At 35.7% G+C, this 71,367-nt stretch overlaps 1 protein-coding gene across 1 annotated transcript; it reads left to right on the top strand.

The window, feature by feature from the left end:
- The first annotated feature begins 16,568 nt into the window (after window positions 1–16,568).
- On the top strand, window positions 16,569–29,160 carry LOC149580000 (uncharacterized). Its single transcript, XM_089802953.1, has 9 exons — window positions 16,569–17,018; window positions 17,112–17,173; window positions 21,182–24,752; window positions 24,960–25,186; window positions 26,984–27,081; window positions 27,262–27,316; window positions 27,455–27,516; window positions 28,165–28,269; window positions 28,924–29,160. Exons 3-9 carry the CDS (start codon window positions 23,731–23,733, stop codon window positions 29,158–29,160), a joined length of 1,806 nt encoding a protein of 601 aa, XP_089659079.1. The 5' UTR covers window positions 16,569–17,018; window positions 17,112–17,173; window positions 21,182–23,730.
- Window positions 29,161–71,367: the final 42,207 nt, after the last annotated feature.

Raw genomic sequence — 71,367 nt, 5'->3', positions numbered from 1 at the left:
TAACTATCTTCCACATGCTCTAGAAAGTCTAGGGTACTCTCCCATAGGAATATCATCATAGTTCATGCTAAAAATCTCCCACGTTGGCATCAATGGAAACATAATTGAAAAGAATCTAAGCTCCAAGAATACCAAACATAACACTCTACTACAACTACTCCATTACTATCATCATCTTCTTTTCAAATCCTCTTTGTCAATCAATTCTAACTCTTAGGAACAACTCCCCATCAGGGTGGTGCTCCCCTATATATATACTTTCCCATTGACATCAATAGTTTATCTATCTTCTCCCTTATTTCAACACATCTTATTCCCATGTCATCATCCCATATGATGTTTTTCATGTGCATCTTTATCCCCATTTCCATCAATGTCAAAGGAATCATTATATCAATCTGCTACAAAAAATTTCTCGACAAGCCCAAGTTTCTAAAGACATTATTAAGTACCAATTACCAAGATTTGTTCATGACTCAACTCAATCACAATTACTCCCCCATAAAAGAAGCATCTGACATTTAGTTAAGATAAATAATAGTGCTTTGTAACACTAAACTAATGTAATCTCTCCATCATCTACTTAGAAGTAGGAAGCAACATAACCCCAAGAATACCTCTAAAATACTCATATGTATCCTTCAGAAAAGGCTCTATAAATATATCTTCTATTTTCTCCTTTACACTTATATCCTTTAGTTTGATTTCTTTCTCAAAACATCATACTTTATAGATACATACTTTGTCTTAGAATGTAACTCATGATTCCTAGACATACTCACTATACTTGTGTTATCATAATGTATGACAAAAATCTCTCTAAACTCAACTCCAATAACCTTCAACATCTTCTTCATCCACCTAATCTGATTGCAATTATTTTCCACCACTACATACTCTACTGCTATTGTGCTTTGTGAAATGCAATCTTGTTTATTGCTTAGAAAAGAAACCAATCTTCCTCATAAGAAAAATGCTCCAACACTTGCACTTTTTCTATCATCCACACTGCCTACCCAATTTGCATTAGTCTATGCACATAGAGTAAAGTCATTTGATCTATCGTACCAAAACCAAAAATTAGGTGGTCCTTTCAAATATTTGAAAATCCTCTTTACTATTGCATAATGTTCTTCTTTAGGATTAGCTTGAAATCTTCCAACAATGCCAATTGCATGAGTTATATCTTTTCTTATATGTGTTAAATACTGCAAGCCTCCAATCATGGATCTATACTTATCTTCTCAATGGTAGGTGTCTCATCTTTTCTAGACAACATATGATACATTATAATAGGTGTACAAATAGGTTTACAATTTTCTAAGAGAAATATTTTCAACAAGCCTTTCAAGTACTTAGTTTGTGTTAAGAAATTACCTTCATTTTTCTACACAATCAACAAACCAAAGAAATACTTCATCTCATCAATCATGCTCATCTCAAACTCCTTCTTCATTTCATTAGCCAATGATTCACTTGCTTCATCATCTCCTCTAAAGATTATATCATCCACAAATGCTTCAATAATCAAGAAACCATTCTTAATTTCTTTTGAATACAAGTTAATATTTATAGTACCAAGTTAGAAATTTGCAATTGTGTCAAATATTTGTCCAACCTTGCATACCAAGATCTAAGTTCTTATTTCAACCAATAAAATACTTTCTTAAATATGTAAACCATATATCCTTTGTTAGTCAAAGAAAATCCTTTAGGTTTCTCAATGTACAAACTTCCTCTTTAATTTATCCATTCATAAATGTTGACTTCACATCCATCTGATACACTTTGAATTTCTTGTTATCCACATAAGCTAAAAGCATTGTAACCGCTTCTATTCTGGCAATAAGAACAAATTTTTCCTCATAATAGATACCTTCTTGTTGTGATTAACCTTTACATAGTAGTTTTTCTTTATATCTCACAACCTCACCTTGTTCCTTCATCTTATTTCTAAAAACCCATTTAATTCACATTCTTGTTTGTATGTCTAGGAACCAATTCCCATTTATCTTTCTTGTCAATCTAATCTAATTCTTCTCTCATAGCATGAATCCAAAATTTGTCTTTACCTAACATCATTTGTACTTTTAGGCTCTAATTTAAAAATCAAACATAATTCCTATCTTTGTACCTCTTTCATCATCATCAAACCTATTTCCTTGCTACTAATAATCTAATCACCAAGATGGTTTTTTATGAGGTCCTTATTTGGTGTCATTTTTTCAACTCTTACTTTAGCTCTAGGTTTACTTCATGTCTCTTCTCCTTCTTCGACAATCTATATATCATTCTAAAAATATGTTCACATCTTATAAAACAATTCAATATTCTCTTGGCTAGCCTTTGGATTAGTCTCCTCATTAGAATCATAATCAAGTATTCTTTCTTGAATTCTAAACTCCTCATCAACTCTAACATTTTTGCTCTCAACAATAATCTTAGTTATTTGATTAAAATATATGTATACTTTACTCTTCAATGAATAACCAACAATCATACCTTCATCACTCCTTGCATCTAATTTACCAATGTCATCTTCTATCTTAATGTAACACTTACTTTCAAAAATTATGAAATACTATCTTGTTGTGTTAACTGCTTCTCTCCCAAATCTATTTGAGACATTATTCTCAAACATCATATCTCTTGCTACTTCTATTAATCTATTTCTCCTTTATGCTACACCATTCTACTTAGGTGTTTTAGGGTCTAAAATTTATCTTTTCATACCTTTTACTTCACAAAAAATGATCAATTTATTTGAAGAAAATTCTCCACCTCTATATGATCTTAAATGCTTAATATTTAATACACATTCTTTTTTAACTCTATTTGTAAACAACTTAAACTTCTAAGATGCTTTAGATTTCTCTCTGAGAAATGCTACCCACATTATCCTAATAAATTCATTGAAAATATTCATTAAGTGCCTTTTACCATAGAGCAATATTGTTTGTGTAACACCACTCAAGCCTATGTGTACTATCTCCAATTCCATAGATGTATTAAACTTCTTCCCTCAAAAAGAGATTTTCTTTTACTTTTCCATAACACATTCCTTGAATACCATGTTACTAGACTTAACTGTGTTAGGAAAATCTCTAGTAACAAGTGTATTACTCACTTTAACAATGTTATCAAAATCTATATGATAAAACCTTGTGTTCCTTAACCAACTATTATCAACTTTAGCAACCAAACATTTTATTTCTACCGGATTTAGTTGAAAAACATCACTTCTTTATATTGTGTTAGTACCAATGATCTTACCATTTTTATACTTGATAATATAAGTCTTGTATATGAAGTGTAACTGATATCAATTGTCAACCAACTATCTAGCACTTACAAAATATGTTTTAGACCATCAAAAAATAAACATAATTAGTGTTAGTTTTAACATCAATAGTAACAGATCCAATTCCCATTATATGACAAGCCACATTGTTTCCAACTCTAAGAATTTCTCCATCAAAACTATTAAACTCAACAAATTTATTCATATCATCAATCATATGATGTGAATACATACTATCTGTGATCCATTCATACTTAGTCTTTTAAACTTGTGACACTAATGCCTTTTCTTCTCTAACTTCTTTCTTCTTGAGGCTTTCTTCTTTAATTGCAACAAATCCTAGTCCATTGCTATCATTACCACTTTCACTCAAGACTATTTCCATACTAGCTTCTTGATCTTCATCATTTGCATAAAGACATTCTCTCGATTCCCTATTCTTCAATTTCCACTTATACTTATTTACACCCTTGGGGAACTTTGAAGAATATTGACCAAATTCATCACAAGTCCAAAATTTAAATAATTTCTTACCATTAGGTTCTCTTCTCACAAGTAGAGAAATTCCTTCCTTAATCTTTCTATTTTCTTTAGTTCTTCCTCTTCTACTACTAACATAATCTCCACTAGTAGTCATGTTTCTTATCAACGTAGCTCGTACACATAGTACACTAAAAGTTGTCTCAATTCTTGGTAAATATACACATTATCTTAAGCTTACCTCTATTGCTTTCAATCTTCTAATAAGTGTCTCTATTGTTAAAAAATTTACAATTCTATAACGTGTTTAATCATTTGTTGTATCCTCTTATATTCTAGATCTTCCATATAATTTCATATTTATCGTTCTTCCATCATTTTAGCTTGTTGAAACAAACACATCCAATTATGTAATCTAACCTCATTAGCATGCTTATAACCTTCATAAGTAGATTGCAAATCTTTCCAAATTTTATGTTGTAATCTAAAATATTTTATTTAACTGTATTTATTTTCAAGAGGGGCTGATAAGAGTGCTTGTTTGGAAATAATGTTACACATGAACAACTCTCACTATCTTCGAGTACAATCATCACTATTTTCTTCTTCAATCATTTTTTTCTCATTCTTAGTAATTAGTCAATATCCTGGACCCATGGATATAAAATGTGTCTTCATTTTCTCTTTCCAACTATAATTGTTGGTTCCATCAAACTTCAAACTATTCATTTTGGAAATGACTTGCCATAGATCTGCTTAGGTTTTTACTTCAAGGATGTGAAGATCTGATACCGATTGTTAGAAATTAAAATCTTACAAGATAATAGAGATTGAAAAGGTGAGGGCTAATAAATTATGGAATCAAAAATAAAAATTTTATCCTTACTAAATTTGAAACATCTAATCATCAAGCTCAATAACTATAAGAAGATACACATACAAAATAACACTAGATTTGTCAACTAGGGAATCCCATAATCAAAATGAAAACCACTTGGGATAGTTCCCACAAAATGATGTACTAATATATAAATTTCTTGCAAGAGGATAGCCTCTATTAGTTGCCAATGAAATACATTTAGCACATATCGGTCCCTATTAGGAGACACTGAATCCTTGTGAGAAGGTCCCAACCATGTTATTAGTTCTGCCAACCATATTAGGAGCTTTTCCAATCCTATTAAGAGTTGTACCAACCCTATTACAAGTTAGGTCAACCCTATTAGGAGTTGTGCCAAACCTATTAGGAGTTGTGGCAGGTAGAAAGACCCACTATCCAAAGAGATTAGGGGCAAGACCATAAAACTCACTATCCAAATGACCTTTGTATTATTCCTTTTATAATAATACCAAATGATCAGATATCCACTTTCACTTTATGACATATCCAATCACTTTTCTCATTCATTGTACCTTTGTTGCATCAAATACTTCTTAGATCTCAATACTAGATATACAAATTTTCATTACAAAAATCCCTTAGATCACTTACTCCCATGTAAATTACACTTATAGTCCCCTTGCTTACTTTAGTTCATTCTTACAAACATACTTAGTCATAAGGAAGAAAAATTTCCTCCATATCAAGCCTTCGGCGTAACATATTGAGTCAACCTTGAGGATTTCTTAATTTACAATTAGAATACGACCTCATTAAGATAAAATAATACAAGTTACATTACAACTTTTCATAATTGTATAATAATGTTGAATCGCACTTTTCACTAATCTTTCATACATTCAACCTCATTATTTTTCCACTCAATTATGTCATGATGATATCTTCTAACTCTATCTAGCAACACTTAACTATATGCTATCCCTATTAGGAGATATAATATTATTACAAGAAACCACTTCTGAGGAACTCTTTCTATATAGTGTCTTCTGTAAATCTTGATTAACTATCACCGTTCTTTGACTTGTGGCATGGACTCTTAACCACAACATTAGGACATTCTCTAGAATATATCATCAATCATGATTGACCTTATTTTCAATAATTTAGTCATATGATCTCAATCTCTGTCTAAAACATTGTCAGTCTTCATAAAATATCCAATATGTTGACATCAATAATTTTTTTTCTATGAGTGCAACATATGATCATACTAACAATCTCCCACATGCTCCAACAATGCTAGGATACTCTCCCATGTAAATAACATCAGAAATCATTCTCACAGAGAAAGAGAGAGAGAGAGAGAGAGAGAGAGAGAGAGAGAGAGAGAGAGTCGAACACTAACCTAAGGTGTAATAATAGTACTAACATTAACCATAGTAGGAGCACTAACCCAAAAAATGAGCTTAACTATAATAATAACTTAAACCCTAGAGAACTTCATAGATAGAATAGATCAATTCCCCTAAAAATAAAAGTAGGTATAATAATAGCACTAACTCTAACTGTTGGTGTTACAATAGCACTATCCCATATATAAAAATCTAACATTAACCTCAAGTATAACAATATCACTAATGTTAACCATAATAAGACATATAAGCCTAATAATAACCTTAACAATAAAAATACTGTGAACCATAATAGACTTATCAAATTTAATGTAATACTTCCCCTAACAATAAGCTTAGGTGTACAAATAATAGTAACACTAATAATAGGTGTCACAATAATACTAACATACATAAAAAAAAATCAAATAATTATACAAACAAAAACCTTAATTTTAATGGTAGCTCTAAAATTAATTTTAGGAGAAGAAATAACCTAGCAATAACCTTAACCATTATATTAGAATGAACCATAACAAACTTCTTAAATATAACACTATCTTTAACCCCAAGTCTAGTCAACAGTATAACACATCTTATCATTCTAATAGCTTCCCTATTGTAAGTGGTCCCCTAACCATAACTCTATATTTAACCCTAACACAAAGACAAATCCTCATCCTAACCAAAATCTAATGTCTAACCCTACTCCTACTCCTAATCATAAGACTAGCTCTAACCCTAACCATACTACTGTTAGCATGAATGGTAAAGCTATCACTATGGGGGAGCATTATAGAACATTGATATGATGTATTGATGACTATGTTTGTCATTGATGACAACATAGTAGTAAGTCTATAAAAACTGATAGAGTAGTAGACAGTGATTTTTGTATTAAGAACAATATATTACTTTTATGTTAATGTGTAGTTGCTAGTGCATACTATAGTATATCTTTATTACAAGAGTAAGTGTACAGAACCTAAATTGATAGTGTACGAAAGATATTATTGATCTACAAAGAATCGTATTGAAACAAAATACTAGGAAAGAAGTTCCTATTGTTTGATCCTTGTAGTTCATCACAAATAAAATAAGAAGTTGCGTAGTTAGCTAAAGAAAACATACTGATTGGTGATGACATTAGAGAGTGCACATGTATGGAAGTCACATGACTAAAATTTTGATTATGAATGTAAGCCAACAACATTAATTAAATGTGTATTCATTTAATTAACATATTATAATTAAGTGGGAAGCCGACTCAAGAATTTATTATTAGGCATGGTATAAAGGAAAGATGTTTTCTGTGTTTAAAAAATTGAGAGCAAATGAGACTTGTGAATTATTGAGCAGTAGAGCACTACCGAAGTAAAGTGACTTATCTATGCATGTAAGTGACCTTAAGGGTTTTTATTATTGAGTACAGAGTTCTAGATGAGATTGTATTTTCTAAAGGAGAAGAAGTCTAATGTACTGGATAGGGGAAGAAGTAAAATATTGTTTCACATCTATTATTCTAAAAGTAATAGTAGTGAGGTCAATTCAACAGTGGGTTCATTGATCTAGTCCTGAAGCTAATTGAATGGTGGGTTCAACTATCTTCTACAACTCCTAATAGGGTTGACACAACTTGTAACAAGGTTGGAATCTCCTAAATTCTCGTAGATAAAGTTACAATGTCCATCTTGGTATAGACATACTATTGGATAAGGGTGATCAGAAAATCTACCCGACTTTGCATAACTTCAATGTAAAGACAACTCAATTGCATCTCCAATGCTAATTGGTTTTTTTGACAGATAAATAATTTAATTAGAAAGATGTTATAATAGATAGAGAGAATGCATAATTTTTTTCATGGAGCTTAGAAGACAAATTTCTATATAAAAAGTTTTATTTTATTTTATGAATAGTCCTTTTCTATTAATAAATAATATACTAAGTTACAATTCACAAAAAAGAATCTGGAGATACAAGATCACCCCATGAGACTTCACATGACCTCAACTAAAATCAACAACTATTCATTAGAAAAACTTATCAGAAATATCTTCTGGCTACCAACTTAGTGCCAATAAAGGGTGGTGGTTCATCTTGATCGTGGAATCCCTACTCATCCCTGAGATTGGCAAGTGGGTTGGGAATAGTCTAGCCATCAATGACATTTTCAAGGGCTTGAGCTTCATTCTTTTTATCAAACCATGGGGCTAAGATGGCATGATCTAGGCAAATAGGCTATTTACTAGGTACAATAAATCAAGCACTAGCTTAGGGAGCCACCAAGCATGGAGACCACCCTATGCCACCTTGGGCTAGAGAAACTGAGTAGAGACCCCAACCTCCACCACCACCACTAGGAGAGCAGTCATGGGAAGCTTGCGAGTGAGGTGTGTCCAAGTGGTGGTCTAAAAAGTTGTGCCCCCAATGGTAGCCCTTGGCCAGAGTAGCATTAGTAGAGACATCAGGTGGAACTATGGAAATCATACAAGAAGCATTACACCAGTGTTTAACTAGCTCCTGGAGGTGGCCACCTTCTTGCCTTGTACTTGAATTTGCATCATTACATATTACAAATGTATGCTTTAGTGTACATAGTGACATTTATGTGAAAAAAACTCTGAGTGAAAATAACAACATTCCTATCTTTCCATAAAGTAAACAAAATTTTCATCCTGGAGGTGTCCCAAATCTAGGTAAACTTCTTGGGAAACTTGGGGGAATCACCCAAAATAACCATATGCCAAGAAAAGGGTTCCAACCAAAAGGGCTAAAAAAATCATGAATCCAGAGCCAATAATGTTGAGCATGTCTATAGAACCAAAAGAGATGCAAAAACATCTCTGGTTTCCCACAAAAAGGGCACTAAGGATCCAGAACCCTAATATGTTTGAGTGGAGGCCCAAGGGGAAGACCTTGAGAAACCAAACACAAAGAAAAGTGGGCAATCTTGGGTTCTGTAATGGCATTCCAAATAGTGTCAAAATGCTTTCTCCATTGAGAGAGAGAAGACTGAGAAAGCCAACACTAGTTGAGGGTATCCACCATTGGTAGACGGGGTGAAAGCCAATGATATCCCAAGTTGGTCTTATAGTTGGTGAAGGGAGTAGCCAGATACCATTTCTAGTTAATTCACCAAGGGCTCATAGATTGAATACCCACCTTATGAAGTAGATGATCTAGAATTGTGACAACCAATAGATCAAAAATTTGTCTATTTGAATAGGTAAGACAAAACTAAACTTGCATATCTTCCCATGATCTAAGGCTCATAGTGACCTTGGAAAACATATACTTAGGGTTCTTAATGCCATGTTTGAAAAAATACAATGCACAAGCACTTTGATTCTTGGCTAAAGTGATACCTTGGGTGGCAAACAAAGGAGACCACCATATGTTCTATTGATTCGAAGATAGTCCATCCTAGAACCCATCACCAAACTAGTGAAGCCAAGGTTTGATAGCTTCCCAAGCTTTCCAGATGCTCCTCATAACTAAACAACCCTCTATGTGTATAGGTACCTACATGATAAGAAGGGTTTGAAAGCCAATCCTCTTCCATGCAGGTCTATTGGGAGGAATGCTAGAATAAATGCAATGCTGAACCAACCCTTTCTAGGCTTCATCTCCTATAATGGCATGAATGATCCATTTGGCACAAAGAGTAATACCTTGATTTCAAGTGGGAGAATGCCAAGGCCACCATACTCTTTGGGAAGGCAACAATAGTCCCCAGACACCTGTAGAAACCATGATGATCAGAGCTAGAAGCCCAAAGAAAGTAACAAAAAAAACTCTCTAATTTCATATAGGAGGCTTTGGAGGGGGCCCAATAGGAGGAATAATAAACATGCATAGCTAAAAGAACCATTGAGCAGATCTGGAATTTCACTGCAAGAGAAAGGGGTTTAGTTAGCTAGTAGTCAGGCTTCTTTTCAATCTTAATAAGCACAACATTCCACAAATCAACTAGCAAGGCTTGAAAGGCAAAAAGAATGCCAAAAAATTGAAAGATCTCCCAGTGAGTGGTCCATTTCCATTGGAAGTGGTCAAGCCATGGTGGTGTTAGAAGAAAAGATTACTGATAAGTGTTTTGTACCATTGAATAGCTGAACCATAAGCTTGACAAAAGGATCCAAACATTGGAAGGCATTAGTGATATTTTCCTCATCCTCCAAAAGAGGGAGAAAGGAATCATCAACACAGTGGCCATTGACCAACTAGGAGGAGGAATTTGGTAAGGAAATGCCACACACCAAACCAAAAGAAATAGAGTGGGGTAGCAATTAACCTTCATTTGTGACAACATATAAGGCTGAAGCTAGAGGGAAAGTCTTTCAGAGAGAATGAAAGATAAAAAAGGCTTTAGATTGAGAGCTATTGATAGTAATAAAAGCACTAACAACTCCAAAAAGCATTTCCATAGCTTGAAGAAAATTGGGGCCGAAACCAAGAGCTTGAAGCATAGCCAAAATGAAAGGCCATTTGATCATGTCATAAGCTTTAGAAAAGTCAATTTTAAAAAACATAGATGGTAGATTGGATTGTGAGCCCACTCCATGCCCTCCCAGATAGCAATAATGTTTTCAAGAATATGCATGGACCTAATAAAGCTAGTTTTCTCTAGCCACATAATTAAGGGTAGGAGATGGAAAATTTTGAGAGGAATTGCCTTGGCAATAATCTTATAAGATACATTAAGCAAGGTAATGGGCTGCCAATTACAAATATCTTTGAGATCACCAGCTTTAGGTATGAATTTGATGTTTCCTTAATTAATAATAGCTCCTAGACTCTTGAAATGATAGGATTCAAGATAAACTTTGTGCAGGTCTAGACCAATAGCTTCCCAAAGATGTTTGTAGAATTCACGATGGAATCCATCACACCTAGGGGATTTTTCATCAGCCATAGAAAAAACAACCTTCTTGAGGTCTCAGATGGTGAGAAGCTTCTCATAGAAGGCTCATTTCTTGACCGCTAGACAATTTGGAATAATAGTAATACACTTGATAAGTAGGAGATAATTTCCATAGCAGGTCAAATTTTGATATTGCTATCACGATTCAACTATGTGGTTTTGAGTCAAACTCACTTAGCCATGTTCCATGAGTAGCAATTCAACATGAATCCATCTCTCATGAGAATAAATGGAACTCTTAGCACTCATCGGATCTAGGTGAAGCTCACAGGGGTGAAGCATTGGGAATTCTTGGAAGGTCACCCATCCTAGTACTACTCCAACCTAAGCATGCTTAACTACAATTTTTTCTCCATGATTAAACCCAAAGCTTGCAATCCCATTTGCAAAGCCTTCACCAAGTTTTGTGCATATGAACCATTCATTAGAAAGCCCCTTAAGCTCATCAATTGATAAGTAGGAGATAATTTCCAATTTAACTATGTGATTTTGAGTCAAATTCATTGGCCTATGCTTCATGCGTAGTGATTCAACATGAATCCATCTCTCATGAGAATAAATGGAAAACTTAGTACTCATTGGGTCTAGGTGATGCTCATAGGGGTGAAGCACTGAGACTTCCCGAGAGGTCACCCATCCCTGTACTACACTAGCTTGATCGTGCTTAACTATAGAGTTTCCTCCATGGTTAAACCAAAAGCTTGCAACCCCATTGGCAAAACCTTCACCAAGTGTTGTGCCTTATGAACCATTCATTAGAAAGCCCCTTAAGCTCATAAATTGATATGTAGGAGATAATTTCCACAAGTCATATTGTGATATTGCTACTAGGATTCAAGTGTGTGATTTTGAGTCGAACTCATTGATCCATGTTTCATGAGTAGTGATTCAACATGAATCCATCTCTCATGAGAATAAATGAAACACTTAGCACTCACTAGATCTAGATGATGCTCACAAGGGTGAAGCATTGGGACTTCTTGTGAGGTCACCCATCCTAGTACTACTCCACCCTAAGTGCACTTAACTACAAAGTTTCCTTCATGGTTAAAACCAAAGCTTGCAACCCCATTTGTAAAACCTTCACCAAGTGTTTTGCCTTATGAAGCATTCATTAGAAAGCCCCTTAAGCTCATCAATTTGACTTGCTATGGAAATTATCTCCTACTTATCAATTGATGAGCTTAAGGGGCTTTCTAATGGATGGTTCATAAGGCACAACACTTGGTGAAGGTTTTGCAAATGGGGTTGCAAGCTCTGGGTTTAACCATGGAGGAAAATTTATAGTTAAACATGCTCAGGCTAGAGTAGTATTGGGATGAGTGGCCTCCCGGGAAGTCTCAGTGCTTCACCCCTATGAGTATCACCTAGATCTAATGAGTGCTAAGTGTTCCATTTATTCTTATAAGAGATGGATTCATGTTGAATCACTAATCATAAAACATGGGTCAATGAGTGTGACTCAAAATCGCACAGTTAAATCCTAATAACCATTTCACAATTTGACTTGTTGTGGAAATTATCTCCTACTTATAAATTGATGAGCATAAGCGGCTTTCTAATGAATGGTTCATAAGGCACAACACTTGGTGAAGGTTTTGCAAGTGGAGTTACAAGCTTTGGGTTTAAACATGGAGGAAACTTTGTAGTTAAGAACTCTTAGGCTAGAGTAGTACTGTGATGGATGACCTCCCAAGAAGTCTCAGTGCTTCACCCTTGTGAGCATCACGTAGATCCAATGAGTGCTAAGTGTTCCATTTATTCTCATGAGAGATGGATTCATGTTGAATCACTACTCATGAAACATTGGTAATGAATTTGAGTCAAAATCACATAGTTAAATCCTCATAGCAATATTACAATTTGACTTGCTATGGAAATTATCTCCTACTTATCAATTGATGGGCTTTAGGGGCTTTCTAATGAATGGTTCATAAGGCACAACACTTGGTGAAAGTTTTACAAATGGGGTTGCAAGCTTCTGGTTTTACCATGGAGGAAACTGTGTAGTTAACTATGCTCAGGTTGGTGTAGTATTGGGATGGATGACCTCCTAGGAAGCCTGAGTGCTTCACCACTATGAGCATCGCCTATATCCAATGAGTGCTAAGTGCTCCATTTATTCTCATGAGAGATTTATTCATGTTGAATCACTACTCATGAAACATGGGTCAATGAGTTTGACTCAAAATCCCATAGTTAAATCTTGATAATAATATCATAGTAATACACTTTTTGAGGGCCTCCTCCTAAGCAATCAAATTTCCCTGCGAAGCAAAAACATTTTCATAGTGGTGGACAAATGCTTGCAAGATGTCAGGGAGACTACAAAGAATAAAATTGCTTTGTTTAATCTTTTTAATCCCAAAATTGGTATGACAGACCCTAAGAGCCTGAAAAAAATCTTTGGAAGCCTTATCGCCAACCTCCAACCAATGGAGGCAAGCTTTGATTTGGGCCCCACAAGCAGCATAATTATATGCAACCTACTTGTCATGAGAAAGATTGGCAAGCTAGATTTGTAAGTCAACATCAAAAGAGTTGAGGGTGAGAGTTTTAGAAACTTTTTTGAGAGTTGAGGTGGTGGATTCATAAGACTGACATCTAAAAATTGCCAACTGCCACCCTAGATGTGCAGAAATTGAGTAGTTCTAGTGATGGCATCATTCTACCACTAGATTCAATAGGATTGAGAATGCAAACATGGTTCCAAATTCTAGACACAATAGGATATGAGCAATAGTTGAGGCATGCATTAACACTAACATATTGAGAAAAAACTAAGCCTTGAGAACACGCTAGACAACTATATGCCAAGAGATGGAAAAATAAATGGGATAGTGGCTCGATAATGTCACATTTGGCAAGGGAGTGATAGGTAGACCTTGATCCTTAGAAAAGGAGAAAAAATATTGTGTAGTAATCATAGCACTATTGATGTTATGATTAAACCATAGATAGAAAATAACAATTACATGCAAATATAACCAATAACAAAAAATAATAGATCACACAGAAAAGAATACAAGGCACCAAGATTTAATGTGGTTCACCCAATCCTTGGGCTACATCCACCATATAGAAAATCTGATATTTTTATGATCCAGTGATTACAACCTGATTACAATCCATAATCCTTTACAACTCAATACTACCACAAGAACCAATTTTGAATCATGACTACAAAACAACCCTAATTGTAAGCCCTTTTATACAAGTATTAAACCGCTTTAGGGTTATTACATGTCGGCCATAAATTGGCAAATATTAGCCATTACTTTAGTGGCAAATCTATGAATGGCGAATCTATGAAGAGTACCAAAATTTTTTTTGGGGTTATGAAGTATGTACAGTACTTTCTTGATTAGTCACCACAAACTAAAAATTGAGACATTTTGGAATATGATTAGAGCTAGCTTGAAAGTTGGACCAAGTGTGCTAGACCCCACTATGCTGGTGGTGGTTAGAATTTAGATCATAAAGGCCCAATTTAATACGCATGTAGTACCAAGCTTCCCTTTCCTCAGCTATCCAGCAAAAAGGAAAAATGCCATATTTGTTAGAGGCCACCTCAACCATATTGAAATCACTACACATAACCCAAGTAGCTGGAGGCAAGTTGTCTACCATCTAGCTCCACAATTGAGATCTTTCTATAGCATCATTGGAAGCATAAACATTAACTACTCCAAAGGAATGATTGTTGATCTAGAAAGCACAAGCCAAATTATTTTGTGTCTTGGGTTAGAACCATGTGAAATAATAGCAAAATGAAGATGAGGTGATAGTAGAGTAACTACACCAGCTCTACCAATTTCATGGTTGGAAGAAAACATAATTCCATCTGGCCAAATGACGTGACATGCAGAAGAAAGCAAGAAACTAGAAATTTTAACCTCTTGCATGCAAAGTAAATCTAAATTACCAAGTCTATGATAGGTATCCCTAACATAATACATTTTGGAGAGGTTCGTAAGACCTCTTATATTCCATGATAAAAAATTCATGAAAAGTCTTCCATATCTTCCTCATCGTCAAGAGAGCAGTAGCTATTTTGCAGAAAAGTGGAAGCGTGGTTGAATCCAATATGGAAATCCTCTAGACTAATAGCCTATTTGTCTCAACACATCTAGGAGGACTGCGAGAACGCTGCACATTTTGGGTCATAATGGAAGAGGCCATAAGAGGCATGCAAATCACTACAGAATTGTTAGCCCTTGTGGCCACATTGATCCCCTATGAATTTCTAGGGTTTAAAACCTCGGACACACTAGGGTTTGAATACAAAAAAATTGGCTTCGACCTTGTAATAATTGCAGTTTGTGCTCCTGTGGTAGTAGGAGGAACGGAAACAATAGTCACATATGACTATTTCAAAGCCAAGGGAGTTTTACCGTTGCCCTCAACTATAGTCCATTCATCTTTCTACTTCTCTTCGGCAAGTTTAGCTAGGGCCTTCTTAGGCGGGGATTTAACCCTAGGCACAACCAAAGGGAAATCCTCGATCTTGTGCTCCACTAACTGATACCTACAATAGGTGTTGGGCAGGTTCAAATAAAGCATCTTCTGAGAAAAGGTTTGAGAACCAATCTGTATTGCCATATAATTCTTGAGGTTCTCGGAGAGATCAACCTCAATGCATACACATTTCTAAGGATGAGCATTTAAAAACTTTTCATGTTCCTTAGTAATAACTTTGCCAAGAGTATTAGCAATAGACTCGATAAAAGGCCAACACAGCAAGGGTAAACTCGAGAACTCAACCCACACAGGGACCCTAAGCTTTTTATTTTCAAAGATGGTAAAGTCTCTTGACCATCTTTAAAAAACAAGTAGGGAGGAGTGCACAGAACAAGGGCCATTGTTAAACATTGTGTTTGCTTGAGATAGGTAGGAAAAATGAAATAAAAAAAAAACTTTGGTAAGGTTTTGCACAGCATCAAGGTGGACTCCATGAGTAGTCCAGCTCTTGTTAATCCATTCTAGGAGCATAGCTACAAGAGGAGTCTTACCCACAAAATACTCTTTCAAGGTATGTTTCTCTAACCAATCACAAGCATCATCAAATTCTTGCAAAGGAACAATAATGTAAGGATTACCTTGTGAAAAAACTTCGAGACGAATTTGTGAGGATGTTTGTTCGGATGAGGTGCGATGGCTTTTCGAAGCAACAGTGTGAACGCCGGTATCAACAATTGGGTCACCACTAGCCGGGGCTATTATAAACTAGCCTAATACTCCAGCAATAAATGTGGTTTGATAGGCGAAAAACAATAAGAAAGTGCAGATAGAGAGTTGTACGCTAGAAAACTCAAAGATCGCATGAAACCCTAGTAGAGCGAAAAAAAACCCAATATTTCAATCATTCTCCTTAACATTTTCATATAAAAATTCTTAATATGTACATATAATATAAATAATATATATTTTTTCATCCTTATCAATTAAATTTGAATTTTTTAAATAATTTTCATAAATTTTTAATATTTATTTTTTCTTTATAAGTAAATAATTAAGAGGAAGCTTACTAAGGCAAAAATGGTCACCTTGCATAATTGATCATATAAATTTAATTCATATTTTGTCTAAAATATATATAAAATTTGGAAAGTGATACTATTACCCACCGGAGTTCCTCACGCTGCTGTCTGCTTTCGTGCTTGCTAGCCGAATTCTGCTACAACGGCCGGGATGTCTATGCCGAAGTTGTGGTTGGAGATGTGTCGACAGCCGGCTGATTGCAACAGGGATGGAGGGTCAACCGGTTCACCGGAGACGTTCGAATTGCGGACGGATGGAGGCCACAAGTCTACTGTTAGGGCATCACCGGGTCTGCAGATAAGGAGTGGGATTTCTCCACTGTGCTTGGCTCTCACTTGCACGTGACCTAACACCTTCGTGGAGCTCGAAATGCTACGCAGCTGCTGCGGAGCCAGGCGGAGGGCCACGAGTCAGTCGATGGGAGAACCACTTGATCGCACCGTCTCTCCAACCACCGCAGTTTGGCCGCTTGGGTTTTCTATAAATCCGCCTACTAAGGGGTTTGCTTTAGGGATCACTCATATGCTACGGTTTGAACAGGTATTCTTCCTCTGGTGCTTTGTTTCCATTCTATTTACATGCTTAATGCTTGTCGATCACCTTGCTTAGATCACTTCTTATTACTTCCTACAGGAAGTGCGACGACGGTAGAAGAGGCAAACAACAGCGGCTTGGAGTTCTTCTTTACATTTCTCGTATGGACTCTAATATTTCTTTGTGGATTTATAATTTATTCATGAATTTGTTGGAATCAATCTAGAGTTGTGTTGCATGCAAATGCCAATTTAATTTAGTGTTTGGTACTTTTCATTTCAAAATTACAATATGCAGCGATTTATCATTACGTGTCAACAGAAAGCTTCCGTGACAATGGACTGCTGGGCTAAATTTAAATCGTGCTGCCATGTTTTATCAAACCATGAGCTCATAATTAGTTTTCCTATTTTATTACACTTAGTCCTGCCCATAGTTGGCAATTAACTCAGGCCAAGGTCATGGCTGTCTTGCTCTCTTCAGCTGGGTTTAATTCATTCTACAGCCAGTCAGATTGTGTTCATATTTGGGTGCCCTACTCTGCCTATTTGATTTCAATAAATCTTAGTTGAGAGCTGTGGTGTTTGAATTAATTCATTTTACAGCCAGCCCGCTTATGTTCAACACTTATACTTGAACTCATAGTTCTGCACTGAATTTCTTGTTCCACTATCTGCAACAGATTCTGATTGCTTTACCCTATTTACTTAAGTTTTCTGTGAATATGAATTATGGACATTGCATATTAGTGCATTATGTATACTATTGTGGTCGTGGATTTACATCAAATTTGTTTTTCTCTTAACATTATTTTCTAACTCATTAAGTTTGTCAATTTAATTGACAAAATGTACATCGTATTGTGATTATGAGATAGATTATTTGTTCTTGAAAATTTAACGGCTCCTATTTACTCTGCCTCTTCATTATAAATGCTTCTTATCTCAGTATCGAAATACACTGACCTTCTCTACTGCTGAAAATCTTTGAATTTGTTTCTGCTAGGCCACACTCCAAATTTTCTTTTGTCTCAGTTTCTGGTAGATTCCTTCTCAGTTTATAAATTTCATGTATGAACACAACTTTGCCTCTGGTTACAAATTCCAAAAATTGATCATCAATCTTCCTCCATTTACTTTCTAAAGTATGGAATCTAAGAGATTTCTGTATCATATATCTATACTAAACAATTGTTCTATTTTCTTTGTCATTTATATCAACAAGTGCAGTGAAAGTGCAGTGACTGCTGCTGCTTGCTATTTGAGCTATTCCTTCTTATCTGTATTTAGCACTATCATATTTTATGTTTGAATCATATACTAAACAATTGTTCTATTTTCTCTGTCATTTATATCAACAAGTGCAGTGACTGCTGCTGCTTGCTATTTGAGCTATTCCTTCTTATCTGTATTTAGCACTATCATATTTTATGTTTGAATCACAACTACCATAACAAGTATCTACAGTATTCATACTTGAGATGCTCTAATTTTCAAGACACAAAACCAACACCACCCTTCAAGTCTAGACTGTTCTTCCAGTAATACGAACTTGGTGGAGATGCAACCTTATTAATTAAATGTTCTTAAACCTCCCCTGTTAGTTCAATGTTCCTATCTGATATTCACATTAAATTGTACTAAATTATTATTGATTGTTTTACTATTTGAAGAAAATTACTTAAATTAGTTGTAGAATATAAAACACATTGAAATCATAAGTGAATCTAGATAATCAATAAAATATAAGGGTTCAAACTAAAATCCATCGTTTACAAATCTCTCTGCTTTGTTTTCAATGAGAAAATGTAGTTTTTAGGTACATTAGAACAGGAAATAGCATGCAGAGCCTGCAGGGCATACGGCCTGTACATCAACATTCATAAGTGTACTCCAAAAAAGTGCAGAACTCACAGATTGGGCCAGAGATCTTTGAAGTTTTAAATAAAACCTTTTTAAAATCAATGTGCTTCCAAGGAGGTTTCCAATGAATTTGAAGGTCAGATTAGAAGATCTACCTGTCTTAACGACCACCTTGAAAGAGTTTGAGCAAAGCTTGCCCATCATCTTCCACTAATACGAATTTGATGTAGATGCTACCTTATTAGTTAAATGTTCTTAAACCTCCCTTGTTAGTTCAATGTTCTTATCACATATTCACATTAAAATTGTACTAAAGTGGGAAATCATTGCAATAGACAACTCAAACAGTAGCTGATACAGGAGGGCTACTGATGCCTGCACCTTAAACCCCTGCCATGTGCTACACTTAAAAACTATCTGTGCTCCTCAAGTAAAATAAGTATACTACTCGAACAAAATATATGAGACTCAACATGGCATTGATACCATATCATGTCGCCTAAAACTTAAACCTAAAACTTTCCATACTGCTTCCATGTGATACTCCCCTATTTGAAGTCAACAATATTATTCTCTCCTATATGATGCCTGAGTAATGAATCTTTCATCTACTCTGGTCTTACTTATAAATAGTCCAAAGCTTGACTGTCTAAAGCTCATCTATGAACCTACGTATATGAACCAACCTAAATTTGAACTATCAACATCTATATTTCTATTTTATATTTTGTGCAATCTAGGGTATGTGATGTTGCTTGGTTGTGTTGCTATATGGACATATGCATCTTTAGTATGTGACAGTTCTGTAAAGACTATCTTTGAAATTAGTGACCCCAATTGGCATTAAATTTCTGTACTACTATATGTGGGAATCTTCATGCTGCAAAATCCAAAGCTCCCAAAGTTATACATGTACAGGCATGTATCATTGCCACTTCCCAGGCAGGTCAACCATCCCAGTAACATTTCTACAATCTCCCCATACACAGGTCATAGAGATCAAATTGTCCTCCAATTGAAGATCAGAGTCAGATCATTGTCTTTCTTGGTCTGATAAGGTTCATTAACATAGGGCTAAATGAAACTCGTAGAGATCAAATTGTGCTCTAATTGAAGATCAGAGTCACTTCATGCTGCAAAATCCAAAGCTCCCAAAGTTATACATGTACAGGCATGTATCATTGCCACTTCCCAGGCAGGTCAACCATCCCAGTAACATTTCTACAATCTCCCCATACACAGGTCATAGAGATCAAATTGTCCTCCAATTGAAGATCAGAGTCAGATCATTGTCTTTCTTGGTCTGATAAGGTTCATTAACATAGGGCTAAATGAAACTCGTAGAGATCAAATTGTGCTCCAATTGAAGATCAGAGTCAGATCATTGTCTTTCTTGGTCTGATAAGGTTCACTACTGTCAATCGATACCTATTACACAAGACATATACTCTCAGCTCAAAATATAACGAACAAGATTGAATTGCAAGAATCCATTTGAATGTTGATAAAGAGTTACCGCAAAATGAAATAATTGGAGGAGATCGATCATCCATACTTTTTTTTTTGAGAACAAAAGAATAACGAACACTTACAAAGGGAATCTTAGGTGCCACCACAAAAAAGTCAAGAATCTGATACCCTGATGTGTTTGCTGCATTTCCAGGTGCCGCCACAAAAAAATGCTTGTGACTAAAATGGACCTCACTTGAGTTTTGAATAACTATTGTTGTTCGTCTGTTTATATATATTGACATCTTGCAACAGAGACCCTCACCTTTTCAAAGATGTGTTTCAGTCTTATACTTTCATATACAAGTGCGTTGGTTTCAACTGGCTGACTTTTGATCTTTTGTTATAAACTCTGAAAATCGGGCACATTTCCTCCATCTTGTTGACCAGCGATTATTTTACCTATAGTCAGTCTATTTTATTTTATATTAGGCATGGGTTGGAAGATTCTGTGTGATAGAGCGTGCAAAATACAGGTAAGTGAAATAATTTACAGAATTGATATTGTTGTTTGCTGCTTCGTTGTTAATGTACAATGTACATTCAAATTAAAGATGAGCTGCTCTATTCTGAAATCAACAGCCGTAGTTTTGTCAGTGCTGTTAGGTCCAATTTGGAACAGCAACTGAGTGCTGGATTGACTATAGCATGTAGGATGTGAATTGTAATTGAATGGATGCCGTCTAGGTACTTCTAACAAGTTGAAATGGTCAGAAAAAGTGAATTTGTGATCGACTTATGTTCTTTTTTGTTACTGTAACCAAACTCTCTTTTGTGAGTTTTCTTTGGACTATGCAGTGCGAAAACAGTGATGAACTGGACACAGATTGGCTAAATCAGCTCCTTACGGAAATTGCCTTTTAGGCGCCCACCAAAAATAGTATGATTCTTCAGAATGATGGGTTTCCTGCACAAGTTGCATAATGATCTCTTTATGGAATGTACAAATTAAAGATGAGCTGCTATGTTTTGAAATCAACAGCCGTAGTTTTGTCAGTGCTGTTAGGTCCAATTTGGAATAGCAACTGAGTGGTGGATTGACTCCAGCATGTAGGGTGTGAACTGTAATTGAATGGAAGCCGTCTGGGTACTTCTAACAAGTTGAAATGGTCAGAAAAAGTGAATTTGTGATCGACTTATGTTCTTTTTTGTTACTGTAACCAAACTCGCCTTTGTGAGTTTTTTTTGGACTGTGCAGTGTGAAAACAGTGATTGTGGGGAAACATTACATATTTCACTAGTATTGTCTCATTTTGACGGGATGCATCTCCTTGTGATCAAGCACTGCCTTCGAATATTGTCTATTCCTATTAAATTTAATTGCAACGCCTACTTTTATGTAATTATAAGTCTGCAATTTACAGCAGGGGCTGCTATAAATGGGTTTGTTTATAGCAGAGAAGTTTCCTCAATCTTCTTCACAGCCACAAATCTGAAATTAACAAGCACAACTCAACTCCCGGAATAGTAACTAAACCAAGGACTGTTGACATTTGCGTCTGAACCATCCAACTAGCTTGAGGGCTTTCTTCCCCGCAGAGGTATTGTGGAAAATTGCAAAGACTGACATTAAAACTGGATGACCATAAATGTTAGACCATGCCTTCTCCGTTTACATCTATTTCTCTATGAGTACCGAAGTGTGCAAGTTGACTCGAAAAGAAAATTCAAATATGGTGGCTGAGCATGTCATGTCCCTCTCTTAGCAACATAATTATAACAGGGGATTTGCCTATCATTGACTCTCGTAGGCAAATCATTATGGGGAAGATGGTCGATTTTGTCTTCCAATTAAGTAAGTGGGGCCTACTCATTCCAATATTAAATAAAGGTTGTATTCTAACTTTATAAAGTTAATTATTTAATTTTATAAAGTTAATAATTGTAGTGCAAGATGATTCCGGATAATTTCCAGAAACTTCTCAGCAAAGGAGATAAATAGAGGACATAGGGCTCCCATTTGAAGCAAGCGATGTTGTGGATTCGATTTATATTCCATTTGGAACGATTTGTAGCCATTGGTCTGCAAATTCTCAGACTATCTTTGGGAACGATAACTCCCATTGATAAGCAATTTTGAGGGTGTGAGATATCATCCGAATTATTGCGAATTTGGAAGTGATATCACAGTTACTTCATCTGGACAGAGATCTGCGGCCTAAGGCCGATTTATGACCACTAAGGAATCAGGTAGAAGGTAATGTCCGTGGCAGGTTTGGAGGAACCAATGGAGGCGCATCACTAATCAAACGATTTCCCCTAGGCAGGGCCGAAAAAAGTCATTGCCGGCTTACCGTTCTCAAACAGATCCAGTTCGAGCAAAAGGGAAGGGTGAATTGTTATTGTCCGGCAATAGCAGCCAGTTTGCAGAGGAAGTAGCAAATTTACTCCTTGGTCTTACCCTGACCCAAACGTCTCAGACCGCATCAGGATTGGGCGATTTTTGGTGATAGAATTAAAGTAATTTAAGGTGGACAGATCGCGTGGGAAAAAATAACCAATCCAAACTCCGTCTTCCATTTTCAGCAAAGCAAGCATATGGAAAATATATAATCGTGGGTCGCAACCGTCGGATTCAGGGCAAATCATCTAGTCAATGAGGAAGTGCCAATTGCAACGGTTCGGGAGTATTTGAACGGGACCCATCGAAGGTTGGGAATAATACTCAAACACGACCATCAGCGCCATTGCATTGGAGTTTGGGAAATTAATCGCAGACCCAGTATAACTCGCCGTAGGAGAGGGAATTGATCTTTGACCCATCCGCAATTCAATTGGCTGGAGCGACTGCAGAATCAACCATGGGAACTAATGCACACGGATTCGAATAGTAGATTACCCAGGGATTGGCGGCAACACCATTTTTCTGGATAGAGACAGCAAACAACCGGTTCCTTCCACAGGTGTGATTTGGAGAGAGGCGTCTCTGCAATTTTTCTGATCTACCACCAGTTGCCAAAGGGATCACTTCGCATTATGGATAAAGAACATTAAAGGAAGCTAAATGTGTTGCCAATGCAGAATCAGGTTCTTTAGATATTGTTTAGCTATCTATATTCCATTTGGGCTCTGATGTTAAGTTATTGAATCAGTAATGAATATTGTCGCAATAAGATTCTTCTATGAATATTGCTAGTAGATTTATTTACATCATTTTGGCGCTTTAATAATACAATCTGAAGGTTTTTTGATAAGTATTTGACAAACGTCCCAATCCAGTATTGCTCTTCTTTGACCCATATAGTAGAGGGGATATCTCAGTGGTATCAGAGCAGTAGTCCTGCCATCCTGATTGGGTAAAGGTACAGTGTTATATTCGCAAGAGAACCATATTCAAGGACGGAGATATGGGTGAAAGACAAACACAGAGCCCGCCAAGATTTGCCAGGGTCGACGATGATGAAACCAGAGAATTTTACAGAACCATGACTACCGGACAACAAGAAATAACTCAGACACTACAGGCTTTGACTACCATAATGGAAAGAGTTATTCAGCCCAGGATTCAGGATCAGGGAAGAGGCACATCTGATCACGATGATAGGAGTGTGGCAGGATCACAAGGTGCTCCTAGGCGCAGATCATGGACAGAAAATAGGCCTACTCGTCCCACCTTCCTAAGGGAAGAAGCTCAGGAGATGGGAGAAGACGATGTACCAGAAGATTTCCAGGATGATCTTAGGGCTGCCACGGCAGAATGGCAGGCATTACCCCCGCATGTGCGTGAATTATTAAACTTCGATCGATATCTAAACCAAAGAAGGGAACATATGAGGAACAGCCGCCAGAATAGGAGACCTAGAGGAGGTTATGTTAGCGAGTTACAGCGAGCTGTCAGTAAACTTACTTTACCCTTTTTCGATGGAAGTGGTCAGATGACGGCACAAGCTTGGATTCATAAGTTGGACACCTTTCTAGCGATAAGGCCTATGTCTGAAATAGATGCCATCAGATATGCTACCTTGCATCTGGAAGGCGCAGCTCATGACTGGTGGTCACATGGAATGGTTACCTTGCAACACAACCAGGTAACAACGTATCAGGACTTTGTGGATAGATTAGTTGAACGTTTTGATAAGAAGGATCCAGAAATTTATTTTCGCGACCTTGCACAATTAAGACAGACGGGCAATGTGGAGGTTTATATTAGTGAATTTCAGAGGTTGTCAGTCATGGTACCAGATGTATCAGAAAGGAGGTTAGTTATCTTATTTACAGAAGGATTGTCTGAACCCCTCAAGGGATGGATTAAGGCATTTGACCCACCAACACTGCAGGAAGCCATGAGGAAAGCACGAAGTATGGAACTTACAGCCCCTTCTAGCCGGTTCACTCCCAGGAGTACTACCTCTTTCCGAGACAATAGGAAGTTTGATAAAAATAAAGGGAAGAGCATTGAAACCAAAGGGAAATCTACCACACCCCTAGATATAGAAGCATTAAATGACTTGCGAAGGAAAAAATTATGCTTCTATTGCAAAGGTCCATATGACAGGGATCATAATTGTCCCTTGCGACCAAAAGGAAAAGCCAATAGGGTTATGTGGGCATATTACGAAGGATCGGATTTCGACAGTGCAGCAAAAGAGGATGAACACACTGGTTCAGAATCTGAGGAAGAGACAGGAAAGTCAGAACAGAAAGAAGAACTTGAATTGCATCTACAGCAAGGGCGTTTGTCTAGCATTCAACAGGAAGGATCTTTCAGATTACGTGGTGTCCTAGCAGGGCAGAAGGTGATTACATTAGTTGATACCGGAGCTACACATAACTTCATTGATGCAAGATTGGTTGAGTGTCGTGGTATTAAGACAGAAGAATTCGAAGGTCTTCGAGTACAGGTTGCTGACGGATACACTCTTAAGTGTAACAAGATAGTCAGAGACATGCCTTTACGCCTGAATAATTATGAGTTCAGAGCGGATTACCACGTGGTCAATATGGGTGATTTGGATATCGTTTTGGGAATGACATGGTTACGTTTATTGGGTGAGGTTACCTTTCGACTCCGGGACATGGAGATTAAGTTCGAAGTAGATGGGAGGCAGCATGTATTGAGAGCTATTCGGAATAGTGATATCCGAACGATCTCCCTTAGACGATTGGAAAGATTGGTGAGACATGAGGATCTTGAATGGGCAGCCATGTGTACTCTCATGCCTACACAGGAGGAACAACCAAAGACAGAATATCACTCCGACATACAGATATTGAGGGAAAAGTATAGTAAGGTATTCAGCGATATTCCACCTGGTACACCACCTGATAGAGGGATCGAGCACATCATCGAATTAGAAGAAGGCGCTAAACCAGTCATGATCACTCCATACAGGCATCCCAAAAGGCGTAAAGATGAGATAGAAAAAACCATCAAGGAGCTTCTCGCGATGGGACACATCAGACCTAGTAAGTCTCCTTTTGCTTCTTCAGTAGTTTTGGTTAAGAAGAAAGATGGTTCATTACGAATGTGTATAGATTACAGGATGCTGAATAAGAAAACCATTAAGAATAGATATCCTATTCCACGGATTGATGAGCTAATAGATGAACTGCATGGGGCATGCTACTTTAGTAAGATTGATTTGAGATCAGGTTACCACCAGATTAGAGTCAGAGAACAGGACATTGAGAAGACTGCATTCAGGTGCCATTGTGGGCATTTTGAGTTTGTAGTGATGCCATTTGGATTAACCAATGCACCAGCTACTTTCCAGTCCACCATGAATAAGGTCTTCCATCATCAGCTGAGAAAATTCGTGTTGGTATTTTTTGATGATATCTTGGTATACAGTCGAACATGGCAGGAGCACATGGCGCATCTAGAAACAGTATTGAAGACCTTGCAAGAAGAGTCCTTGTATGCCAAAGAGTCCAAATGCGATTTGGGAATGATTGAGTTGTTATACTTAGGTCATATTATCAGCCGAGAAGGTGTACGGATGGATCCTGATAAGATTCGTGCTATTGTGGAGGGGCCTAATCCTGAGAACCTAACTCAGTTAAGAGGATTCCTTGGGTTATGTGGCTTCTACCGCAGATTTGTTTGCGGGTATTCACGACACGCGACCCCTATAACAGATTTGCTTAAAAGGGGAGCTTTCGTTTGGACAGCAAAGGCACAGGCTTGTTTTGACAGATTCAAAGAGATCATGACTTCATGTCCGGTACTAGCATTGCCTGATTTCTCGAAACCATTTGAACTCCAGTGTGATGCCTCAGGAGATGGTATTGGGGCTGTTTTAATGTAGGATAAACACCCAATTGCATATGAAAGCAGGAAACTCCGTGGGCCAGAGAGATCATTCAGCATTTACGACAAGGAGATGTTAGCTATCATGCATGCGCTAGCTAAGTTCAGGCAGTACTTAGTAGGTGGCAAATTTTGCATAAAAACTGACCACAACAGTTTAAGACATTTCCTCAGGCAAAGGGATCTCAATGATAGGCAGCAGAAATGGGTCAGTAAGTTACAGGCATATGACTTCGATATATCTTATGTTAAGGGCACACAGAATGTGGTAGCAGATGCCTTGTCACGCAGACCACATCTTAGTTCAATGATTGAGATCTCTGAGGATTGGAAGCATCTGATTATTGCAGAATATGCCAAAGATTCATGGGCATCTAGGATAGTTGATGGGACACTTGTTGATACCAGGTATACACTTGTGGATGAATTGATTATTTACAAAAGCAGGGTATTTTTAGTCCCAGGATCGAAGGTGAAGCAGTTCATTATGCGAGCTCTTCATGATTCACCTATAGCTGGTCACCCCGGATACTTTAAAACATATAGACAGGTACGAGAACGGTTTACATGGAAAGGACTTAAGAAGGATGTTTTGCAGTATGTTCGTGAGTGTTCTGTTTGCCAACAGAATAAACAGGAGCACATTTTTCCAGCGGGGCTGCTACAGCCACTTCCCATTCCGTGTCAGAAGTGGGAATGCATATCCATGGACTTCATTACCGGGTTGCCCAAGGCTCAAGGACGTGATTGCATTTATGTGGTGGTGGATAGGCTCACAAAATATGCTCATTTCTTTCCCATCACCACTACTTATACTGCAGCGCAGGTAGCTGAAGTATTCTTCAGGGAGGTTTTCAGGTTACACGGGATACCCCGCAGTATTGTCAGTGACAGGGATAGTAGATTCTTGAGTCATTTCTGGCAAGAGGTGTTTCGATTATGCGGCACTGAGCTCACACCCAGTACTAGTTATCACCCGCAAACCGATGGACAGACGGAAATAGTAAACAAATGGGTGGAAGGCTACTTGAGGAATTACGTAGCTGATCAGCAGAAGGCTTGGGTAAGATGGATTTATTTGTGTGAGTATTGCTATAACACCACTTTCCACATGTCTATCCAAATGACACCTTTTCGAGCATTATACGGCTATGATACACCCAGTTTCATTGACTTATTGATGAGTGATGTTCGGGTTCCACGTGCTGGGGATTTACTGCAAGAAAGTAAAGATATCATTAGCTCTCTACGTGATAACATCGCTCGAGCACAGAATCAGTATAAGCAATACGCAGATCAAAAGAGGACGGAGAGAAGCTTTGAGGTGGGCGACATGGTTTACTTAATGCTTCAACCATTTCGACAATCTACTCTCAAAAAGAGTGGATCAGAGAAGCTTAAACCCAGGTATTATGGACCTTTCAGGATCATTAGGCGAATAGGGGAATTGGCTTATGAACTTGAGCTTCCAGCAGACAGCAAAGTATATAATGTGTTTCATGTATCACGTCTCAAAAAGGCATTGGGACAGAATGTGATACCTTCTGCCGTATTGCCGCCTTTGGATGATGAAGGGAAATTGATCATAATACCGGAATTCATTTTAGGAAGCAGAGAAAAACAGCTCCGCCGAAGAGTAATCAGAGAATATTTGGTTAAATGGAAGGATCTACCAGTCGAAGATGCCACTTGGGAGAATGAGACCATTTTGCAGCATCCAGCTCTGAGATTGCTTGAGGGCAAGCAATATCAGGAAGGGCGGACTGTCATGTCCCTCTCTTAGCAACATAATTATAACAGGGGATTTGCCTATCATTGACTCTCGTAGGCAAATCATTATGGGGAAGAGGGTCGATTTTGTCTTCCAATTAAGTAAGTGGGGCCTACTCATTCCAATATTAAATAAAGGTTGTATTCTAACTTTATAAAGTTAATTATTTAATTTTATAAAGTTAATAATTGTAGTGCAAGATGATTCCGGATAATTTCCAGAAACTTCTCAGCAAAGGAGATAAATAGAGGACATAGGGCTCCCATTTGAAGCAAGCGATGTTGTGGATTCGATTTATATTCCATTTGGAACGATTTGTAGCCATTGGTCTGCAAATTCTCAGACTATCTTTGGGAACGATAACTCCCATTGATAAGCAATTTTGAGGGTGTGAGATATCATCCGAATTATTGCGAATTTGGAAGTGATATCACAGTTACTTCATCTGGACAGAGATCTGCGGCCTAAGGCCGATTTATGACCACTAAGGAATCAGGTAGAAGGTAATGTCCGTGGCAGGTTTGGAGGAACCAGTGGAGGCGCATCACTAATCAAACGATTTCCCCTAGGCAGGGCCGAAAAAAGTCATTGCCGGTTTACCGTTCTCAAACAGATCCAGTTCGAGCAAAAGGGAAGGGTGAATTGTTATTGTCAGGCAATAGCAGCCAGTTTGCAGAGGAAGTAGCAAATTTACTCCTTGGTCTTACCCTGACCCAAACGTCTCAGACCGCATCAGGATTGGGCGATTTTTGGTGATAGAATTAAAGTAATTTAAGGTGGACAGATCGCGTGGGAAAAAATAACCAATCCAAACTCCGTCTTCCGTTTTCAGCAAAGCAAGCATATGGAAAATATATAATCGTGGGTCGCAACCGTCGGATTCAGGGCAAATCATCTAGTCAATGAGGAAGTGCCAATTGCAACGGTTCGGGAGTATTTGAACGGGACCCATCGAAGGTTGGGAATAATACTCAAACACGACCATCAGCGCCATTGCATTGGAGTTTGGGAAATTAATCGCAGACCCAGTATAGCTCGCCGCAGGAGAGGGAATTGATCTTTGACCCATCCGCAATTCAATTGGCTGGAGCGACTGCGGAATCAACCATGGGAACTAATGCACACGGATTCAAATAGTAGATTACCCAGGGATTGGCGGCAGCACCATTTTTCTGGATAGAGACAGCAAACAACCGGTTCCTTCCACAGGTGTGATTTGGAGAGAGGCGTCTCTGCAATTTTTCTGATCTACCACCAGTTGCCAAAGGGATCACTTCGCATTATGGATAAAGAACATTAAAGGAAGCTAAATGTGTTGCCAATGCAGAATCAGGTTCTTTAGATATTGTTTAGCTATCTATATTCCATTTGGGCTCTGATGTTAAGTTATTGAATCAGTAATGAATATTGTCGCAATAAGATTCTTCTATGAATATTGCTAGTAGATTTATTTACATCATTTTGGCGCTTTAATAATACAATCTGAAGGTTTTTTGATAAGTATTTGACAAACGTCCCAATCCAGTATTGCTCTTCTTTGACCCATATAGTAGAGGGGATATCTCAGAGCAATACAAATTTGAACCTGTCAATTTCCAATAATAGGCAAGCTAGCTAATTTATCCTCATTTATCCTCTTGTTGTCTGGACGCGCTTGAATGTAAAAAGCAAAATGTTTCAAAAATTGGTTTGCCTTCTGTATCAAACTTTTCACGACTTAAACTAATGCTCTGTTGTCACCTCCACTCCACATTACAACAGCAGCACCTATCGGCTGCACCTTTGGACCCTGCCGGGGTACAAGCACTAGTTATAACCTAAATGAAGTAACCACTTCGATAAAGTGAAAAATTAGAATTTTGAAATAAATAGAATAGAAGTAGTCTTTTCCTCTATTGATTACTTTAAAATTGATGCTTATAGTGGAACTGCTACCAAGAAAAACTAAGAATGGTTTTGATGATTGCTCATTGTTGTTGATTACGCTCATTAATTTATGATCTGGTTACGTTGATTCACTTACATATTTGATAGAGTACTACGTAATAATATGGTAAACTTGCATACTTTGCTTTTCGAAACGGTTTTACTAAATCTTCTTAATCTCGATATAAGTTTTTCATTGCATAAACCTTGGTGCCAGACTACAATTGATGTTTATCTTACAGATATAACCTAATTTTCTTCCTTCAGAGAAAGATGAATCTTAGCTTTTCGATCCTAGTCTTTACTGTTTTTGAAATCTTTTTCTGTTCTCTTTACACCACCTAGCCGACCTTGCTTCTTATGGTGCAGAGTGTATTTTAATAGTGATTCTGTTGTGTTTATCAGGGACCAAGGAGGTCTGCTGGAGAAAATTGCTACAACCATAATTAAATATATTAACACTGCCAAATGTCTCAAGCGTTAGCATCAATGTTCCCTGGAAAAGGATCTGTGATATAAAAGAGATTGTAATACCTATAACTGAGAGCCTGTTAAGATAATACCCAGATATTTAGTTTTTAGGGTTATGTGAAAAGTCGCGTCTGTATAGTAACCCACGAGAGGTTTGGCTTTGATATTTAGTGTTTTAGATATTTTCTTATAATTTCATTGCTTGTTTATGTTTCATTCCACCTAAAATTGTTACATTTGTGTTCCACTGAATTTGCTTAACAAACTGCGTTTCTTCCATGGCCTAGCTTTCATGGCGTATGGTTCTGTTCGAATATCTATAAGCACTTTCTCCAATTTCTTTTTAATGCCTTTTGGTTTTAATTTTATTAAGATATTTATTTATTTTTAATAAAATAAGATTTAAATGATAAGTTTAAGAAGTATTTCCATCTATCTATTAGATTTATATAAAATTGGATAACTATCATCTATTTATGATGGTCAGCTTTCTCTATTTAATCAAATTTTTTAAAATCTTATATAATCTTTAGATTTAATACATTAATGTATCTATTTTTCAATTTCTTATTTCTTCACATCTAGGATCTTCAACATATTTCAATCATATTTCAACCATAAGAATGATTGGACTTTGTTATGAAGAACAATGATGTATTGATCTCATTGACCTTCCACCAATATCTTGGAGCTTACACCTTCCTTAATAGCAATTGATCCTAGAGATTGTGGCTAGCTTTCCTTATTGTTGACTATGATGTCATTTTAAATTCAACAATTATACAAATGAAAGGCTTAACATTTTAAGAGATGGTTTTAAAATTTGTTCTCTTTCCCTCGCTCCTTCCCTCCCTTTCTCCCATTTGATTTGATATGAAATGAAATAAATTCAAAAGTGAAACTAACATAAACTATTTGATTGATTTAGAGCATTACATGATTTGCTTGATCAAGAAATAAAATAATAAAATTATTATTGCTAAAGTTTATGGTTTTTTTTTTTTCTTCAATTTTTGTCAAATTTATGAGATTAAAAATAATATTGTATGCCCAATTATTTATTAATTTGTAGTATAAAAGTACCATGTTAGTATACTAACTTATAGATTTTAAAATAGATATTTTAGTAGTGCAATATGTTTACTTAATAATTTTTAAAAATAAAAAATATGAACATCACAAATACTATAAATAAATCTCCAAATACGTGGAAAATTATTAGAAGTGTAGACAATGTTTATTACATAAGAGAAATATTAATGTAAGCTTCAAAATAAGTTATACTAAGGTTCATGTATAGTTCTAAACTTATTATGAACTATACCTCATCTAAGTTATACTAAGGTTCATGTATAGTTCTAAACTTATTATGAACTATACCTCATCTTTTATATAGAGTGGGGATAATACTTTGAAAGAATAAATATTATACATTCACAAAAGTCTAAAATAATTATGATGCATAACCATTTATAACTCACCATCCAACAAAACTACTAAATTTAGATGTGTGACCTCCTACCTTAACCAATTTATAGCAGCCTAAATACTCCACCTAATAGCATGCAATTAAATCTTACCTCCAACAATATGCATGTCATTGATACTCACACTATGTTAAGATGCATTGACTCACCAAATGAAATGGTCAAGCATGAACTCACTAAAAATTAGATCTCCAAGGTTCATTACTATGTACTTAACATTGAAGAAAAATCGAACCTAAGGAACTTTAACAACATCTAATATTTGTCAAAGTTTTGAGAAGCACCAAATATTCATTGAAGGATGTTGTAGAGATATATAGGGAGCTGGGAGAAAAATTATATAAATTTCTTTGGTTTCTATTTTGAAGGTGCAGGCACAGTTAGGAGATAAAACTAACAATCTAGCCTCTCAAAGTCTCTATTCATAGATTAAGATGGAAGGGGAGATTGGGACTTTGAAGGCTCACTCAGCATGGAGATTGGCAAAGAGGAAAAAAATGTAGGAGACTCCAAAAAAAGAGGAGATATAGTAGGATACTTCATAGGGGCTTAGTGAGTTCAAGCTTGCAAACACCAAGTTCTCCTTGCTAGACTAGCTCAAGGAACTTCAAAAGTAGGTAGTTCATTTGTGTTTTGGTGTTGATTCCTAATTTTTTTTTTATGGGTGTTTCTATTGCTAGTTTGGTATGTCATGGTCCTTTTAAATATTAAGTTTTGTCTTTAGGTAGTTTACACCATATTAAAATTCTTTCTCTTCTAATTTGTGATGGTTTTGTGTGTCTTAAAACTCTCTAAGCTGGCTAGGATTTTGGTTTTACCTAGCTTGGTTTGGCTTAAAGACTTTTGCTTTTTATAGTTGAAGCTACTAGTTCTAGTTGATGATTATTTGGTTGGGTCACTTCTTGTGATCTTATGGCCTCTCTATTGTAGACTTGATGTTACTATCAATTAATGGATTTGTGCCCTTTCCAAATCATCCCAACTTAATGCAGCCAAAATTCCTCAAATAATTAACATAAACATAATACAGAATGAGTATAAAATAAATTAGATAATTCCAAATTCTTCTTTATTGTTACTTCCAAATCCTCTTCCTCCTATAATGAGAGAAATCACAATTTTAAATAGAAATTCAAAATTACCATTTTTGGCAATTTTTTCATAAAATGATTTTTTGCCTTTTTTTGTGAAGCTTTCTAAAAATAAGATAAGATGAACTACCAACTAATCAAAATTGGAAGTAAAATTTTGAGGTTACTACTAAAAATCAACTTTCTAAAAATTAAGAAAAATATTAAAAGCTTTAAAAAACTACTAAAAGCTCTTGCTTAAAAAGCCACTCTCTTGCATCACTCTCCTCCCATTGAAAGAATGGAGCTCCTACAAGTTATTTTTTGAATGTGTATAGCTTCTTTTCTAGAACTTTTCTATCCACTGTATCAAACATTGATTTTATTGACTCAAAGGAATGCAAGTTTATGCCTTCTTGTTGGTCTTCCATTTTTTTGACATTTTATTATTCATCTTCACATCTGTCACAAGATCCCTCTTCCTCTTATTTTTCTTAATCTATATTCTACTCAATATCTTCTCAACCTTTAAAATCCAAAATTCTATTTCTTCTATATAAACCTTTGTACCATAATTATTTATGTTTTCAACATATAATATATCAACATATCCACCATTTTCATAGTCAACACAATACCTTTGGGAAAATTCATATACCTCATTAAAAAAATCTGAAACATCTTCATTAGAAATCTCATTATAAACAACCTTTTTTGTTTGCTCATTCTGAACATAAGGCTAGAAATTTCAAAAAGACACCTCCACGGCTATGTTTATCTAGGCTTCTTTAATTCTTGATGTCAAAAAAGTCATTGGTATACTTACAATTTTATTTTTATCTCTTCCTTTATTTTTTGTGTCTCTTCTTTCCTTTTCTTCTTCAAAATAATCTTCTAAATAGGCCATGTGATCTTCTTCTTGACTGGTAGGTACCATTTTTGCATTTCTAATTCCATTAGCTTTCTTAATTGTTGCCAACTTTCGTGTAATTCTCTTAACATTTCTTTCAACTCTAATAGCCTCTTCTCTTCCTCCTTCCTCTTTCTCTCTTTCTTTTTAATTTTATTTTCTTCTCTCTTCTTATGCAAATACTTCATCAATAAATCTAGTTCTTCAAATGAGTCTATTAACTCTACTTCTGCTTTTCCTATGCCTCAACCTAGGTATTTTATCTTCTCTACCTAGTCTTTAGGAAACTAGTTCCTCTTCTCAACCTGCATAAACATAAACTCAAAAGAACACAAGTACAAAATCCTCCTTTTCCCAGACCTTTTGTGCTCTGATACCAGATGATGTAGCCAAAATTTCTCAAATAATTAACATATCCATAATATAGAAAGAATACAAAATAAATTTGAGAATTCAAAATTCTTCTTTATTATTTTTTCTAATTCCTCCTCCCACAATGAGAGAAATTACAATTCTAAATACAAATAAAAAATTATGATTTTTGGCAATTTTTTCATAAAACTACTTTTTGCCATTTTTAGTAATTATAAAACAACTCGAAGAAAGATGTTTTTTTGTTAAGCTTTCTAAAACTGAGATAAGATGATTTCGACTAATATTCAAAATTGGAAGTAATATTTCAAGGTTATTAATAAAAACCAATTTTTTAAAAACTAAGAAAAACATGAAAAGTTTTAAAATACTACTAAAAGATCCTTATTAGAAAACCACTAAAAGCTCCTACATCACAACCACATTAACTTCAAGCTCCGTGATTAATAAAATTATCTATTTGTATTTATGTGATTGTATAATACACATGCAAATTTAAAAGGTCATAATATTCCAACAACTATTAGTACATGCAAATTTATAAGGTCATAATATTCCGACAACTATATGTCTAATAGTTTACTAGTTTCCATTACAACATAGATATGGAAACTAATCATTCTAATTTAAGTTCCTCATTTCAAAAGATATAACAATGATCAAAATCCAATCTTATTTTTAGTGCACAATAAACCATTTCATACGTTGGACTATTTCTCAAAAAACTGAAAATAGTCCCATCACCCATGCTTCACCATCAAGATGCTCATAATTATACACCATGTTGTATACGATTTCTTATACAATATATTCATGCTTGACATGTTTAAATGAAGTTTCACCAGTAATTTGTTGTCTTTGAGAAAATCTAGAGATTGAGAGAAAATATTCACATAAATTGGGAAGGAAGAAAACATTAGCACTATTTCATTTAGGAACTATCCACCTACTACTATGAAAATTATTTTTATTCTCATTAATCCCATAAAAGAACCTTCTTTTTATTTTCATTAATCCCATAAAAGAGCCTTCTTTAAGCAAGTTATAAGATATTTCCTTCAAGAAGATTCTCATTTCTATAAAGAAATAGTAATGCATCTATACAAACACCTTTGTTCTATCAACAAGTGCTTAAACTAATATAACTATAATGCATACAAAGTCACATTAATATAGAAAAACCTAGGCATTTCTGAAATGGTAGGAAACTTTCTCTCATATGTCTAGAAAATGTGGAACATGCTTATGATATACCCACATATGAATAGAATTTGATATGATTTAAGGGCGACCTTTGATGGTAGAAATAGAGAATAGCATGCTTCTCATCTAATGCATTTTTTATTCAATCGATGAAAAAATAATTCCCACAAATTCTAATTATTGCCTATCCACAATAAAATGATATAAAATCTAACATTTGGAAGACATACTAATTGATAAATCTTTAGTTGTTTGATACAAAGGCTTTTCCCTATATATGAAATAGATACTTGATAATACATAATAAATTTTCAATAAATGTCATTGTTAATTCCAGCTCAAGTAGTAAACAAAAATATCATCATTGATTGATGAGTGATCATATCATCCACTACAAGTAGATGGGATAAGTTGGTATCTCTTAGTTACTAGTGCATATCCAATTCACATTTCAACATGGGGGTTGATTGAGGGGTCAACTGGACATGAAACCTCATGATAATTAGATGTGGAGATCAAAAAATGATAGAGAGCCTATGGAAAAATGACATCTACATAATCTAAAGATGTTATGTATAAAATCATTACTTGGAATTTACCAAGTCATTTTCTAGTTTCAAACATTTTGCATTGGATTGAGAATTTCATACTCTTAATATAATTGATAAATATTTATATAGTTTATATAGTTTATATATATATATATATATATATATATATATATATATATATATATATATATATATATATATATATATATATATATATATATATATATATATATATATATATATATATATATATATATATATATATATATATATGGATATTTCTCTCCTAGTTATCAGATCACAAAATGAAAAAATGTGATCTCCCTATTGGGGTCCAACAATGACATTTTCCAAGTAATCTATGACTTGGTTAGCCTTTGTATATTAATGCCCAATATTAAACTTTATAAATTTGAAATCACACTGTCCCATTCGATAAAAAATATTAATCTACTAATTTTTGGTAGATTGGTGTATTAATGATCAACTAAGAATCACCTTCAATGTGAATTTTATCTACCATAGGTGATAATTGCAATTTGATAGAATAAAGGACAACTTAGGTTTATCAACATTATTTGGTCCTATAGAAAATTTTAAAGTGAGAGATACAAAAATGTTCCTTAGTGGTCTCTAATAAAACAACTCTCTTAACATCCTTCATCAGTCTTTGAAGACACTTTAAAATTAGTTTTAAAATAATATTTAATTTAAGGTACATATTGTCAGATGTCTCCATTATTATATGTTGATGCCATATGTTGAGGAGTTGATTAGGTTATTGTTGCATAATGACATTAGTTTTTCCATTCATGTCAACATATAATTTGTTGAGATAGATAGTAAAATATAAAATGTGGGTATGTTTAGCTATTATAGTGATGATTAATAGACGAATAATTCTAAGCCACAAATCTGCACCACAAGATTAATTTTCCTACAACACAAGTTTTATATGCTAGAGAAAATTTAGTAGGCCTCATATACTGAAATAGAGTCATAATAAATAAATATGTATCACTACTTCAACCAATCTTTATCTTTTATGTGATTCTACATATGGACTCCAAATAAGATTATTTACACATTCATTGTAGAATGGTTGTCTCTATTCTTATCACACCTATTAAAATTCCTACCACATTGGGGTAAAAGCCCACATTTGCAAATTTCAGCACCACTTTGTGTTCTACTTTTAAAGGCGGCCCAATAACCTTGTTCCTTATCTTTTACGTGTCTCTCGCAAATGATATTGTAAGAATTCAGCATCATATAAATATATAATATTACCAGCCAAGTATAGTTCAATTCAGTCCTTGGAAAAAATAGGGTTGGGTGAGCGAGGATTGACTATTACATTCACTTGCATTTTTGAGCTCTCTTACATAGTTACACCATGAAAATGTGTAGATCTAGGAGATTTCTATGAAGAATTCATGATTCATTTTGTGTTATATTTCTATCACCAAAAGTACTTAGTGATGGTTACAAAGGGTCAAAGGGCTTGAGGGACTCGAACCGGTGACCTACGCTTTGATACCATGTAGATTTATTCATCACACCAAAAGCATGTACTGATGATGAAGAGGGATCTCATCAGTGATATAGTCACTACACCAACAAATATGTATGAAAGAAATAGTTATGGTGATGAGAGATCAAGTGATCATATACCTTGTGATGTTTCGAAGGATCATTGCCAATATATTTTTGTAACAAACAACATCCCCACAGAAAATATGTCGTTAGGATTAGCGATGTCAACCATTCTTTGTTTAGGCTACCACTGGAGAAGGCTAAAGAGGAATTTGTGTTTGAGCAGAGAGGAGTACTTGTTATTCCATGTGACCCAAAATTTGTTTTGCATCTTGGTGCAGGGCACCCTTGTGTCAAGGGGTCATCAAAATAAAATTTATTACTTAATTGGTCATTAAGCTAAGTTTAGGTCATATTTGGTAATTTTGGTCCAATTGTAAAGATGTTAGGCCACTTGGTGTTTTATAAACCAATGGTCTTTCACCTATAGGACCCTTAGGCTTAGGTTCATGCCAAGTGGCATCTAGGCCTTAGATTTTACACATTTACATTCTAGGAGTATAGGCTAGGAGTTAGTCTTAATTTTGGTCAAATAAAGCACTTTTCTTAAATAAGTTGCTTGAACACGCATTCTTGTTGCAAATTTTGTAATGCAACATTTGTCAACTTTACAAAAAGTTGTTCATTATTGAAAAATGGCAACCAGCAGGTAGTTCAATTGATTCTTGTGATCCAAGGTAGTTGGATCAAGCAGGAAGTCTTTAAAATGCATCTATGTGTTGGCGCTAAAAATTGCATGGTCAATTTTCAACACTATTGAAAAAAATCAAGCCCTTAAATGCTTTCAAAATACATATGTGCCTGGTTGTACCTGGCTGTTCCATTGTAGCCACAGAGGTGTTCAATGTTTCTAACACCTTCCATTAAGCCCGTCTACATATTCCATGAAGATAAATCATCATTCTGAGCTATTTGGCGAAGTCCTGTTTCAAGCATTTGTCAAATTTGCAATTTTTCCCTAGTGTCAAACAGCGAAAAGAGGCTGTGTTTGGTAGTGAATATCTCGCACCCAAAAATATTTCATGACTTGCCATTTTGAGATTATATGGTGTCCATACCCAAGAACCTATGTTTCAGATTTTGAGTCGTTTCGAGTCCGTTTGACTAGGTTTTGGATCCCTCAAAGTTGGTAGTTTAAATGTGTCATGCTTTTGCACTTTGTGTCTAATTCTGGAAAGCCCTGTTTGACGTGCTATAACTTTTGACCAGTTGACCTGAATGCTAAAATTCCATTTGCGTTGTATTGTAGAGGTCAGAGACTTGTTATGTTTCAAGTTTCAGCTTATGACAAATCCGTTTGATCAGTTTTCAAACATGATTCCAAATAGAATTTCTAAAGTTTTACTGGTGTCAACATTTGCAGATTGATTTGTACCCCTGTTCATGACGTCGTATCTCCTGATCTGTGATAGGTGTGATCGAATGGTTGGTTTCCCTGTGTTTTATACTGAAAGTACTTCAAGTGTGTTAGTTTGCAAGTCATGACAAACCAATATGTCTAGTTTTCGAGGCCATTTCCAAACGCACTTTCCAGTTTTCTAACATGTTTATCTGCAGGTGAATTTAAGTTGGCAACTTCAAAGGTCGATATCTTTTGACCTTGATGTCATCATGCAACGAGGTTTTGCAGACCTGTTGAACATGTAAGAGAGAACAGAGATCCTAAGTTTTAGAGCCTGGTCAGTTGTTTGGGTCAGTTTTTAAAGGCAGTCAACGGACCTCCTGGCATGAATTTGACAGTTGGCAGAAAATGACAAAATGGGTTTTTAATGACAGATTATTGGTCGAACTTGTTCCTAATCAGCATGAGATGCGTAATGAATCAGTTTTGCAATTCAAGTGTTCGAAAATGAATTTATTTATTTTAGCCGGATCCACTTTGGGGCTTGATTGTTTTCACCAGATCAATATGAGTCCCTTCAGATGGCGTAGAGGCAAAGCATGCCATTCAGAAGATGATCATGATCATGCTTTTGATATTATAGTGGAGGATGAATTTGAGTAGAAGTTGGAGGAATCTGGAGACAAAAGCAAAGGATTTTGGAATTGGAAGCCTATGAGAGCTCTCTCACACATTGGATTGCATCGTTTTAATTATGTATTCTCTGTTTATGTGAATGCCATTGAAGGCTTGTCGAACTCCATGAATGGGCTTAGGCTTACTGTTTCTTCTAAGAAAGAAGGAAACCAAAGATGGGGCTGTTGAGACTATGCCTTGCCATGTCTACGAAGGCTCTATTGAATTTGAAGAAATTCTGCATATTAGGTGCCATGTCTATGAAGGGAAACACCATTCTCAGGGGTTCAAGTTTCAATCAAGGTTGTTTACTATATCAATAATAGCTTGGAGGACATAGCACAAAAGCCACGCAAGCATTAAAAAATAAAGAGAGCTCACACAAACTGAAGAAAGTTGACCAAAAGTAATAAGAGGCCTATGTTAGAGGAAAAGACCACCATAAAGGAAGCACTCAGAGCAAGTGAAAGTATGGAGATGGTGGTTAGAAACCTGCACCACACATTAAACAAAAGGAGTCGCTGCAAGAGCTTTTGAAGCTCGCATTTCCTTTGGAAGAAGATCACATCAGCAACAAAGAAAAACACCCACCACTTGCAAAAGGATCCATGCCAACAAAAAAGAGGAAACATAGTATGCTTAGAGAAATGGGTTGGATAAATCTGCAGGCAACTAACAGAGGAAGGTGTGAGAGTTTGAGGACGCCATCAGAGCAGCCCCACATGTGTAAAAGTCTATGCAAAAAAGGTGAATTCACTACTACAGGGGAGGATCTAAGGAACCTCAAGCAAATAAGACTAAGCTGTTGCATTCACAGAGCATTACATAATAAGAGAAGCCCCAATGTTGCGCTTTTAGAGCAGATCTATTTGAGCCACCAAAGAAATAAGAAAATAGCTGACAGGAAATCATGCCAGTTATGAGTAAATAGCGACAAAAGAAGAAGAGCCGCTTCACGTTGGAGAATCAACAAGAAAACAAGGAATGTTAGCCCATCCATGAACTTGCAGACAGAGCCTCATGCTTTGAAGATAAAGATGCTCTGCTAGAAAGTAGACCAAAGCTGCAAGGAGGCCCACACAATTGTAAAGAAGCCATTAGCAAACTGGAGGTGATCCACGCAATCACACATGAATAGAGAACCTGCAAACAAAAGGTAACCACGCCATGAAATGAGAGCCGCTAGTAAAAAAGGCCATCCATTGCAAGGAGGAGCTCGATTCACACAGGCAAAGATAGTCCACATCAAATAAAGAAAAAGCCAAGGCATCCACATTCGCAAGCAAACACAGGGAAGGATATGACGAGCTGTTTTATCCCACATTTGCCATGGGGAAGGAATCTTAGGTTTTTAAATAGTAAAGCATGCCTCATATAATATGACTTGAAGTTGGTGCCTTTTGAAAGGTAGCGCCCATGTGAGTGGCCCCATCTGTGCATCAGACATAGTTGACAGCTGGCGGGTTGCAAATACAAAATTTTAAACCATGCTGATGTGGCGGGAGGTGCCCGGATCATGCCACGCGTCTTAATCGTGTGGTAGGCGCTTCCCTGCAATATTAAGGTGCTCACGAGATAAATAATGTGGGGAAGCACATTTTAGACATGTGGCAGCATGGGTCCCACAGATGATGATGTGGCGGGAGCATGCAGGTTAAAGCAAGTGCACAGGATCGCGCCATGTGGCACGATCGTGTGGTTGGTGCTTCCTCGCAAAATGGAGTTGCAGGAATTTAAGTAATGCAGGGAAGTGGATTTTTTACACGTGGCACTAGGTCCCTACGACACTGATGTGGCATTTGAGGAGCAGTGGTCGGCCAATCAAAGGCCACCATGTGGTAGAAAGGTTGGTTAGAGCTTGTTGACTTAGATTGAAGGAGAGGGAAAATTTGAAAAGTTTGAAAAAATATTTTTTTAATGTATTCCCTCAAAAATGGATGCACGTCAGATTTTTTGAATTTCAAAAGGGGATATTATTTCTAAAGTTTTAACTTTAGAGTTCTTTGAATTTTTCAAAAATAAATTTAAAATTTCAAAGTGCAGACATGAGTGCCATGACAGAGGAGACTATTTTCAAATGGACTTTCAGTGGGTTTCTGGAAACTGAAATGGGCAATGTTATATACCGTCGTAATTAGGAAAAGACAAGCTATCCGTTTCTGGAGTCTAATTTTGCATAGATAGAAATGTATTTGAGCTACACAAGGTTTTCTATCAGGTACCTAAAGTGCAACCATATTCAGACTAGGAAGTTCAGATTTGATTTTTGTCATGGTGATGACCTAAATATGGTTTAAATTCAGTAAAATTTTCAGTTTGCGTCGAATTCTGATGGCATTCACTCAGTAAAAATTGAAATTTCACCAGGATTTCATGAGATATTCAGATTTTAATGACTCAAAAGGTTTTCATAATATGAACATAGATATTTTAGAAATCAGTTAGAGTGTGATAATAAAAACCAAATCAAATCAGATGGGTAAAGAAATGAAAGAGGTTTTCTACTTATAGGAGATGGATTTCTAAGTTGACAGGTGGCAGTTGCATGTGAGATCCAGGAATTCATCTCCTTGCTATATTATTCTTTCTTTCTTCCATTTGAAGGGTTCCAATTTTTTATGACTAAGAGACCATTCATGGTTCCAATCTTGAGTTCTCTCAGATCTGTGATACCATTTTTCTCATTGATTCTTCCTGTTATGAACAGCCTATTGTATTCCTTTTGAGACATTTGTATTACACAGTTATTCTATGTGTATCTTTTGAGTTTTTGTATGCAGATGTTGTATTCTTTTCAATGAAATTAATACAAAGAGCCTCATCTTTTAGTTTCATTATGATTCTCATCTCCTGCTGTTGTTATTTGCAATGTTCTGTGTTTAAGAACTAAGAGCTTGAACCCAGTTACATCCCCTTAAGGTTGTATATCAGAATAGATTTTCTATTGGAACAAAGCTCCAAGTAAATGCTTGTTTATACTAATAGGATTGCAGGTTACACCAAAAGGATATCACCATAAGTACGAGAGTTTTAATGAATATTGATGTTTGTTTGGAAGTCAAGTAGATAGACCATATACCTGAATATATCAGTATATTTTAGGTATCCATCTGTATGTGAAGATTCAGTTAGTGCCCAATGGATAAGGGACTGGTCAGCTTGAAGGATTCATGTTCTTTGCTATTGCATACTTGAATATGCTGAGAAACCAAATTAAAATGAATATTATTTTCCCATTTTATGTTTTGAAGAACTATAAGTGTAGGTCATGGCTTATTTGTGGTTACTTTCCTCAGTTATGATTAGCTACTGTGATCAGGAGATTTACTAGCAAACTGAAGAAGAATATTGACCATATCTACTATAGAGGGTAGTCTTGTAATGAAGTATCAAGATAAATTAGATAAATCCCTCAGGTTTGCCCACCTTGGCTTTGCAGAGCCTAAAGTGAAGTGAGTCCTGATATGACTCTATTAATTGGCCTAGAACTAAGATTTAGCCTTGTTGAATATAGGATTTAGCTCGTCCTTAGGCATGTCCCTAGTCTTTGTTTCTTGGTATCAGGTTTAAATCTACCTGGTATGTTCTTTACCAAAAAGAACACCAACACTATGTACCTGGCACAAGGCAGAGATCTATCATTCTATACGGGTTATGTTTTAAGATTAATAAAAAATCCTTTGATTTCTCTCTATTTTCCTATTTTAGACTGTTGTTCTGTATCTGTACAGATTGGCTCGGCTCCAAAAAGCACATGAATAGATAGAGGTCTGAATCCCCTTTCAAATGCTTCAAGTTTGAAGAAATTTGGTGCTGATTGGAGCAAGTGATTAATATCTTTATTTGACCGGGTCTAAAATCCTCCTCCTCCAGGATTTCAAACAAATGGACATTTTTCTACCAAACTAACTGGCGAATCTGCTCAAAAATCTAGAGTTGTGTTGTATGATGAGTCCTTTTTATGTTTCTAAAAGGAGAGACTCAGGAGAAGCATTTTACCATGACTAATCTGTGCCCTAGGGCAAATTGTCGGGTTGTTTGGCCTAGGAATTGTCTAGAATGAACTCACAGACTGAAATGTATGCAATATCTCAATCAAATGAGGTAGAGCCGAGCATGAGACGACTGTAAGGTACTCCAACATCTTCATTTTGCTTATGTACCCATCTTTGTTAATGTTCTTTACAATCAAGACTAGTTATGCCTGCTAGGACTGCATATGTATTGGACATTCTCATCATGATGGAGTAAGTATTTAACGTTGATTCTTGAAGATTGGCAAGTATTCAAAGAAGCCATTGAACATTCATTTGTTGTCTTGTCAAATTAATAGTCTTTAATTGTTGGGACTATCAACATAATACTGGCTGTTGGATGACAGTAAGAAGGATGATATTGTCTGTGAGTTCATAGTCAGATTGGGATAATGTTTTGAAGTTCAATAAGCATTTCCTCATGTTTGATCAATGCATTGGAATGTTTCAAAAATAGTGAAGCATAGTTTTAATGAATGTCATAGTTAGCAGTGACTGATTGATTCAAAGTGGATAGTAAGAAGTTAAGATTTTTGTTTGTCATGGTGGATGCTATAAGAGAGTTGTAATCAAGTGTACCTTGTCATTTGTGAGTCTATTTTCCTTTGGCAGAATTATTGTAGAGGTTTGTTAAAAGTGTGACATCTAAATCATTCGAGGATCTTGGAACATCGGAGTATAGTACATTAAGAATAGCATCTTAAAGAATCAAAGTTCTTTGTGACAGCATTTTCCAGCAAGTATAAAATTATTGATTTCTTATAGGTTCCTTGAAAGACTTAAGGACTACAAGTTGAGACAAGGACTATTGCTTGGAGATAGATACAAGATGCATTTAAGTTGCTTTCCTGCCGCTCTGCATCAGCTGGTATCAGAGCCTAGGAAAGGGTCTTGGTTTTCATTATGTCAGACCAGGAGGGACCAGATGAGTTCGGTTTGCATGTTAATGTCACAAACAAGGAGATAGAAAAGATCTTGAGGGGTCACTTAGCAAGAAGCAAGATTGCTGAAGAGAATAACAAAAAGTTGGAAGAAGAAGTTGCCAGGCTGAAGGGGATCAAGTTAGCCAGTAGTGAAGAAAGTTCCTCAAAAGAGGATGAAGAAGATAGAAATTCTCCACGAAATAGATTGGAAGGGGCAGGAGGCCCTACACAACAGGATAAAATCTTTCTTGAAGCTCTTGGTAAGCTTGGAAAGAAGGACACAAGAGGAGGGATTCCCAACTTCTATGGGAAGCTAGATGCTAAAAAATGCCTAGAATAGGTAGAGGCATTAGAAAACTACTTTGAATGTGAAGAAGTTGAACCTAATAAAAAAGTGAAGATTGCAAAATCTAAGATGAGAGGAGCAGCACTCGGTGGAATTTCCTCCAACATGAAAGGGAAGAGAACAAGAAGAATCCAATAAATTCTTGGAGGAAGATGGAGGCTAAAGTCAGAAAGCAGTTTGTTCCTGAAGGTTATGAGGTAACTGTACATTAGAAGTTGTAAAATCTGAAACAAAAGGATTTAGATGTCGATACATATACTGAAGAATTTCATAAATTGTCTTTGAGATCAAGATTAGTGGAGACTGAAAGTCAGAAACTAGCAAGGTATCTAAATGGTCTGAAGTTTAGTATACAGGATGAACTCAGTTTATTCAATCCTGATACTATCCATAGATGTTATCAAATGGCCCTCAAAATTGAAGAAAGGCATAAGAGAAGAAGTGGACAGAATGCTAGAGGAGGAAGAGATGGTGGTTTAAGAGGAAGGAGTGGTAGATTCCAAGGGAGAGGCACATCAAACAAGAATCAAGAGGAGATAAGTAATTCAGGATCAGATGGAGACTCTAGCAATAGAGGAACTTTTAGAGGAAGAAGACCAAATAGTAGGGGTAGATTTGGTGGTAGAGGACCAAGTGTCTTAATAGGAAAGCGTTTTACTTGCAATCAACCAGGCCACCAATCTTTTAGATGCCCTCAAAAGGTTGGTGAAAACTTCAGACAAGGTGGAGAAAGAAGAGTGCAATTGCTTCAGGAGGAAGATGGACAAAGCATTTCATCATACCACACCACCACATCCAAGCCTACTGATCCTGAACAAGGAGAAAGAGTCATGATGCAAAGAACTCTCCTAAGAGCACCTCAAATGGCAGAACCTCCACAAAGGAAGTCTTTGTTTAGAACATCATGCAAAGTCAAGGGCAAGGTATGTAAACTTATTGTTCATTCTGGTTCCACTGATAATCTTGCTTCTAGGGAATTGGTGGATGAATTGAAACTTCAAAAAATACATCATCCTACACCATATAAAGCATCTTGGCTAACAAGGATAGACAAACTTTGGTAGATGAACAAGTATGGGTAGAATTTACGATAGGAGAATATGTGGATAGAATCCTATGTGATGTCACTGATATGGACGCCTACCATGTGCTTTTGGGGAGGCCATGACAATATGATGTAAAGGAAAAACATGATCGGGAATCCAATATCTATTATATAACCAAGGAGGGTGTAAAATACACTATGAGGCCTTTGTCGGATGAGGGGAAACAAGATCATGTAGTTAGTTCAATCATGCTAGTGGGGGAAAATGAATTTATGCAAGCTATAAAAGAAAAAGACACTCCATGCTTTGCTATAGTAGCCAAACCAAAGAATGAAGTCTTCATGAAGCCCTTAGACAAACCTAAGAGGGAAAATTGGTGGGAGAATGTTGGTCCTAAAGAAGTTAGAGAACTTTTGATGAAGTACCAAGGAATCGTAGCAGGAAGTACACCAGAGTCTTTACCACCCAAAAGAGAGGTTACTCATTGTATTGACTTGATTCCTAGAGCCACTTTACCTAACAAGGCTACTTACAAATTAACTCTTGAGCAAAATGCAGAAATTGCTAGGCAAATTGAAGATTTGTTATCAAAAGGGTTTATAAGAAAGAGTATTAGTCCCTGTGCTGTCCTTGCAGTCTTAGCTCCAAAAAAGGATGGTACTTAGAGATTTTGTACGGATTCTAGAGCTATCAACTGAATAACAATCAGATATAGGTTCCCAATGCCCAGAATAGAAGACCTCTTGGATTGCCTAGGTGGAGCAAATTACTATTCAAAGATGGATCTTAAGAGTGGGTACCATCAAATCAGGATAAGAGAGAGGGATGAATGGAAAACCGCCATCAAAACTACAAAAGGGCTTTATGAATGGATTGTAATGCCATTTGGGCTATCTAATGCCCCAAGTACTTTTATGAGGCTCATGAATGAGGTTCTCAAACCTTTTCTTAACAAATTTTTTGTGGTGTATTTAGATGATATTCTGATTTTCAGCAGGGATCAAGAAGAGCATTTGAAACATATAGACCAAGTTTTGAGGAGGTTAGATGAGGAGAATCTGAAGATCAATCTAGAGAAATGCATCTATATGAAGGAAGAACTCATATTCTTGGGATTTGTGATCTCAAAGGACTGCCTTAAGATGGATCCTTCAAAAATTTCAGCCATACTTAACTGGCCTCCTCCTACTTGCCCTTCAGAGGTAAAAAGTTTCCATGGTTTATGCAATTTTTATAGAAAATTTATCAAAAACTTTAGTGGATTGTGTGCACCTATTATTGACACTATCAAAGGAGGTAGAAAATGTCAATTTACTTGGACAAATGAAGCAACCAATGCTTTTGAAATTCTGAAACAAAAAGTTGCTAAAGCACCCGTCTTGAGGTTTCTTGACTTTAATAAAGTTTTAACCATTGAATGTGATGCTAGTACTAAGGCAATAGGAGTACTCAGTCAAGAAGGTAGACCTGTAGCCTTCTTCAGTGAAAAATTAAATGATGCAAAACAAAAGTATTCAGTTTACGATCTTGAATTATATGCTATGATACAGTCTTTAAAAAGATGGAGACATTATCTTTTGCCAAAGGAGTTTATCACTTTTACTAATAACCAGGCTTTGAGTTTTCTTAATAGGTAGGACAAGCTGAATCAAAGGCATGTTAAATGGATGGAATTCATACAGTCTTATACCTTCTCCATTAAGCATAAAAAGGGAGTTGTCAACAAGGTTGCTGATGCCCTTAGTAGGAGGAATCTACTGATCCAAAGCATTGAGTTGGAAAGTGTCGGTATAACACACATGAAGGATATGTACGCATATGATGATGATTTTAAAGAGATTTATCAGGTATATCTAGACATGGGAGATAGATACCATATTGAATTTTCTGATTATTTAATCCAGGAAGGACTTTTATTCAAGGGGGGACAACTATGTGTACCTAAGGGGTCTTGTAGAGACAATATTATAAAGGAAAAGCATTGTGGCAGCATGTCTGGTCATTTTGGAATTGACAAGACTTTAGAACAAGTTAGGAGATTTTATCATTGGCCAAGAATGCAATCAGATGTCAGAAAGTTCGTTGAAAGTTGTTTAATTTGTCAAAAAGCTAAGGGATATACTTCCAATGTAGGACTCTATACCCCTCTTCCTATTCCTAGCAAACCATGGGATTCAATTAGCATGGATTTTGTACTAGGATTGCCAAAAACAAAAGGTGGATATGATAGTATTTTTGTTGCTGTGGACAGATTATCCAAGATGGCTCATTTTATTCCTTGTAGGTCTACACATGATTCATCTCACATTGCCAATTTTTTTTTCAAAGAAGTTGTTAGGCTACATGGGCTACCTATGTCAATAGTTTCAGATAGAGATGCTAAGTTCTTGGGACACTTTTGGAGGACAGTATGGAGAAAATTGGGAACAAATCTCTCATTTTCATCTGCCTATCATCCACAATCAGATGGGAAAACAGAGGTTATTAATAGATCCTTAGGCAATCTTCTTAGATGCCTTACTCAGCAGCATGGAAGTTCATGGGACTCCATTCTATCTTAGGCAGAGTTCTCTTACAATGACTCCATAAATAGGAGTACTGGTTTGACTCCTTTTTAGATTGTTTATGGCAGCCACCCAAGGGGAGTTTTGGAACTTCAAGATGTGAAGGATTTGGATAAGCGAAGTGCACAAGCAGAAGACTTTGCTTAGGTTATGAAAGATATCCAGGATCAAGTCAAAGATAGGTTGCAATCAACTAATACCAAATACAAATAGCAGGCAGATCAAAAACAGAGAGATTTGCAGTTTAAGGTGGGAGATTTGGTTATGGTCAACTTAAAGAAAGAAAGGTTACCCAGAGGGAAGTATACTAAACTAATGATGAAGAAAGAAAGCCCTTTCAGGATTTTGAAGAAATGTGGCAATAATGCCTACAAGATTGATTTGCCTCCTGACATTGGTTTATCTCCTATTTTTAATATTTCTGATCTTTATGCTTTCAAACCCCCTATTGCTAATGACATTGCAGGTATAGGTGTTTCTCAGGGTGCAAATGTTCCAGCAGATCTCACACATCTTCCAAAGCTGATTCCACCTAAGATTGAGTGCATATTGGACACAAAGGTTTTCAAGGAGACTAGGAGGGGTACTTATTACTCCTATCTAGTCAAATGGCAGGATAAACCATTGGAGGATGCTACATGGCTGACTGAAACAAAGATTTAGAGAGCTAGCTACAACCTCATTTCCATACCAACTCAAGGGAATTCAGTTCCTTTGAAGCCGGGTAGTATGGTGTAGGGCACCCTTGTGTCAAGGGGTCATCAAAATAAAATTTATTGCTTAATTGTTCATTAAGCTAAGTTTAGGTCATATTTGGTCATTTTGGTCCAATTGTAAAGGTGTTAGGCCACTTGGTGTTTTATAAACCAATGGTCTTTCACTTATAGGACCCTTAGGCTTAGGTTCATGCCAATTGGCATCTAGGCCTTAGGTTTTACACATTTACATTTTAGGAGTATAGGCTAGGAGTTAGTCTTAATTTTGGTCAAATAAAGCACTTTTCTTAAATAAGTCGCTTGAACACGCATTCTTGTTACAAATTTTGTAATGCAACATTTCTCAACTTTACAAAAAGTTGTTCATTGTTGCAAAATGGAAACCACCGGGTAGTTCAACTGATTCCTATGATCCAAGGCAGTTGGATTAGGTAGGAAGTCTTTAAAATGCATCTATGTACCTATCAGAAGGTAGAGATCTATCATTTTGTACGGGTTTTGTTTTAATAAAAAATCCTCTGGTTTCTCTCTATTTTCCTGTTTTAGACTATTGTTTTGTATCTGTATGGATTGGCTCGGCTCCAAAAAGCACATGAACAGATAGAGGTCCGAATCCCCTTTCAAATGCTTCAATTCTGAAGAAATTTGGTGCTGATTGGAGCAAGTGATTAATATCTTTATCTGACTAGGTCTAAAATCCTCCTACTCCAAGATTTCAAACAAATAGACGTTTTTCTACCAAACTAACCAGCCAATCTGCTCGAAAATCTGGAGCTATGTTGTATGATGAGTCCTCTTTATGTTTCTAAAAGGAGAGACTCGGGAGAAGCGTTTTACCATGATTAATCCGTGGCCTAGGGCAAACAGTCGGGTTGTTTGGCTTAGGAATTGTCTAGAATGAACTCGCAGACCGAAATGTATGCAATATCTCAATCAAATCAGGCAGAGCCGAGCATGAGACGACTATAAGGTACTCCAACATCTTCATTTTGCTTATGTACCCATCTTTGTTAATGTTCTTTACAATCAAGACTAGTTAGGCCTGCTAGGATTGCATATGTATTGGACATTCTGATCGTGCTGGAGTAAGTATTTAATGTTGATGCTGGAAGATTGGCAAGTATTCAAAGAAGCCATTGAACCTTCATTTTCTGTCTGGTCAAATTAATAGTCTTTAATTGTTGGGACTGTCAACATAATACTGCCTGTTGGATGACAGTAAGAAGGATGATACTGTGTGAGTTCATAGTCAGATCGGGATAATGTTTTGAAGTTCAATAAGCATTTCCTCATGTTTGATCAATGCATTGGAATGTTTCAAAAACAGTGAAGCATAGTTTTAATGAATGTCACAGTCAGCAGTGACTGATTGATTCAAAGTGGACAGTAAGAAGTTCAGATTTGTGTTTGCCATAGTGGATGCTATAAGAGAGTTGTAATCAAGTGTACCTTGTCATTTGTGAGTCTATTTTCCTTTGGCAGAATTATTGTAGAGGTTTGTTAAAAGTGTGACATCTAAATCATTCGGGGATCTTGGAACATCGGAGTATAGTACATTAAGAATAGCATCTTAAAGAATCAAAGTTCTTTGTGACAGCATTTTCCAGCAAGTATAAAAGTATTGATTTCTTTTAGGTTCCTTGAAAGACTTAAGGACTACAAGTTGAGACAAGGACTATTGCTTGGAGACAGATACAAGAGGCATTTAAGTTGCTTTCCTGCCGCTCTGCATCACATCTTCACCCAAAATTTGTTTTGAATCTTCATTCTTTTATGCAAGCAAAAACATCCGCACAGTCTACTAGGCTTTATCGAGAGAGTTCAAGCATGAGAATGCGGTCGTACAAAGTTCTTTGAGTTTTAAATCCATGTTGATGAAGAGATTTCAAGCAAGAGATTGAGATGATGTAGAGTTCTTAAGAGTAAATTGTTTGAAAGTTTGATTAAGCCTTTGACATACATAATTTATGTCAACCATAAGATGCCGTAATGGAAATGTGTACGCAAAGAAAATAGTCACATAATCAGTATTAGTCATTAGCATTGTATGATTTGATGAGATTTTTGTAATTAGATAGATAGATAAAAATGGTGTAGTGTCAAAGGGCATTAGTATTGGATAGTAAAAACTATTGCTTACTCTCAAAATAATATAATTTCAAATTCATTGAATTCTGAACAACACCAAAATTGGTCTCTACTTCATTATATATTTTAATACAATATCCTGGGATTTCAATATTCTACATTAATAGTAAATTTATTAACTATATGAATTTCTACAAGTTTTGAATATAACCTTGGCATAAAAATGATTGGATAAACTTAGCCTGACCATGGAGGATTGAATGATATTCTGAAGTGTTTTAAAATTAAAAATAGCGTTGCTGGTGAGGTGTGCTATAATGTGTACGCATATATACCATGCAACTTGAATCTTACATATTTTCTTATGTATGTTGGTGGACTATTCGTTGAATCACTGTTCCATTGTATCTTGGAGATGTCAAGAAACATGAGCATGTTGGAATGAAAAATTTGGAGGAAACCTTGAAGACAGAAAAGGAAAAAGAAATAAAGCATGGAAGAAGTGGAAAGATACAAATGATAAAGCATATAAAAGAAATACAGATTTTAGAACCATAAAAGTGACAATCAATTCATATGAAAAATAGAATTTCCTTTAGAGTCAGGCAGTCGAGTTTATTATCAATGTATTATAATGTCTGAAATATTCTTCTAATAGTTATATAATAATCATACTCATAGGACGCTATTTTTATTATTAATCCTACCATTAACACACGAAAACAATGTTTTTGAGTGCTCTTTTAGATTTGGGAACCATTTTAATTTAACTTTTTATTGCCATTTTCCAGGCAATCTTTTCCAAACAGAGTATCACTAGCAATACATTTCATGTGACAATTCCATTATGGTGTGTCTGTTGTTTGCTTCCAAATAGCACTATGCAGGATAGTGGATATGTCGTATGCACCTGCTCTATGATTCCACACTTGTAAGATTAATATCTAAATAACAGAATATTCCTTACAAAATTTCTAAGCCAACAGTCAACTTAAGCAGTGGAATTCAAGCTTGTTTGAAGTTGATTCTAAAACTGTGAACATTTGATTCTCCTGTGCATTGGCTGGTCCTAAATCAATTTTCTACGAGATGGCATGAGAAGGTTTTAAAGCTCTATGATTCTATTAATTCTAAATTTTAGAATTCATTTTTTTTTTCTTTTAATGCAACTCTTTTCATTTCTATGATTTCTGACTATGGCCATTCCTAGACTCGTCATAGCTTAAGAACTTATCTTCAACTTATTTATTTTAATTAATTGCTAAGTTTATATCAAAACCTGGCTAAAAACACTTGTAGTTTCCTTCAGACACTACAAGTGACATTCTACCACTAATAGTCGAGTTTCGAGTTGCACTGGAAATAGACCTAACTTCCTAATATCTGTTGTGACATTCTGCCACACACCGCCAAGTAATGGGACCCCTATTAGACGTATTCAAAATTCCTTTTATTCACCGTACATTCTCCAAAGATGGTGATGAAGGAGCATCAAAATTCCTTAGATATGTGGAAAACTGCGCTCTCTGCTGGATGAAGATCGCACTTTACCAGCCCCCAAGGAATTCTTCCAAACATCCAAAATCCGTAACCCCCTTCAAAATGCGCTCGCCAGTATTTGAGGAGCGCACTTTTGCCCTCATTGTGGATTCCGTTCAATGGGATGAAATCATCCACACTCTCAAAATTGCGCTTCCGATTTACGAAGTGCATTTTCACTCACGCCAAGGAGGATAATACTCGCTAGGGATAAAATATTTAATGTATTAAAATGTTCCTCACAGAACAAATTTTCTATTAAAATGTTCCCCATAGAATAAATTTTCTGATATGCATCATGGAAAGTGTCTAAAATCGTGAAAATATTTTCTGATACGCATCATGGAAAGTGTCTAAAATCTTCAACATTTTGTTTTCAGAAAGTCTAAAGTAAAAATTGGAAAACTTGAAAAATTCTAAAATTGTAAAATCACCTAAGTTTTGGAAAAGTTGAAAATTCTCAAATTTAATAAAAAATTGTGAAAATTTGGAAAACATGAAAATCCAAAACATCTTCACAAAGGGCCGAAAAAAAAAAATGGGAAGAAAATTAAAAAATTTCGAGGATGAAAATCGAAAGTCACTAGAGAAGTCCCAAAAGTGTGAAAAATGAATGATGAAATATTTGGAAACTTTGAGAAAAATTTGTTGGTAGTTTGCAGGCTTCATGCCTCACTGGGTTGCCTCGTAGGTTTGAACCCTCCATAAAAATAAAAAAAATTCTTTCAAGCAAACTTTTTCTTTTTTGGATTTACATGAGAAATTAAATATTAATTTTATTGATATTTAATTTGGTTATTTTAAAAATTTAAAAAAAGAAATATTGGAGAAAAAGTTGTAAATAATTTTATTTTTTTTGCATTAAAGTATGAGAATTAATTAAATATCAATTTTAATTAATATTTAGTTAATAAAAATTTCAAAAAATTAAAATGGGATAAATGAAGACTTGGCTTCATCCTCAAGCTAAAAGCATCAATAATAGCATCTTTTAAAATAAATAGAAAAGTGACAAGTGTCACAAAAAGAAGGAAACCTTCATGGCTAAGTAAAACGACTACCTAATTTTAGCTACAACATTAAAGGTAGTTTTCTCAAGGATGATTTATAGAAGCAACCCTTCCATTCATTTCTTCTCACATAAAATTTTTAAGAGCCATTTGAAAATAGGAGTGAAATTCAAAGAGTTTGGAAAAAAGATTTTTGGAGGTTTTTTTTCTGAAATTGTTGAATTGTTCTCTGGGAATTCGTGATAGGGGATATTGAATTTTATCAGAAAGGAACCTTTTCAGTGAGTTGTGGAAAATTGTATGTTTCTTGAGAAAATCTAGAAAAGTGAATTTTGCAAGGAGGAATATGGAAATTTTTGAAAAAATCCAAAATCTTTTTGTTTTGTTAAAATGATATCTATTTTTTCTATATTCTCACATATGGACATTTTCTATTTTGCAGGAAGGAAAAATGGCAGAAACTAGGGGAACAACAGAAATATGTAGACAATTGATAAATAATGAAAGGAGATGATTCTATCCTAAATCCAAAATTATGTCAAAGTGAGCAAAAATTAGAGATATAAGCCTAGGTGACCTTGATTTGAAAGAGCTTAATTGGAGAATGTTTGGATACAACAACCATCATGCAACACACCTAGCTACAAGAATTGGGAGAAGTGTAATTGTTGGTATAGCTAGTTTTCCCCCTCCTTTTCAGCATTTGGAGTTGATTGTGGAATGCACTAAACACTATAGTCCTAGGGACAAAACCATCAAGGATTTTGAACGAAATATCCTCACAAATTTTCTCCAGCATGCATATCTAAAGCATTTGGGATTCCTCCTCACTTGATGATGATCACAAAAACATAGGAGCATGCATTTAGAATCTACACCTCTGGTGTCCATTTATAGGAAGAAATAATCAACAACACATGGTTGAAAAAGAATAGATCACAATACTCTGAGATTCCTAAGGAAATAGTATGGCTCGACTTGTAGAGGGAGTATAGTGACATGATCATGATGCTAAGTTTCATATGTGGTTTCCTCATTCCTTTATATTTGAATCTTGGATGTGGAATTTTACTGAGTAGGTGACAGAGGAATGTAACAAAGTAGATTGGGTTGGGTTCATAAGTGATAATCTGAATGAATAGTTTATGAATCTAGAGCACACAAGGAAACTTTACATGAGCTCTTATGTCATCTACATGCTAGCACGAAGGATGAATTATGATGGACTACAATGCAAAGGACTGATTGTTAGTGGAACCCAACAGCTCAATGTTTGTGAGTGCTACTCGTAATTGCATTTATATTCAAAGGATGATTACATAAGGTTGAATGATACCTTTTCCATGCACATAATGTGAAAAATTCAAAAGAAGATACATATGAGATTGTTATTGGGCATGATGGAGTTGGTTGAAGATTACGACATCTAGTTCATTCAGTTTCCCACCTTTTCATATATTTGAGTTCAAGGATTTTCCATGGAGCAATAAAAACATCCTAGGTACCCAACGAACAAGATGGTCTTGCTAGAGATTACTCGACAACTTAGAACCTATGAAAAGATTGAGAAAGGGAAGAAGAAGTTGGGATTATAGTTCCCAATTTCCATAGTAGGAAAAACTGAGGTATGCCCATTTCTAAAGGTTGCAGAGAAATAATCGTATGAGCTCCACTTTTTCCATCTTTTGCTTTATCCCAAAAGGACTAATTTTGATCCCTACAACAAGATTACATCATAAGTAGGATCAAAGTACTAACACAAAGTTCACCTTGAAGACTTTTACGCAAATGCTATAGATGAGAATGAGATTAGAATGAAGGTGCATTCAAGATTACCATTTAACATTATTAGAACATGCAACATATTGAGGTTTCCTAATCAAATGAGGGAGGATCCAAATGTGATGTAAAAAGGATTCAATCTAGAAATGGTAGCTCAACCATATGATTGGAAAAGGAAATAGGTTACAAATCTTGAAGCTTTTTCAAAGCTAGTCTTATATTTTACAAAGTTCTAGATTGAGTGTAAGCTTAAAAAACTAGGTGCACCAGCCAATGGATTCACATATAGGTTGCTTGGGCATAGAGCACATACGGATGCAAGATTAGGACAAATATCTGAAGTCACTATTGAAGAAAGCTGAAATTCATCGGAAGATGTAGTAACCAAGCAAGCGAAAGACATATCTTGAGAAAAAACATCCTAGGACTAAGGAAGTCATCTAAGAACCTCAAGATAAGAAGTAGACACATAGAAATGCTCCCTCTTCTCTAAGTCACACTTCTAGTGTTCAAGAGATAGAAATATTTCAAATGCAGGAGGTAGAGACAAGAATAAGGGTATTTGAGCAAGAAGAAAATTTGGATAGGCTAGTACATGATAGACTATGTATAAATTTCTATAAAAAATTCATGCAAGAAAGAGGGAGAGATCAAGATATCATTATATAGAAAAGTATCTCTACAATCTTAGAGTGAAAATGATGAGCATTGGAGATTTTCCACTAGAGGAAGAGGCTCTTGTAGTAGCAATACATCTTCGAAATGTTGAAGTCATTTTTTATGAAGTATTGGTGGATAATCCATGATTAGAAGAGGTGATCAACATTCGAGAAATCCAAAGGAAAGAGCAATTCGTGATTCTAGAGGAGAAAAATATACCTATTCTAGAATGGTTGAGGCAATGAATTTAGATAAGTCAAAAAAATGAGGTTGATTCAAATATTGAATTATAGGAATTTTGGACTAAGTAAACCGATTAGGAGAGCAAGGGAAAGCAAGAAGGTATATTAAAGTTGTCAAAGGAGAACCCAGGTCTAGAATCTTGTAGATTGCAACTCCTACAGTCGACAAGAGAAAAATCTAGATTTCTCCTAATGAATACCATCTTATAGAAATAAATCTTGGTCATGCCTCTTGAGAGAAAATATTAGAAGAATTGATGACTTTGCATAGGCTTTGAAAAATATACTAAAGAAGGTGGAAGGAGGGTACGAGAAATAGAAAAGAGAAATTAGGGTCTTGTGTCAGTATATCAATGGCTTTCCTCATCTAGTAAGGGAGGAAGGTCCTTCATTCATCCATATAACAGGTGTTTCCTATTAGAATATATAGTCAACTGATATAATTGAGAGGGGGGGAGTGAATCAATTATCCAACTATTATGGCTATTATCAACCTTAAAAAAACTTAACCATATGAGAAATATAAAATGAAACCAAAACAAGATACTCATACACAATGACACCAGATATGTTAACCAAGGAAACCCTTGATCAGAGGGAAAATCGTAGTGGGGATGGTACCCAGAAGATGATGTACTAATATAAATACTCTTTGTTAGAGGCTAGAGCCTATTAGGAGTCTGTGAATACATTCAATACATATGAGTCTGTGTTAGGAGACTTTCAATCTCTATTAGGAGATTCCAACTCTATTAGGAGTTGTGTCAACCTTGTTAGGAGTTGTGGAAGATAGCTAGACCCACTAACCAAATATCATCAAGGGCAAGATGAATGAACTCATTTTCCAAATGATCTATGTATTATTCCATGCATAATAATAGAAATAAAATGTACTTTCTTCCTCTTCCTTCTTCCTAGATCAAATTCACTTTTGATCTTGTAACCAAATCTCATAACTGACATCCAATAATCCGTTGGATTGCTTATGTGCATTCAGTAAGCACTTTGCTCCCTTTTTCCCACTTCACACTTCATAGATTTTTCACACACTTAAAAAAAAGGAAAACATCTTTCCTTTATACCATGTCTTCATAGTAATTCCTTTAGTCAGCTTTGAGGCTTTCTCAATTAATTATAATAAGATAATTAATTAACTACAATTACAATAGAACTATCAACTCACAATCTATGCAAAACTTTATACTTGTGATACTAGGCTTGCACACTCACTAACATCATCAACAAACTTGCCTTTATCACTACTTGACTACATATCTTCTTACTTTATCTCACATGTAAGATAATAAAAAAACATCCGGAACTATTTTCCCAATACCCTTTCTTTGAACTACTCTTTGTAAATTAGGTACAACTTTTGAATGTCTTCAACTTAGACTCTACATACTCGATCACTTCATTAGGACATAGTGTAAAACATGTCCATGATTGCAAATTATAGAAAATCAAACCATTTTTTGTATAATTAAGATATTTGTATACTAATGAGAAAGTCTTTATAGAAACCATTATATGTTGACATCAATCACAAACACAATCATGAATACATGTGAATACTCTCCAACACTTAGGATACTCTCCCAAAGTAGTATCATCAACATTCATGCTACTACTATTAACTGGCATCATTTGTCCACACAGTGTTCTATTGTTGCTACTGACTCACATTAGTAGTCTTCACCCTCAAAAATATCAATACAATAGGTGCATACTCCTTCTTCTTAGACATCAACTATTTCATTCCCATGAAACAATTCACAATACATGAGGTGCATATACCTGCTTCTTTTCATGAATCTTTCTAAATCTCTCAAAAGAAATATCTCTCCCTCATGCATATATTATCCACCATACTTGGGAGTATTTTCATGCATATTCTCTCCCCCATTGACATCAATGTCAAAGGCCTCAATTTGAGTGTTACAACATACCAATTGTTAAATACCAATTGCTAATATGATGCACCAAGTCTTCAACTAGATCTAGTGTCCAAAGACACTATTCAAAACCAAATACCAAGAGTCTTCAATGACTATGCTCATCATAGATACTCCCCCATATGGGAATCATCAATATTTAGTCCACGCTAATAATAGTTCTATGTACCACTGGACTGATGCACTCTAATGGAGACACATCCCAAGACTAGAATGAACACAATAGAAAAATGAAAAAAAATATTATCAGTGAAAATTTGCTACTACATTTAGTACAAGGAAAATAGACATAAAGACATGCCCTATGGGCTTACAATAGATTTAATCTAGAGAGAAATTCTCCTCACAGTGCCTTCTCCCAGGTTCCATTAAGAACTGCCTTTACAATGCTAGAAATGTTCTTAAATAGACCCCAATTGGTTTAGGGTTAGGAATACATTCTAGAATATGCCACTTGGCATCCATTTCCAAAATAGAAGGTTGTATAAATCTTGTTAGAAGTCGGTGTAAAATTAGAAGAATCCAAAAATGGTATCCCAACTTTCGGGAGGCATAACTTTTGAATTGAGACTCTGATTGATGAACCGCTTACATTTATTAAAAGCTCGCAAAGCACTGTATAGCCCTATGGACTAGCTTTTGTCATCCTCCATTTTTTGAGCTTGTACAAGGCCATTTAGTGCCTCAAACTTGACTTTGAAGTGCTCTTAGGAGGTCTCCAGAAAACTTAAAACTACAATAACTTTCTAATTGTAAAACCTTTTGACCTGATTCGTTTTTTTGGAGTCCTTTAAATTACAAGTGTAATCATCCCTCCAAATTAAACCTTCTAACTCATCATGATTTTGTCTTAATTATAAAATAACCCATTTTCTTCATTTACACGTATCACAAGGTGCTTAAAAACTCTAACCCAAAAAATTAATAGTGGAACTATAAGAGTTGAAACCTTTATTTGACCCAAATGGGTAACTAGAAGTGAAAACACATTAAATAGAAAATATATCTAAGCATATTTTTTGGGTGATACAGGATTTCCCTTACACCACTAGATGCTCCTACATCAGACGCCCAGGGTAGATTGAAAAGTGACCCTATCACTTAATGGCTGGTAGAGAAAACTCAAATGGGAAACCTCCACTACTGATATCCAAGCTGAGTCTTCTATTTTTTATCATTTCCACTTCACTAGCTACTCTTTATACTGCCTATTTTTGGTACTCCTGCCCATGTGACTATCCAAAATCTGTTCTATCTCCTCTTTCTTAGAAATAGGAATTGGACATGGCTCCAACATCAACCTCTCATCTGTACCATCATCATGATATTATGTTAAGTTCAAAATGTTGAATATAGGAGAAATGTGAATCCGATCTGGCAACTCCACTTCATATGCATTTCCTGAGTCATGTTTCTTCAAAATTTTGCAGAGGCAAAATTTCTTCATCTTCAACTTGTTGTAAGTTCCCACTAGAAATCATTCCTTTCGTAGGTGTACCATAACCAAATCCCCTACTTGGAACTCCTTATGTATCCTCCTTTGATTTTCCCTAGCTTTATATGTTGATTCATCTTGGTGATGTGTGCATGGACCTCCTCACGTAGCCTCTTGATATGTTCAACAAATTGTTCTTCCTTGACACTTGTCCTCTCCCCTTGCTCCATCTTCCTTAATTCTAGTGTAGTCCTTGGGATACTTTCATACACAATTTGGAATGGTGATCTACCAATACTCTTATTTACAGAATTATTGTAAGCAAATTCTACTTGTGGCAGAATCAAATCCCATCCCTTGGGCTTATCTCCCACTAAACACCTCAACAAATTGCCTAGACTTCTATTTACCACTTCAGTCTATCCGTTAGTCTGTGGACGATGTGTAGAATTGAAATTCAATTCTCTCCTCAACTTCTTCCATAAAGTCCTCTAGAAATACCCCACAAATTTAGTATCTCTGTCAGAAATAATACTCTTTGGGAGACCATGTAGTCTCACCACCTCTCAAAAAAAAAGTCTACAACATGTACAACATCATGAGTCTAGTGGCATGGGATGAAATGTGCCATCTTGGAGAACTTGTCAACCACCAAAAATATTGAGTCATTACCCCTTTGTGTCCTCAACAATCGAAGAACAAAATTCATACTTATGTCCTCCCATGGCTTCAATGGAATAGGCAATGGCTGATAGAGTCTTATATTGTGACTAAATCCTTTGGCCACTTGACATACTTGACAACTCTGCACAAATTTCTTCACATCTTGTGACATTTGAGGCCAAAAATAATGTTCTCTAACAATGGCAACGGTCTTATCTTGATCAAAGTGTCCTGCCATCCCACCATTGTGTTTCTCTTTGATCAAGTTTTCCCTCGTGGAACTCCTTGGAATGCATAATTGACTTCCCTTGAACAACATACCATCCTGAATCAAATAATCTAGCCACCTGGTTCTCTCTATAGTAATAGGATCTTTAAAAGCGTTCCATGCTTCAAAAAAATCAAGTTCCTCCGAGTACAGGTTCTTGAGTTCATCAAACCCAACCACTTCAACCTGCATTACTGTAAGCAGCAACTGTCTCCTACTCAATGCATTTGCAACCCTATTAGACCTTCCACTTCTATGTTTCAACACAAATGCATAGCTCTACATGAACTCTACCCACTTCAAATGTCTCTGGTTCAATCTACCTTGGCTATTTAGGTATTGCAATGTCTGGTGCCCAGTATAGAAGAAAAAATCTTTTGGAAATAAATAATGCCTCCATTTCTTTAAGGCCTAAATGATTGCATGGAACTCCTAATCATAAACAAAATACTTCTTCTTTCCATCATTCAATTTTTCATTGAAATATACAATAGGCTTACCTTCTTGGCTCAATACAGCCCCAATAGTGATACAGAGCCTCACCTTGGAAAACTCAGGACGAAAATAGTCACTCAATTGAGTTACTTCAAGGGGCACATACACCCTCTAGGATCAAAATAAAACCAAACTTGACTGTTAACAAACTAATTTTTTCAATACCCAGTGAAAACTGACATGCAACATGAACTTTCCTAACCTCCTGTCGCAACATTTTTCTGCAACAAACTTAATGAAATCCGACCCAAATCTTTTGCAATGTATTTGTAATACATATTCAGGAAAATAAAACCTAAAATCAACCCAATCACAGACTAACCAGCAAATAACATTTACTAATCTTTAAACCTACACCATCTTTTCATGCATGGATTTTTAAACTTGACCTTAATAAAAATTGACTGCCGATATTGAAATTATTAGACCTTTACAAACTCTAAAATTCCACATGTATAAGAAACTTTTCCCTTTAGCACATATAAACTCTATGATCTTCCACATACTAATGAATATATGAAATATTCAACCGATTCACAAATGTAATCCTGTGTAGCTGCATGTACCCATAACCAAGATAACAGAAAAGAACAAAAAGGAAATAAACACTATGTACATACTCTTCTGCAATCTTAGAATTGATCACAAAGAGTTTAACATATTTCCATCAGAAAAAAAAAATACTCTCAAAATAGTTTATATGCACTTGCAATACAATCCGAAAAACTCTAAACTTTGAAGGAATACAAAGAATTGATCTACATATGATTTGCAAAATTAGAACATTTGTGTATTTTCAGAATGTCAATTTCCAAAAGATGGTATGAAAGGAAAAATCACACTTTTGACTAAAAACATAGAAAATCAACACTAAACAAAAAAAAAACTTTCTATTCTCTTCGCATTCAATCCTCCTCTTACATCAAAAACTAGCTTTTTCTCTCTATCCAGTTGGAATATGAAAACATCTCCTTCTCAACAACATTTCTTGAAATCGTGAGAATCCAAGAAATTAGAAAAAACTATCACCAACTTTCTGTCACAGTCCAGAATTTGATTGGATTAATTATTGAACACCCAAAATTATGACTTAAAGAAAACTACATAACTAAAAAATCAACACATATGTTGTCCTAGGTGGTTATACCTAGAAGGCTCATCGAATTACCATTCTAGTTATGCCACCACATATAGGACTTAATTGAAATCATTAAAGTTTAAAACAAAACATAAAACATAACATTAACTTCTTGTCACACTTTCAACAATGTTACTTCCTGTAGCATTTTTCTGATCTGCCACTGCAGCATACTCCCCTGTAGAATGAATGTCAAGTCCACTTGAGATGAGATGTTGTAATGATGAACCATGTTTGCTGATTTGTTTGTCATCCATCCAAATAGCTTCTGCTACTGGTCTGTTCTTTCATTTGACTAAGTACTGAGTGTATTGTCTTCTTTGAGTCTTCTTTATTTTTGTATCTAGTATCTTCTCCAATTGAGGTGGTGCTGGTTTAGGTACTTGCTGCAAATCTTCTATTACTAAGTCTTCATGTCCTGCTTGTGTTTCAGAACCCTTGTATAGTGTGAGATCACGAACATTGAATATGGTTGAAATCCCAATATCTATAGGTAACGGAATTTTGTATGCATTATGTCCATATTTTTCCAAAATTTGACAAGGACCAACCTTCTTAGGTAAAAACTTTGTATGTTTCGTTTGAGGTAACTTTTCTTTCTTCAGATATGCCCGTACTAAATCACCAACCTTGAATTGTACTTCTCTCCTTTTCTGATCAGCAACTTCTTTATACTTTTGATTTGAATTTTGTAGCTATAACTTGACTTGATCTTGGACCTCTTTAATAGCTTTAGCAAATTCTTCACCATCTGAACTACTTGGAAAAGTGTTTGGAAGTTCCCTCAGCTCGAGAATTCCTCTTGGATGTGTACCATACATGATCTAGAATGGAGATTTCCCTATACTTCTATTCACTATATCATTGCATGAGAATTCAGCTTGAGCAAGTATAGAATCCCATTTTTCTCCATGTTGTTTTGTAAGGCATCTTAATAAGTTTCCCAAAGATCTGTTGACAACTTTTGTTTGGCCATTGGTTTGTGGGTGATATGTAGATGAAAAAGATAAATTTGTGCCAATTTTCTTCCAAAGGGTTCTCCAAAAATGACCTACAAATCTGCCATCTCTGTCTGAAACAATATTCAATGGTAATCCATGAATCTGCACTATCTCTTTGAAGAATAAATCTACAATGTATGATGCATCTTTGGTGGATTTACATGGTAAGAAATGTGCCATTTTACTAAATCCATCCACAACAGCAAAAATGCTATCATAACCCTTTTGAGTTCTTGGAAATCCCATAACAAAATCCCTACTAATACTTTCCCATGGTCTCAAAGGAATAGGTAGGGGCTGATATAATCCTGAATTGGTACTTTTGCCTTTGCTTTTCTAACAAATGGTGCATTCTTCCACAAATTTCCTCACATCCTTTTGTAACTTTGGCCAAAAATAATTTCTACGAACCAACTCCAAAGTCTTATCTAGTCCAAAGTGACCGAATAATGCTCCACTATGTTTCTCTTGTATGATATTATCGCTCATTGTACACTTTGGTATGCAAAGTTTTCCTCCTTTAAATAATAATCCTTCTTGAATCAAAAAATCAGCATACTCATGATTGTATCTTTCATCCAAATTAGTACATGCTTGATAACTGTCTTTAAAATCAGCATCATCAACATACATACCTTTCAGATTTGAAATTCCTATAGTTTCCAATTGAATTTTTGTTGTAGTTAAAGTTCTTCTACTTAACGCATCAGCAACCTTATTTGCAACTGCCTTCTTATGCTTAATAGAAAACGTGAATGCTTGCAATGTCTTTACCCATTTCATATGCCTATGATTCAATTTCTCTTGACTATTTATGAAACTAAGGGCCTAGTTATCTGTGTATAAAATGAATTCCTTGGGTAGCAAATAGTGTCTCCATTTCTTAAGAGATTGAACAAGGGCATACATTTCCAAATCATATGATGAATATTTCTATTTGGCTTCATTGAGTTTCTCACTAAAAAAGGCTATAGGTCTATCCTCTTGACTAAGAACACCTCCTATTGCTATGTTGTTTGGATCACATTCTATTTGAAAGACTTTATTAAAATCAGGAAATGCAAGGACTAGTTGTTGGGCCACTTTTTGCTTAATAAGTTCAAAGGCTTCATTGGCTTCTGCTATCCAAACAAATTTACATTTTTTTCGTCCTTTTATGGTATTCAAAATAGTTGCACAAATCAAACTAAAATTTCTAATGAACTTTCTATAGAAAGTGGCTAAACCATGAAAACTTCTAACTGCTATAATAGTTTTAGGAATTGGCCATGAAAGAATTGCACTTACCTTATCTTGATCCATCTTGAGTGTTCCCTTTGAGATCACAAATCTAAGGTATCTCAGCTCCTCTTCCATAAAACTGCATTTCTGCAAATTAATCATTAACTTTTCTGTTTGTAACTTCCTCGACACTAAATCCAAATGTTTCAGATGATGCTCTTTTGTTTCACTAAAAACCAAAATGTAATCTAGATACACTATCACAAACTTTCTTGTAAAATCTTTGAGAACTTCATTCATAAGTCTCATAAATATACTAGGAGTGTTAGACAATCCAAATGGCATTACTTTCCATTCATATAATCCGTCATTTGTTTTAAATGCTATTTTCCATTCATCTCCTGGCCTAATTCTTATTTGATGATACCCACTTTTTAAATCAATCTTTGAAAAATATATTGCTTTCCCCAAATAATCAAGTAAATATTCTATTCTAGGCATTGGAAATCTGTACCTTATAGTGATCTTGTTTAATGCTCTTGAATCTGTGCATAATCTCCATGTTCCTTCTTTCTTTGGGGCTAGAACTGCAGGTACTACACATGGGCTTAAACTTTTACCAATCAAACTAGTCTCAAGTAACTCTTCAATTTGTCTTGCCATTTCTTCATTTTGTTGTGGTGTTAGTTTGTATGCAGCTTTGTTGGTTAATGTTGAACCTGGTATGAGATCAATACAATGACTGATTTCTCTCATAGGTGGGAGACTTTGTGGTATTCCATTAGCTATGATTTCTTTGTACTTATCCAGAATTGGTTTCACTTCTTTTGCTACCTTTTGTTTCTTCTTTTCTGTCACTTCCACCTTCAAGTTTGAAGACTCCATCTCTGATTTTTCTTCCTCAATCTAATTTTCAGCATCATTTTGTAATTTATCCTTGAGTATAGGAATTAGTGCAAAGAGTGGACACTTCTTTCCTTTCAATTCTTTCAGAAATTCTCTCTTACCCATTACCACGATCTTAGCTTCTGTAGCTTTTGATTCTTCTTGACTTGGTTCAGCTAAAGGTATCAATTCAATGACCTTTCCATTCTTTGTAATGGTGTTTGTATTCATCAATCCATCATGTTGTGCCTTGAGATCATATTACCATGGTCTACCAAAAAATAAATGGCATGCATCCATATTAACAACATCAAACAATAATCTGTCTTTGTATGCTCCAATTTGAAATTCCACCCAAGCTTGCTCTTCCACTATGGTTTGTTGTCCTTTATTTTGCCAAGATACTTTGAAAGGATACGGATGTGATATTCTTTGTAACTTTAATTTTTCTACCATTTCAAGACCTACAATTTTTTTTGTAGAACTAGAGTCTACCAATACTTTGCAATTTTTCCCTCAAGACTTACATGTAGTTCTTAAAATGGACTTCCTTTGTGGTGGTTCTTCTTTTACAGGAATCTTCAAAAGTGTTCTCCTCATCATAAGTGCTTCTCCCTTTTTTGGATAGCCATAAGTTTCTAAATCTTCTTGTGAATCAGCTTCTTGTGTCAGGTGTATTCTCCTTTCTCCACGAGTACTAGAACTTTCCTTTGCTAGACATTTGTGTGCCATATGACCTTCTTGATTACAATTGTAACATCTTATTGGTCCATTCATTCTTCTTGGTGATCTTCCTCTAAAACTTGGTCTTGTACCTCTAAAACTTCCTCTGAAATTATCAAACTTGTTAACTTCGTTCTACATCTTTGTTTGTGGCTGAAAATTTGGGCTTCTTCCTCTAAATGTACCTCTTCCTCTGAATGGTTGTTTTCCTCTACCTCTGCTATTATTTTATTGTCTCCTCTTGATTTTCTCTTCCACTTTTAAAGCTAACTGATAACACTTAGATATGGTGTTAGGACTCAACAACTGCAATTCCTCTTGTTTGTTCATCCTTAAACCATTTAGGTATTTTGCTACCTTGATACTCTCAGGTGCTACAAATTTTGATCTTAGACTCAACTTCTGAAATTCTTCTGTATAAGTATAGACATCCATATCCCTTTGCCTGAGATTCTTCCTTTTCTGATGTAACTATACTTCATAGTCTTTAGGGAGGTATGTCTCTCTTATCATAGACACCATCTTCTTCCATGAACAAATTTTCCTCTTATCTTCCTTTACACTTTCTTCTTGCACAAAATTCCACCATGCAAGGGCTGCTCCCTTCATTTTGGATTTAGCCAACTTAACTTGTTGTGATTCTAAAAATTTCTCACATTCAAAGTGATTCTCTAAAGCTTCAATCCATTCCAACACTAATTCAACATCCATCTTTCTTGTAAACATAGGTAATTCTATGGATTTTCCTCCCAAAGCCTTAAAAGCTTTAAAAAATGGTTTTTCATTCTCAGATATTTCATCCTCTTCATCATCTGGTACTTCTTCTTCTTCTTCTACTTCTTCTTTCATCTCTTTCTTCTCAACCACATTCTTCATGTGTTCCAACTTACTAGCTAATTCTGCCACTATCCACTTCATTTCTGTATTCTCTTTTTGGAGAAGTTCTTCTTGCTCCTCAACCTTCTTAGCTAACTCTGCATTGGTCACCATCTTGCTTAACCCTATTGAAGAATCTTGATTAGGAATGTACAACATGTAAATTCACACAACCTGCAACTCTTTAGCTTTGATACCAAAAATGATGCAGAGCCTCACCTTGGAAAACTTGGAAGGAAAACAGTCACTCAACTGAGTTGCTTCATGGGGCACATACACCCTCCAAGATCAAACTAAAACCATTGTCTGTTAACAAACTGATTTTCTCAATACCCAGTGAAAACTGACATGCAACATGAACTTTCCTAACCTCCTGTCGCAACATTTTTTTGCACCAAACTTAATGAAATCCGACCCAAATCTTTTGCAATGTATTTGTAATACATATTCGAGAAAATAAAACCTAAAATCAACCCAACCACAGACTGACTAGAAAATAACATTTACTAATCATTAAACCTATGCCATCTTTTCATGTGTGGATTTTTAAACTTGACCTTAATAAAAATTGACCGTCGATATTGAAATTTTCAGACCCTTACAAACTCTAAAATTCCACATGTATAAGAAACTTTTCCCTTTATCACATATAAACTCGGTGATCTTCCACATACTGATGAATATATGAAATATTCAACTGATTCACAAATGTAATCTTGCATAGCTGCATGTACCCATAACCAAGATAATAGAAAAGAATAGAAAGGAAATAAACACTATGTACATACTCTTATGTGATCTTAGAACTGATCATAGAGAGTTTAATAGATTTCCATCAGCAAAAAAAAAAAGAGACTCTCAAAATAGTTTATATTGCACTGGCAATACAATCCGAAAAACTCTAAACTTTGAAGGAATACAAAGAATCGATCTACATAGGATTTGCAAAATTAGAACATTCATATATTTTTAGAATGTCAATTTCTAAAAGGAAAAATCACATTTCCGGCTGAAAACATAGAAAATCAACACTAAAGAAAAAAAAACTTTCTATTATCTTCGCATTCAATTCTCCTCTTACATCAAAAATTGGCTTTTTCTCTCTATCCAGTTGGAATATGAAAACATCTCCTTCTCAAGAACATTTCTTGAAATCATGAGAATGCAAGAAATTAGAAAAAACTATCGCCAACTTTTTGTCACAATCTAGAATTTAATTGAATTAATTATTGAACACCCAAAATTATGACTTAAAGAAAACTACATAACTGAAAAATCAACACATACGTTGTCCTAGGTGGCTATACCTAGAAGGCTCATTGAATTACCATTCTAGTTATGCCACCATGCATAGGACTTAATTGAAATCATTAAAGTTTAAAAAAAAATAGAAAACATGACATTAACTTCTTGTCACACTTTCAACAATGTTACTTCCTGTAGCATTTTTTTGATCTGCCACTGCAACAAATAACACTACTACTAACATCACAATCTACCTGGAACACTTTACTAAAAGTAGGAAGTGCCAACACAAGTTGTTCTATCACCTTCTTCTTCAACATTTAAAAACTCCCTCCAGCTATTTTAGTCCATTTGAACTCTTTTTTATCCGCCCCTATTGTTTCAGTCAGGGGTGCACATATGCCACTAAAATTCTTAATGAATTTCCTATAAAAACTACCCAAACCATGAAATAACCTCACCTCAATAACAGACCTTGGATTAGGCCATTCCATGATGGCTTTTAGCTTCTTTGGAGCCATTTTGAGACCTTTAGATGATACAACAAACCCCAAGTAGACTAACTCTTTTTTTTACAAAGCTACACTTCTTCAGATTAGTCAACAATTTCTCTTCCCTCAACCTTTCAAGGACACTATGAATGTACAATTAATGTTTACCCAAAGTCTTGCTAAAAATTAAAATATCATCCAAATAGACAATAACAAATTTTCCCAAGAATTTTTTTAGTACCTCATTCATAAGCCGCATGAAGGTGCTTGGCGTGTTGGTCAGTCCAAAGGGCATTACTAACCACTCATATAGACCCTCCTTGGTCTTGAATGTAGTCTTCCACTTATTTCCCTCTTGTATTTGTATGTGGTGATAGCCACACTTGAGATCTATCTTTCTGAAGTACTAAGCTCCACTCAAGCAGTCCATAAGATCATCCATTCTTGGCAAAGGGAACCGATACTTGATGGTTATTCTATTTATAGCTCAAGAGTCTATGCACATTCTCCACTCTCCATCCTTCTTTGGTGCCAGTACTATAGGTACTACACATGGACTCAGGCTCTCTTGAATCAAACCCTTCATCAATAGCTCATGAACTTGTTTGTTTAGCTCCATAGTTTGAGTAGGAGTCATCCTATGAGCAGCCTTGTTAGGAAAACTAGCTCCAGGATTAAATCTATCTAATGACTAATCTTCCTTACTAGTGGCAACACTTCTAGAACATTATTAGAGATGACATCTCCATACTCACTTAATAGGCCTAAAAATTAAGATGGAACTTCACTACTACCTTCCTTATCTCTTCTAGGAATAAACACATAACACATATGCTGATTTTTCATACCATCTAAAACTTTTCTTCCATGAACAAGACATATCCTAGCATTACTGTATACCTTTTCACCTTCCTTTATCAAGGGCTTCAGTTTGTGGCGAACTCCATCCTTTGTTAGAGAGTATGTATTTGCATGACCATCATGTACAACATTCCTATCAAATTGCCACAGTCTTTCGAATATAAATGGCATACATCCATTGGAATAATGTTATAGAGAACTTCATCATGGTAACTCCCAATATTAAACTTCACCAAACACTGTTCACTAACTAGGACCTTATGATAATCCTTCACCCAAGCAATCCAATAGGGTTGGGGGTGTTTCTCCCTCTTGAGCTTTAGCTTAGAGACCATCTCCTTAGACACCAAGTTGTCAATGCTACCACCATCAACAATCACATCACAACACTTATCCTCGCACTTGCACCTACTACAAAACAAATTCATCCTTTATCTAGGTTCAATTTCATTGCTTAGTAAGACTCTTTCATTTAGGAGAACCTCTCCTCTTTCTACATCCTCTAAATGTGATGATAATGCATCCTCATCCACATGAGCAACCCTTGCTTGACCATCATCTCTCCTATCTATCCTTCCTTGTCGTTGAGGCCATTCAAATGCACGATGACCTTCTTCATTGCAATGAAAATAGGTACCATGGAAGCTTCCTCTTCTAGAACCTTGTCCATGTCCTTTGCCTCTTCCTCTCTAATCTCCAATGTTTTGATCGTGAGAGTGGTTGAAACCCTCCTTCCTCTAGTTCCTGCTAGTACCCACATCTTCATTTTTCTTCTAGGTCTCATTTTGGCCTCCAAATGACCTACCACCATGCCTTCCTCCTTGACTGTGCCCTCTTTACCTTTTGTCAAACCTTTTGTTTATCTTCTCTTCAACTTGCATAAAAAATTGATATGCCTCTTCAATGCTAGTCATTCTAACCAAACTTAAGTCTTCCTGAATGCTAGGTCATAACCCACTAAGGTAATGGGAAACCTTCTCCTTATTAGCTTTTGCATGCCCTACCCTAATAAGGAGTCAATAAAATTTCTCTGTATATTCCTAGATAGATTTTCTAGCTTGCTTAAACCCTTGCATTTTCTTGAACAAATCAAGCTCGTAATCAATAGGAATGAACTACTTCTTTAGTTTTTCCACCATGCGATCCCACCTTG

Source organism: Cupressus sempervirens, chromosome 1 (assembly GCF_028749045.1).
Source record: "Cupressus sempervirens isolate cs-2001-9-10 chromosome 1, ASM2874904v1, whole genome shotgun sequence".
Taxonomy (NCBI): domain Eukaryota; kingdom Viridiplantae; phylum Streptophyta; class Pinopsida; order Cupressales; family Cupressaceae; genus Cupressus; species Cupressus sempervirens.
Note: the sequence above shows the minus strand (reverse complement) of the source record. Positions and strands in the feature narration are given on the sequence as shown.

What these genes read in the sequence shown, in the direction of transcription:
- LOC149580000 (XM_089802953.1), top strand. Translation starts at nt 23,731, where the DNA reads ATGGGTGAAAGACAAACACAGAGCCCGCCAAGATTTGCCAGGGTCGAC. An exon ending in TCTTTCCGAGACAATAGGAA is followed by an intron (nt 24,753 to 24,959) that starts GTTTGATAAAAA and finishes GGATTTCGACAG; the next exon opens with TGCAGCAAAAGAGGATGAAC. An exon ending in TGATTATTTACAAAAGCAGG is followed by an intron (nt 27,082 to 27,261) that starts GTATTTTTAGTC and finishes GTTTGCCAACAG; the next exon opens with AATAAACAGGAGCACATTTT.